Source organism: Anabrus simplex, chromosome 1, assembly GCF_040414725.1.
Source record: "Anabrus simplex isolate iqAnaSimp1 chromosome 1, ASM4041472v1, whole genome shotgun sequence".
NCBI classification, from domain to species: domain Eukaryota; kingdom Metazoa; phylum Arthropoda; class Insecta; order Orthoptera; family Tettigoniidae; genus Anabrus; species Anabrus simplex.
Window position 1 is genome coordinate 514,447,280 of NC_090265.1, and position 72,089 is coordinate 514,519,368.

The window sequence follows — 72,089 nt, forward strand, 5'->3', positions numbered from 1 at the left end:
AAGCTCAGTCGCTTATTATGGTGTTTAGAATATCATAATTTATTGCCCAAATACCAATTTGCTTTTATCAAAGGACGAAGTACTTTTGATGCTATCAACATATTCTTAACTGATCTTACTTTAGCTAGATTTCGCAAACGTGATACTATTGCCCTTTTCATAGATATCCAACAGGCATATGATAATGTTAATATTCATGTATTACTACAAAAACTAACTGCTATGAAATTCCCTCCCAACTTTATAACTATCATAGGGCAACTTTTATGCCATCGATGCCTATACGTTAAATCATCATGGCAGCCTACTAACATTCGTTATAGTTCCAAGGGCCTACCTCAAGGTGATGTCCTAAGTGGTCTTTTATTTGCATTATACCTAAAAGATCTAGAAACACTCATTACTCGTGATGCTCGTATAATTACGTATGCTGATGATGTCCTAATATATGTTACTAAAAGTACCGTTTTGGAAGCTCGACAAACCATCTCGCATGTACTAGACAATGCACATCAATGGTTCAATGAACATGGATTTGAAGTTTCACAGAATAAGTGTGCTGCTATGGTATTCACCAATAAACGACATTATGATCAGTCACCAATACAAAGTAGTACTTTAAGCATTTCAATTCGTACAACCTATAAATATTTAGGTATATATTTAGATAATAATTTAACATGGAAATATCATTTTGAATCCCTACCTTATAAAACAAACCTTTTTCTAGATATACTCAAAGCTATCGTCAGGCGGAACTGGGGGGCGGACCCAGTCATGGCGTTGACAATATATAAGAATACCATACGATCCAGGTTAGATTACGGTTGCTTCTTTTTTAATATGGCAGCTGCCACCCTTGTTCATAAATTAGACGCCATTCAATACAAAGCGATACGGCTATGTATTGGGGCATTGCAATCAACCCCCACTAACGCGTTGCTGGTTGAAACTGGAGAAATGCCGTTGTTCTTACGTAGAAAGTTTCTAGCACACAAGTTCTTACTAAGAAAAATTTCGCTTACCTCCTATTTGTTATTTCCTAAATTACAACTTCTTTCGGAATATTTTCAAAAATACCCTAATACTAAATTAAAACCACCTGCTCTCTTAACAGCCTTTGAAAACATCCGGGATTATAACACTCACGTCATTAAATGCCCCTCTTTACCTCATTATTCTTTCCCATACTCTATATCCTTGTACAAACCACAACTTATTATCTCCCATTTCGGATTCAATACCCACCAACGTATACAATTGTCTCATAATATTTCTTTTCCCTTCCCAGTATGCCTATCTCCTCACCAGAATACCTTAAGCATTTATACGGATGGTTCTCGAAATGACCAAGGTGTTGGAGCAGCCTACTATATATCTTCATCTAATATATCCGGTAAATTCTCACTCCCCAAACATGCTTCTATCTTCACTGCTGAAGCATTCGCTATTCGGCAGGCCCTATTATATGTCAAACTTCATGCTATACCCAAAACCATCATATTTTCTGATTCACTGAGTGTTCTGAAATGCATACATTCAACTCAAAATCACAGTTCGTGGTATGTTCTCAATATTAAAATAACTATTATTTAACCTAGATCAAAACCATCAGGATAAAACGTTGGTCTGGATTCCAGGACATTCTAATATTCATGGTAATCTTAAAGCTGATTTTCTTGCCAAAGACGCTGCTTTAGGAAATGGTTTAAACTGTAACATCGCTCTTCCCGCTACTGATATTTAACCTCTCATCAAACAGGCACTTTGTCAGGAATGGCAGGGCGATTGGAAAGGATCTGCGACTTTTAAGGGTGGTTTTTATTTAGTGTGCAACCTTCCATCTGTTTAAGGCCATGGTTTGCTAAAGGGAACTATACACGTCGGCATGTTACCACTATCATTCGCCTTCGTTTCAACCATGTACTAACACCAGCTTATAAATTTCAATTACAATTAACTGACTCACCGCTATGTAATTGTGGTAACGCTATTGGGGATGCTAATCACATTATTCTTCAATGTAAAACATTTGACTCACAACAAAATATTCTCTTTCGTAGATTATTAGAACAAAAGGTTGCCTTTCCCACGTGTGTCTCTTGCCTGGTATTCAATCCCACACCGGAAATTGTACTAGCCATCACGGACTACTTAAACCAATGTAATATTTGTCTTTGAATCCTCCCACACACTTGAAATTCCTCAATATGATGTATCTAGCTCTACGTAATTTCAACATTCATTTTCTTGTTACTAATAATCAATTGTTCTAATCGTCTAAATGTACTTTTCATATAATAATAAACATAAAAACTAAAGTGTTCAAGCGAGTATACAATTGGTAACTGGGTAAATTGCGTGTGTGCAACGCCCAACAACACAAAGAAGAAGAAGAAGAAGAAGAAGAAGAAGAAGAAGAAGAAGAAGAAGAAGAAGAAGAAGAAGAAGAAGAAGAAGAAGAAGAAGAAGAAGAAGAAGAAGAAGAAGAATGAATTCATTCTCCGAGCTCCATGGCATCCCTCTGTACTACGTATTGTATTTACTCGTTGCCAAGTAAAGCAGTGTAACCAATATCTGAAATCAGACTGTATCTCAGAGTCACCGCCGTCTCGATCCTACAGCGGGAGATATAGATACTATCCGCAAGACAAGACAAGACAAGACAAGACTATTTTAAAGACCGATTGGAATTGAACCTCACTATTGCAGGTTATTCTTGATTGTAGATCATTATATCGTACACATCCACTTACATCTATACGCCCCGTAAACATGATTCTTCCATAATTTTACTCTTTATTCTCCCTTCCGATAGAGACCTTACATCAATTCTTTAAATAATCGGGCAAGGAAGAGTGAAAATTCCCCACCAGTCCAGTAATTCTTATTACGGATTCCACGATGTACTTTATTTCTAATTTTGCATGATGTAATAGTCCCATCATTTTATTTTGGATATGATTGGATAACCAATATCTTACGATGTTGACAGATTTCGTTCAATTCATTCATAAAAATTATTGTAATAAATAACCTATCGAGTTACAAACCAACCAACGTTGACTAGTTCTGAAGGATTAAAAGGTTAGGGCATTATTTAGGTTTTTTATTATTCTCAATATTTTTGTATTCCATGCTTATACAAGTAAGCAAAGGATTATTTGAGCGTAGTTAATATCTTGCGTTAAGGAAGTAGAATGTATTTTGTATAAGTGATTAAATATGACACTAGTTATCTCGTTGAAATGTGTGAATTCTTAATCGGTTTTATTATCCTGGTGGTAGCTTCATGCTGCTTGGAACTTAAATTATTAACTCTCAAGTTCACTGTGTTTGTTTTGATGCCCCTAAGTCACGTATCAAAATATGGCGGATGTAACGGAATTGCGAATGAATGTGGCAGCATTGAAAAGGGTTGATCCTTACGTGAAGGAAATTTTAGAAACTGCGACACACGTTGCACTGTACACTTTCAATGGTGAAATTAACGAATGGGAACGGACTGATGTTGAAGGTGCTTTATTTGTTTATAGCCGTAGTGGCGAACCTTTTCATGGTATACTAATTATGAACAGACTGAATACTAATAATTTGCTTGAACCGGTTATTCCAGGACTTGAATTGCAGTTACAGGAGCCCTTTTTGTTGTATCGTAACACTAGAGCCCGTATTTTTGGTATTTGGTTCTATGATAAAGATGAATGCATAAAGATTGCATCCATGTTAGATAAATTGGTTAGACGCATGAATTTACAGAGAAAAAACATGGATATAACTTCAAAGACGAGATCAAATGGGTGTAGTGGTCCAGATGTTGACATTTTCAGTATGCTTAATAAAGCTCAAGAAGATTATAATTCAAATAAGGTGTTAGGTGAAAATAATAGTGGTTCAGATATTCTGCCTCACTCGCTTAAGAAGGATGATGCTCCTCCTCAAAGTGTGATGGACTTCTTTGCTAAAGCATCCGGTACTGCTTCACATTTTGTTTCTGAAAAGTCTGCTTCACAGCTTCCTGGTATATACATAGATCCTAAACAGCATGCTTCTCTTCTGCCAGAAGCAGGTAATAATGATCAACTGAAACCTTTCCTTCAACGACTGATGTCCAATCCTGCTCATAGTGTTGAACACATCGAAATGAAACAGAGATCTGTGACACCTCATGCAGAAACTTCCAGATCAAAAGTTAGTCAGCAGTCAGAAGGGGTAAAAAGTAATGGATTGAATGTAAGGCACTTCTCCTCTGGGGATGTGGCTGACAGTGTAAATAGGTCAGTACCTTATGATGGATCTCAGTCTGACAAAGTGTTCTCAGAACAACAGAATCATAAAGTGTCTGTTGAAAATAACATGAGTTTCCTTCGCATTTCATCCCCTGTGCCTACTGTTCCACAAGTTTCAACATTATTTGGTTCATCTGCTCAGACTGGAACTAGTAGTGCAGTTGTATTAGAGAATGCAGCCCCTGATCAGAGACCATTATCTGCTCCTTTATGTTGCCGTGTAGAAACACCTGCAAAACCTGCACTTATGCCTCCTACTATGTTTACATCATCAGCATCAAAGAATTGTCTTAGTGGTGAAATGAACTCTAAGTTACATTCATCAACTTTGTTGCCAACATGTGGCTCTATGAATGAAAGTTGTGACACACTTAGAGTAGAACCATTAACCAAAAATCAGCTCATTCAAGCCTTTAATTATCTGTTAAAGAATGATCCTGACTTTGTGAACAAACTTCATGAGGCATATGTTAAGTCTATTGCAGAAATGGTTCGTTAATTATTTTTAATACCTATTGTGTAGATATTGGAATCGTATGTGTACATTATTGTTTCTTAATGTTGTTTCGACATTGCTGTACTGTTCAATGTTTGTATAAAGCACTTGCGAGGTGTGTGACATTTTGTTCATGCCATCATCTAAGGAGGACTGAATATTATCTCCAGTAAGATTAGGTTATATAATATGATTATTTTTGTGAGGAAGGAATTGATAGAAAGTAGCACTAGTTTGAGACTCAGATTAAATATCGTTAGTAGTTACATTGGTACTAACAGTTAAGATATATATGTAAGTTATGTCTTAATTTGCCAAGTGTGTTGGAAGTTTCTTCTTCAAGTTGCTAATTTATCATCCGTCGATACCTTCCACATAATAAATAGTGAATATTGTTGGCTGTTCGCTATGTGAACACATTTTTAGTGTGTGAATTAATGAAATTTTATGTTTTCTTATAACATAGGCCTAGTCTTGTTATTTGAGAAAATTTACTCATCTAATTATTCTTTTTATTTGAACTAAAATTTATATTGATGAGTTTATTTCCATCATGTTTTTAATTAATAGAAAAGCAATTTAAATTGATATTGCTGTGTTAATAGTCAACTTTCTTTTAAAACTTTTAGAGAAATTCTGTTAGAGTATGCCAAAATCTCATAATCTTTTATGTGTTTCCAAAGTTTATTATCTTCTTCTATAAGAATTAAACTTTGCATTGCCCTTTATAATATAGGCCTAGTAGCCTAGAAACTAGGTATAATGAATCATATTCAGATTTTGTTTGAATAATAATCTCTTTTAAACCTTCCCAATAAATTGCATTGTGTGAAATAGATTTCCATTTTAAATTTTCATGCTAAATGTGTATGACTTTTTAGTTAGCAAATTATTGCTGAATTGTCCTTAGTTGTACGCTCTCACTCCCAGATGTGTGTTAGGGTGTCTGTTTAACCTTTGCCTCAGGTTTTCTCAGGTGATCTCTTTTCATCTCCCAGAAATTTAATTTTATCAGTTGCTTATGTCGCTTGCTTGTATCAAAATTTATGTTTGATATTAAAATAGTGACATTTCTCATCTGTTGATAGAATCCACATTATAAATATTTCTGTAACATAATTCTACCTCATGTCTTCTATTATTTTTTTGTTCAAAATCCTTGCAATATTAGGTAGAATTTGTTTACTTTCGATTACTCTTCTTGAAATATTTAATATCATAATGTACTCTGTAAACATTAGTTTATTGATTTAAGCACATGATTTGATGAGTACTGTCGTAGGAATAAGCATTTGATACGATTTTATTTCTGAACAAGACACTGGTTAAGTTCAATGTTGGTTGGCAAGCTGTTGTGATCTCTGCAGTGGAATGTTTGAACATGCGTCCTCTTGTAATGTTTAGAGCTGTAAATTGTGATTAACAAAGTTCGTTGTTGCTTCAATGCCCTAGTTGGTTTTTTTCTTCTGGGTACCGGTACCAGATTGTTAGACATGATGCTGTATTTGTGTGAATAATTAAACTGATTGTGCCATTTATATAAAATTCTATTGATGTTAACATGGCCAGTAATGTTTTATATGTGTTATAACATGAGAACGTCATTGAAAATGTTTACGTTCTGTAGGGAAATTTATTCATTGAGACTAATTTTGTTCGGTTTGTTATGTAACATTTGACTCCTTTTAACTAAAATGGTGGTTACGTCATTGAGGAATCGGTAGTGAGGGTGGAAGTAATAAGTGATTGGAAATGGAATGTTTTACTAAGTGTAAAGAAGAGAGAGTGAATTAGGAATGGTAGGTGAGCAAGTATTACTTTTTTACTTCTGGTGTGCATATCTTAATTGTCATTCTTGTATATGTTGACATGGAAGGTTATCAGTCAATCAATCAATACTGATCTGCATTTAGGACAGTCGCCCAGATGGCGGATTCCCTATCTGTTGTCTTTCTATTTCGAAGAAATTGGATATTTATTGAACATCTCCCTTGGTAAGTTGTTCCAATTCCTTACTCACGTATTACCCTCCAAAGCAAAAGGCTATTAGCTGATTTGAGTTTCCTATTTTACTTTTATTGTCACTTAAGTTTTTCCCTGTGATTTACTGTCATTGGTGCTTTTGTTTTGTATAGTATATTATAGTATAGTATATTACCAAAAGCTATATAGAATGCAAGCTGCAGTAGATATTGGGTGTTGTATATATACTGTCTGAGACTAGTATGGAGGAATGCGACGTGCTTCATTTTATATGCACTGAAGGTGTTTTTTTTTTTTTAGATGATCCCTGTGGAATTGCATTAAACCAAGCCTACCTCTGACAGTGCAGATGTTTGAAAGTGCAATCTTCCTGTTCACATAGCAATCAAATAATGAATAATTCCAGATTAATAAAGTTCAATTTTAGTCAGAAACGGTTCATGGACAGTGCTGTTTGTGCTATTGATCCTGGGTTTAATCTGTCAGGAACAATATTGCATGGGGATTCCTTGTATTATTTACATCCGTGTAAGTGTAATCTGTTGGGAATATATTCATGGCCCTTAGGTTTTGTTTGAGGATTCTTGTTTTCGCATATAGAAGTTGTCGCCATGCTTGGCTCTTAGAAAAATGAGCATTTCATTCAGTGTAATTTTGATAACAAAAACTTATCTGGTTTTGCTGATTTTGCATTCTATCAACAATGTTCAATTCGTAGAAAATTATATTCCACAACAAGGGTATTTCCTCAGAGTGATAATCACCTCTCTCTTCACAGCAACCTTATCATATAATCTTTTCACCAGTAGTGCATAGCATTGCCAAAGTTTTAAGGTTACTTTCCAATATCATGTTCGAGCGTATCCATTACACTGTAGTATTAGTTTGGAGTATTATGATATAGGTAACATAATAGAAGTAGCAAGTCAGCTATAGTCTCTATCCTGCTGCCTCTTGCAGCTTCTAGCCACACCTAGTAAGTACAGTAATAGCAGTACTATTTCCATCTCGCTTTCTTCAGCCTTATGTTCCCTTTCTCCAGCTCGTCACTCACATTCTTAGCTATTCCAAGAATTTTTTCGACGGCAGATTTACATTCCCAAAATTAATACTTTGAAACCTTAATTTGTAAACTGTGTAGTGACAGCTAGCTCTCTGTATTCGTAATTTCTAGGATCTATAGTTAAACAGATGCTGGAACCTGACATTATAAAATTTATGTTGATGAACAAGTGTCATACGTTGTTCATATGCTGTTGGTCTGGAATGATAGTTGAGGAAATGATAGTTGAGGAAATAGTTCTATCAGGCAAACCCTAAGCAGAGTACTAAGCAGTACTTTTTTCTTATTTGTTTTTCTAAATGTTTTAATGGTGTAGACTGGTCTTAAGGTGGATTGAGCTTGATAACTGCAGTCGCTTGAGTGCGGTCATTATCCAGTATTCGGGAGGTAGTGGGTTCAAACCCCACTATCGGCAGCCCTGAAGATGGTTTTTCCGTGGTTTCCCATTTTCACACCGGGCAAATGCTGGGGCTGTACCTTAATTAAGGCCACGGCCGGTTCCTTCCCTATCCTATGCCATCGTCGCCATAAGACCTATCTGTGTCGGTGCAACGTAAAGCCAATTGTCGTTAGTCTTAAGGTAGAGATGGGATAGGACAGGTCTAGGAAAAGCAGTGACTGTGGCTCCAATTAAGGTACAACCCCAGCATTTGTTTGGTGTGAAAATGGGGAAACCATGGAAAACAATCTTTAGGGTTGCCTGCTGTGGAGTTCAAAGCCACCGCCTCCTGAATGCAAGCTAACAGCTATGAAACCCAGTGTTGCCAACTCACTCTGTAAATCCAGTGCCAAAGGGTAAAAAATCTTTGCATTCCACTGTCGAAAACAACTGGAAATTTGTGGCAAACAACTGTGGAAGTAGCGTGTCCAGTTTCTCCTTCTGTATATCAATGTTATTTTGTGTTAGTAAAAAAATAAATGATGGTAGCATGGCTAAGTAGCTGAGGCAGTAGAGCTCTGACCTCTTGAGCTTATGTTGATGGGTTTGATCCCGGCTCAGTCCGATGGTATTTCAAAGTGCTCAGATATGTCATCTTTGTGTTGTTAGGTTTATCAGCACATAGAAGAACTTCTGCAGATAAACATTCTGGCACCTTCCGCATCTCCGAAAACCATAGAAGTTTTTAGTGAAGAGTTAAACCAATAGACATTATTATTTAAATTGATAACTGTTGATTTCGCTGGCACGGGGGCTGGGTGTATGTGTCTTCATCATTTCATCCTCATCACGACGCGCAGGCTGCCTACGGGCGTCAAATCGAAAGACCTGCACCTCGCGAACCGAACATGTCCTCTGTGGGTCTTCCGCTGCAAAATCGCAGTAGTTCATTGGAAATGTACGGGGAGGTACAGCTTTAAATAAGATTTCGCTTTTCAAGAGACTTGTTTCTTGAGACTGACAAAGGGACAGTCCAGTAACTGTCAACTTGACTACAATTCTTGTCAACCGATATATTTTATTATACACGGGATAATTTCCATGGAGTCATAGGTCACTTCGACTATATACATGTCAGAATTACTTGTCTCAATCGTCAGAGGGCTGTCACATACATCAACCGGGAGGGATTCACTTATATTTACTGCCAAATAAGCACACATAATAGTGACAACTAAAAAGTAGGTTGTATGTGGGTTTTTTTTATAATTGTCAAGCTAATTCAGATAGTTTTTCTGCAACTATGAGATAGGAAAACGCAAGTGGTTGTGATTATTGTTTAAAGAAGAGGACTGGGGAAGAAGAGCCATGGCCATAATAACGCCCCTAGTATTTGCCTGATGTAAAAATAGGGAAACTATCGAAAACAATCTTCAGGGCTGTCGATGATGTGTTTCGAACCTATGATTTCCAGAATGCAAACTACATCTATATGGCCCGTACAACTCATTCGGTGTCAGGCTCCATGGCTAAATGGTTAGTGTGCTGGCCTTTGGTCACAGGGGTCCCGGGTTTGATTCTCGGCAGGGTCGGGAATTATAACCATCATTGGTTAATTTCGATGGCACGGGGTCTGTGTGTATGTGTCGTCTTGATCATCATTTCATCCTCATCACAACGCGCAGGCTGCCTACGGGCGTCAAATCAAAAGACCTGCACCTGGCGAGCCAAACATGTCCTCGGACACTCGCGGCAATAAAAGCTATACGCCATTTCATTTCAACTCATTCGGTTACACAGTACAGAGGTGCCAACTGTTACGGATTATCTGTAATTATTACAGATTTCCCCTCACGATTACGGCATTACGGTCAAAGGATAAATTATTATGGAAAAGCGACATTATAATGAAAATATAATTTCTATGGAAAAAATAAGTAAGGAAGGAAAATGAATCTACGAGCATTAGTACTCGACTCTCTTCGTTTCATTAGTACTCGACTCTCTTCGTTTCAATGCTTGTGAGTTGGCAACTATACTTTTTCGACCGTCACTTCCTTTTGCTACCCGCGAGCATCGTAAAATTCATTGTGAATGAAGGGACTCTACTCTGCTATTCTTCACTATAAAATGTAATCTTGTATTATTGCAGTATTAAGTTTACCTGACAGTAACTCTCCCACAGAAAGAGTCAGTATGAAAAGGAAAAAACAGGAAGACTTCAGGCCTACAATAATCACATCTACACTGGAATAGCTTAATGTTCATAAGGTGAAAATGTCCTCACGGTGGGAAGGATGCGACAAGAAAAATCACACACAAAAGCACCTGCTGCGTGGGAAACAAGCTACAAAGAATGTTTTATGACAGAACTAACTGGTAATGTGCAAATTTATTGTGTAATAGGATATGCACTGACTTAGCAAATGTCATGGGATAGTCACCTAATAGCGTGTGGGGCCTCCTCTGGCCCTGCGAACTGCAGTGAGACGCCGTGGAAGTGAGTCGACAAGTCCCTGGTAGTCCTCTGGATGCAGTTGACACCAAATCGTTTGCGGAGTGGCCGCCAATGCTGGTCTGTTCGTGGGTGCAGGATCCATGACACGGAGCCTGCGTTCCAGAACATCCCAGATATGCTCGATAGGGTTCATATCAGGGCTCCTGGGGAGGTGGCCATGGCAGTCGTTGGACCTTCGCTGCATGTTCCTGGAACCATTCCCGGGGGGCGTGGAAGCGATGTGGCGGCGCGTTATCATTTTGAAACACCGCAGAACCGTCTGGGCGCGCTGGAAGGCCAAAAATGGGTGGAGATGGTCTCCGAGCAGCTCAACATACTGCGTACCATTCAAAGTCTCTTCCAGAACAACTAGGGAGCCAATCTATACCAGGAAAATGCACCCCAGACCATAACAGAGACACCAGCGCCTTGGACCACACCTTCGAGGCAGGCGGGATCCAGCACTTCATGTGGTCTGTGCCATACACGGTGCCTCCCATCGGCATGGTGCAGTTGAAATCGTGATTCATCCGACCATATCACGTTACGCCATTGTTCCAGTGTCCATCCCTGGTGACTGGCGACAAATGCGCGTCGTCGTGCCCGATGACATTGGGTTAACAGTGGCATCCGTGTGCGGTGCCGGCTTCCATACCCCATAGAACCCATGTTCCTACAGATTGTCCACTGGAAGACGTGTCTAGCACGGCCTGTGTTGAATTGACCTGTGATTTGTTGCATGGTTGTCCGTCTGTCACTATTGACAGTCGTCTCAGATGTCGCCGGTCACGGTCATCGAGGATGGCTGGACGGCCGGTCGTTCGTCTGTTGTGGACGGTGATATCCGCATTCAACCATTCATGATACACCCTGGACACGGTTGATCGTGTGAAGCCGAATTCCCGCACCTGTCCGAAATCGCACTTCCAATCCGTCGGGCACCGACCACCATACCCTGTTCGAACGGTGTCAGCTCTGGACGACGTTCCATGTTACACCTGTCACATGCACAGCCACTGCTCATAAGGTCTCCTATACAACTGCCGCTGGCACAGGGGGCGTGTGGTGCGCAGACAACACACCTGTGCATCAGTGCCCCGCTATCCCGTGACATTTGGTCAGTCAGTGTATTTTAGAATAGATTGTTGTCGGGAAGGATAAAGAGGGTGTTATTATCCAGAAGGGATGAGTGTGCTTTGGATTTGATTCCAAAATATTTCGGAGGGTAGGGGAGAGGGATTATGGAAAAACCATTTCAAAGGTTGGCACCTCTGCACAGTACTATTGTTTCATCTTCCCTTGGCTGAAGCTATTTACGAGTTCATTACACTCACTGTAACAACACTATAATCGAAGCTACATTTCCTTGTGCAGTGGCGTGTTGCTTTAGCGTCCATAATATTATGAGATTTAATTTCCACAGAAAGTTATATTCTTATCTGCGGACAAGTCATGCTTATGCTTAGCCACATTTGAGTAATGTGTAGGAAGACAACAGTTTACTAGCATTTGGCGCGTGCACTGACGAATTTCATTGGTTGCGATAAGCAAAGAGTTGCATGAAAGATACTTCTGTCTCCATATTTTGAACCAATATTGAAACTTTAAATGATGTCTAGTTGAACACTGGCTGAACATTGTTTATGCAATGGAAGACCTTGCACAACTTAGACGTTGTCTAAGGCTTAAAACTAGTCATCGTTTCTGCAATTAGCCCACACTGTTCAGTCATTTGGAGACTTACTATAAATATACTATTCATCAGTAGAATATGAACTGGGTGAAAAGAAGTAAACCAGTTTATCAATGTAGATTACCAAATATAGAAACATATGACTAAATATAGAAATGTGTTATTCTAGATTCAGTCCGAAGCACTGAGTATATTAGTTGTGTAATGTGAGAAAGGAATGGATCCATTTCGTTTCGTCCCTCATTTGAAAAGTCTTCATGGATTTAGTAAGTTTGAAAAGTATGATTATTGTATTTTTTCAGTTTAATTTGTATTCAATGTACTGTAGAACGCACCAGAATATTTACCTCACTTGTTAAGATTATTATGTAAATTCAGAGGATATAGTTGATGAATCAATCAGTCACTACATGTGCATTTAGGGCAGTCGCCCAGGTGGCAGATTTCCTACTGTTGTTTTCCTAGCCTTTTCTTAAATGATTGCTAAGAAATTGGTGAAGTAATGAACTTACCACAATGAAGGTAATTGTGTGATAAAGGGGGGGGGGGGGTGGACAAGACCCAGGTCATTCCTTTAGTCACAGAGAAAAGATCTTAAAGGGGACTGAAGTGTCTTTGTAACAAAAACTTTTTTGTTTTTGTTTTATAATGCTGTTGGGTTTGTGGATCCATCCTTTTAGGAGTTTTGTTAAATATTTTCAGTGTATTTTGGGCTCTGTGATGAATTTATTTTTGTCTGCCTTTCATCTTTCTCATTCAGTCTTTTTATGGAATTAATAAAATAAGGTAATTTCAACTTGTCTTATTTTGAAGCTAGAAGTTCACAAACATGTTCAGACCAATTGAAGGTCTGCAGTCAGCTTATATTTTGATTGTCAACTATATTTGTTTTGATTATAACTGCAAGTGAGGAAGATGGTAACAAAATTGAGATAATTACAAACTAGCCTGTGAATCTGCTCATTGTCTTCCTTTCTATCCTTAGTGCTACTTCAACAGTATCCAGATCTTTGCTGTTGGGCCCTTTTAGCATGTCATTGTGTATACTCTCTCTTAACTTCTTCATTGCTTTTAGTCATTTATTTATTTATTTATTTATTTATGCATATTTGAGTGTGTGTTTTGTCGCTGTGCATGTGTCATTGCATTTTTGTCCTCTTCCCACAATATACTGTTACTTATTAAGTTGTTCCTAATAGTGAGAATGATCAGAAAATGATATCTCGCCAATGTACATAATATTCATTAGTTTCAAAACATGATTGTTAAGGTAAATGATTTTAATATTTTGCACCTAATTTAGTTTAGTAGGTTATATGTAGAAATATTCATTGTGGAATGACTTAGTTTTCTGCTTTCTTGTTGCAACTTCTTTCCTGTTGGAAAAATGTGCCTGTATATACAGAGTGTATTACCAGTACTTTGTTATTCCTTGAAACAAACAAACTAAAACTGAGAGACTGAAGCTTTATGTATTCAAATTTTTTAGCATGAATATGTATCAAACCAACCCTAAGGGTTGCATTTTATTGATCAGTAGCAACCGTATTATTCCGGTGCAGTTTTTAAATATATTTGTTTTTGGACTTGTCTTCTTCGCTCATGGTTGTGGGATAATTAGAAGATTGTCCTGACTAAGGCCTGTGGCATGTTAAGGTATGTATCAACTCCACATGGTGCTTTCAACATGTTAAAAATCTCCTGTGGGACCATATTCTGATGACATTTTGTCTGTTAAGAAAGTTATCAGTTAGGGGAAGTATTATTCTTAACTGTATTCCTTATGTATGTGCTCCTTCAGTATATTTTGGTACCAGATATATATAAGAAAGGGTAACTCTTTAGTTGTGTGTTCAGTTCAAAGAGCAGTTGTAGCAGTATGTGTGTATAGAAAGAATTAATGAACCAAAGGCAGTAGTAATAATCCAGTTCAGTTTGTAAAATACAATACTTGATTGCTCTCCTGCTATGTTCAAGGTTGTGATATCAAGTCCCATTGCAATCGGTTGACATCTTGTTTATTCATTTTGCGATAGAGAAGATGAACTCAAATAGGACAAAAAATTGTTAATATCACCTTTAATATTAGTCAAATTGAAATAGTGTGTATTATTAAGGTTGGATTCTTGTGGTTGCCCATAATTTCAGGCTAACAAATGAATTTTTAAAATTTTATTTTCCATCATCCATCTCGTGTACATTCTTTAATATACCAGATAATGAAATTTGTTTTACCATTGGGTAAGACGTACTGAAAAGGGAATGGAGAAGCGAGTGTTGGCAGGTGCACCTTTCTGTATGCTGACTTTGAGTTGAGTCATTTCATGGTTCAATTTCATCACATACGATTGTTTCCAGCTGTGCAAGCCTGCTAAAGGTTTTATATTTTGCTGAGTGAAGAAGAATATTGCTGCCATCTGTTTCCAGTTCAGTTCTTCTCGATAAAGGTAGACTATACTGTGAATAAAGTTCAGTCAAGCTACTTCTTGCAAGAGTTTCTTATTGACATTGCTTCTGATATCTGTATACATAAAAATTCTTTCTGACTACATTTCTAATTTTCAACTACAGTACTACTTTGTATTTAGGATGAGGTGTATTAGTTACCATTTCAACCTTCAGTTTCACTTTTGGAAGAATCATGCCAAATATACTGGAATGTATGAGATGATAGTTGGTATTTTAGAAAAAGGCATACTGCAAAGAAAAGCAGGCTGTAAATTATTGCAATATTCCAAAAAAAAAAGTTCTTTTGCACCATTACTAATGTAACCATATCTCATAAAAACGTATCGGTTTTCTTCACACTAACAAGTACAAATTTTAATAATCTCTAACGATGTGGTAATATTGAGTGTCCTGACATGAGGCATCTTTGGAAATCCTAGTCCTAATATTAGGCATGTTTGACCCATTCACAAGGATTTGGCCTTCAGTGTTGCAAGCACCTAAAACTAATCAGCAGTAACATACCTCTGACTGACTATTGTTAATTAAGGTGTACTCTTGTCTTCTGCTAGCACTGTGCGAGTGGCTGCACAGTTGGAGTCATGGAGCTGTCGGCTTGCATTCGAGAGATATTGGGTTTTGAACCACACTGTTGGCAGCCCTGAAGATGGTGGTTTTTCCATTTTCACACCAGGCAAATGCTAGGTCTGTACCTTAATCAAGGCCACTGTTGCTTCCTTTCCATGCCTAGCCCTTTCTTAACCCATCATTGCTGTAAAGATTCAATTCTTACAAAAGGATTTATTACAGTAATATGTCTACCTGTTCAATACTTAACCTGTTGATTATGATAAAAGTTCTCTAAAACATTATGAATTATTTTATAATGGAATCTCTGTACATTATATTGTCAATACAGAACCAACATGAAATTCATAAGTTGTAAAGCAAATAATAAAAACATAATTTTATGATGGCAGTCATATCTTTTTAGATGGTTTGATATTTGTAGTCCACCTATATGGTAGGCTTACTGCTCCTTAGAGTTTTAGGGCCATTCTTCAAAGTTTGAGAAATATCTTGAATTTAATTGAGGGCCCTATAAAGTGATTACGATGAGCTTTCAGTAATAAAAGGCTATTTCACAGCGATGGATACATCAGCCATTTTTTAAAAATTTTATCATATTAATTAATCTACCGGAAATTACAGGTGACCATAAGGATCCAGAATACTACAGCAAGTTTATATGTAAATAGCCCATAGCAGTTATAAATCAAGGTGAAATATAAATATGAAATTAAGATACAATTCTACATAATTCATAATATGTTATCTGAGCTCTCGTGAAAGTTAGATTGCTGTGGTCAGATATGTGATGACTGATGACGTATAATCTGTATATTTAAAATCATATTTCTGTATGTACTTTTGGAATATTAACCTGATACTTAGTTTTTATACTGGACGGGACAAATAATAAATAGCCTGTATCATGCTCAATCGAAGTTACTGGATCATGAGAAAACATTTTGGGGGATTTTCATGAAACTTAGTTAGGATGAGAGCAAGCAGGATCTTAGTTATACACTGTTCAAGATCAGCAGAGTAGGGGGGCTTCAGAGGGTGTTTAAAACTTAAACTCAATGTCTCTCTCTTACAGTTGGTTTAATAGAAAAAATGCTTGTGATTAAATTTATTCAGAATCGTATGTTCAGAATTGCTTATTCTATTTTTCTGATACAATGAAAAATAAGGGAAATATTGGTGCTGACTGTATGAAAATGTACCGGTAAGTCCAAGAACCGATAACTAGTTGTGTGGTGATCACCCCAGGCAGTGTTTTAAAGGCTTTGCATATCCGTCTGTACTTTTTGATTATTAACCTGATACTTAGTTTTATACCTACATTTTGTGATCCATATAAAAGGAAAGGACAGCAGAGATGAAAGCCTGAACATGAAGAGAACCAAATGCAGTAATATTTCATTTTATATCACTACATTATATTTGGTACTAAAACTCCGAAAAGTTGGACAATACACATTTCCAAGAGACATTTATCACTTACAGAGGACTTAATATTGAGAAACATTCTGTGGACATCATATGGAAAAATTACTAGGCACTTGGAACATCTCATGAGCTAACTACTGCAGTCATCATAAATAATAGATAAGTACAAAGTGGTCGTGTACTGTTTCGTTGGAGAGAAGTATGTTTAAAGTGTGATAAATACTATCCAATTATAATGATTGTTTTACTCGCCAATGTATCTAACAAATAATAATAATGATTTTATGTCCCTACTTTTAACGTTTTTTGGAGACGCCAAATAAAACCTACTAAGGTATGCGTTAATAAAAATTGGAGACTACGAACATACTAAATTAAACATTATGATAATAAAACACATTACCGCCACACCTGCAGATATCCATAAATGTGACAATCTTTCCTGTTATTTATTTTTATTCTGTCGTGGAACTTTCAGCACTATCTGGGCGATAGGATACTTAACCTAAACAATGTGGTCTCTCTTATCTCATTTACAGCTGTTTAGGTAAATCCTGATGTGATAAATGTAGAGAAAAAGCATGAAATATACTTAGAAATAAGGGTCTGGCTTTCAACAGCCGCAGTTATCAAAAGAATGCTTGCAGTCACTGTATTACATTCGGAAGTACAACTTGTAACATACGCTAGTTATCAGCTGGTGGTTTGGCACGCTTTGTACAGCGCGGCTTTATTCGGAAGGAGCAACTTCTACTACACATACACCAACTGGGAATATCAGAGACCATCTCCAGAAACCATTTGGGAATAGATTCACACTGTTTGGACTCTATAGTCAGGAACAAAATTTTTTAAAGGTTCAAAATTACGGGGCCCCGAATGCTCTCAATTGCAGCGCATGGCTGACGAAATGGCAGTGAAGATGACGACACGCTGGTAGCAGGGAAGTTGGTGGCGCAAGGCGATAATTCAAATGAAAGCGGTGATCAGGTTTACTGTATGGTAGGCCTACTGCTTAACTGTCAGAGGCAAATGACTGGCCATTAAGCTATTTTGTATCAATATTGCATAATATGATAATACGATAGCCTCATCCCTTTTCTCTACGGGATTGAGTATGAAGTGAGACGAATCTTCGTAGCAAGTTTTTATTACCCTATGCCCTTCCTGACTGTATTTACATTATATGTAGGTCTAAAAGTCGTGTTCGCCATTTATTTTCTTTTTACATTTAGAAATAGTGCCTTCCAACGAAAATAGCCAGTATAACTCAAATACATTCATAAGTTTGTTAAAGAATAGTGTATAGAATGTTTACATGTACAATTAATAGCTCTTTATAGCCTAGAAGTCATGTGTTCACTGCACAAAACTTGAGGTTACCGCATATTGGACCCTCCTTTACTTTTTTGGCTGTAAAAGTGGGGAAATAGTGGGTTCGAACCCCACTGCCGTCAGCCCTGAAGATGGTTTTTTTTCCGTGGTTTTCCATTTTCACACCAGGCAGATGCTGGGGCTCTACCTTAATTAAGGCCACGGCCAGTTCCTTCCCATTTCTAAGCCTTTCCTATCCCATTGTCGCCGTAAGACCTGTCTGTGTCGGTGCAACATAAAGTAAAAAAAAAAAGTGGGGGAAAAAGGGGTCTAATACGCAAGTAAATACAGTAAATATGTGTATGTAGAATCAAGTTATTTGAATTTATTTGCTTAGTACATTTTACAAAGTATTCATTTAATACCTTGGGCAGGGTGAAGACAGTCTAATATATTTCCGTCTTAAAAGAGCTTACCTCTACATTTATTTTTAGATTTTTCCATAAAAGCACCACAATCTTTACACTGGTTAGCATATATCTTATCCTAGTTATTCAATATCTCTCTTAATCTAAAGGATTATCTCTTTGCTCTCATAATACTAGAAATAAATTTCATAATACTTGATAGACAAGGTACCAGGTTTAAAAGATTTCTCTCATACACCACTAAGCTTTTATTAAATATATATATGAGGGAAAATATTCAAGAATATTAGCCAGTATGGTAAAAGATGCATAGAAACTTCCTATGTTATCATTCTCACCCCAGTTAATTTATATATGAAATGTATGAGATTTACAATTTTTGTAAACCTGAAATATTTTAGCTAAATGGTTGCATTATTACATTTTCACTTTCTAAAACCAAATGCACCTGTAGTTGCAAAGTGTTTGATACGTTTCAGTTTCCAGGGTACTATTTTCTATACATGATACTCTTAATTTATTTTTGGTATGTTTATAATTATACTGAGCAGAGTGTCTGCACGTTTTAACGTATTAAGGTTATGGAGCCAAGCTCTGCATTTGGGAGAAGAGTGTGTTTGAACCCCACTGTTGGCTGTCCTGAAGATGGTTTTCTGTGGTTTCCAATTTTTATTTCCAGGCAAATGCCGGGACATTTCCTACTCATAGGCCACTGCCGATTCCTTCCACCTCCTTATCCAATTTCATTCACCATCGTTCATTTCATCTTCATTAGCTCCTCAACTGAGTTTACCAACAGGAAGGGCATCCACCCATAAAAGCATGTGATATAATTTCATCTGGCCGGCCCCATGGTGTGGGGGTAGGGTGCCTGCCTCTTACCCGGAGGCCCCGGATTTGATTTCCGGCCAGGCCAGGGATTTTTACCTGGACCTGAGGGCTGTTTCGAGGTCCACTCAGCCTATGTGATTAGAATCGAGGAACTATCTGATGGTGAGATAGCAGCCCCAGTCTAGAAAGCCAAGAATAACGGCCGAGAGGATTCGTCGTGCTGACCACACAACACCTCGTAATCTGCAGGCCTTCGGGCTGAGCAGTGGTCGCTTGGTAGGCCAAGGCCCTTCAAGGCCTGAAGTGCCATGGGGTTTGGGTTATAATTTCATCTGTTCTCATCCTTGATCCTGTGTCAGGAAATGGGACTAAGGGGCAGATAATAATATTGTCAGTACATGCATTTTAAGCCTTGTAGTTTTATCATTGACTTGACTCAATTCCTGTTGTTCTTCGTGGAGCATAGGGCATCAACAAAGCATCTCCATCTGGTCCTGTTGACAGCCAGCATCTTTACCTCACTCCAGGTCTTGCCTTCTTCCATCGCTTCCATGTGAACAGATCTTCACCACGTTTGCTTGGGTCTCCCTCTCTTCCTTTTACCCTGCGGGTTCCAGTCCAGCATCTCTCTCTCACTTGCTTCGTTCCCCTTCCTCAGTGTATGCCCGATCCATCTCCATTTCCGCTGCTTTTTCTGTATGGCCATCTCATTCTCTCCCGTCCTACTCCAGAGTTCATGGTTGGAGATTACTTCTGGCCAGTAGATGTTATGAATTGTTCGCAAACAGCGGTTAACAAAGGTCTGCAACTTGGATGTAATTACTCCAGTTACTTTCCAAGTCTCGAACCCATATAATAGAAGAGACTTTACATTACTTCGGAAGATGTGGAGTTTGGTCCTGATAGATATTCTCTTGTTCTTCCACACCAGATAGAGCCGAACAAAGGCACCATTTGCTTTCTGAATGCACTCCAAGGTATCTTGTGCAGCTCCCCCGATCTTTGGCAACTACACTGCCCAAGTAAGTGAAGCTATCCACATCCTCGATAGATTCACCATTGAAAACAAATGGGTCTGACTTGTTGGTGTTAAACCTTAGGGCCTTGGTCTTCTTTGAGTTGATCATTAGTCCCACCTTTTTCCCTTCCTCTACCAAATCTTTGAGCTTTGCTTGCATTTTCCCATGTGCTTCAGACAGGAGAGACAAGTCATCAGCAAATTCCAGATCTTCAAGCCTACTGACTAATTCCCATTGGATACCACATTTCACATTTCAAGTCACGTTCCGCATTACTGCATCAATCACAACCAAGAAAGTTGGTGACAGGATACACCCTGGACAAACTCCTGAATGTACAGATATAAGGCTCAGAAATACGGCCCCCATGAATGACTCTACATGTGTAATCACGGTAAGTTTCCTGAATGAGATCGCCAATTTGTGCTGACACTCCGTAATGCTTCACTTCATTCCACATGGCTTCTCTGTTGATCGAGTCAAAAGCTTTCTCAAAGTCAACGAACACTGCGTAGAGGCGAAATGACCATTCGGCACACTGCTCCAGAATTATCCTCAAGGTGTTTTTTTGGTTGATGCTTGAGCGATTTGGATGAAAGCCTGCCTGTTCTCGTCGGAGCCGTAAGTTGACATACTCTTTAATTCTGTTCAGCAGAATCCTGGTGAAGACTTTGCTAGGGACTGAGAGAAGCGTAATGACCCTCTACTTGTTACCATTAGATGTATCCTCCTTTTTTGGCAACTTCACCAATAACACATTTCCAGTCTGCCAGCATTTCTTCAGTAACCCATACCTTCTCGAATAGAGGCTGCAATATATTGGCAGTGGTGTCCATATCAATCTTCATGACTTCTGATGGAATGTTGTCAACTCCTGCTGCCTTACCAATATGCAACTCTCTCAATGCCTTCTTGATTTCTTCTACTGTTGGAATGCAGGTTTTAATCCTTAGGTCAGACTGAATCTCTTCTTCTGCGACTGAATCTCTTCTTCTGCTTCTTCCCCACATCTGACTGATCTTTTATGGAGCGGTTTAGAACTGCAGAAAAATTTTCCTGCCATCTTTTCAGTTGATCCTCAGGGTTGGTTAAGAGGGTTCCATCTTTGTTTCTGATTGGACAGTTTTTCTGCATCTGCTTCCTTTCCAGAATTCTGGTGATGTTAGAAGTCGTTGAGATTTCCCTTGTTGGCTGCCTTTTCTGCCTGTTGAGACAGGTCATCTGTCCAGTTCCTTTGATCCGTCTTCACACTTCTCTTTACTTCCCTATCCTTTGCAGCATATTTTGATTGCAGTTCTGTCTTTCTTGCTCGTATCTTACACAAGTTCATCGCCTCCTTTATCTCTCTCCTCTCTCTAATTGTTCGGTCATCCAGTCTTTTTTCCTCCTATCCTTAAAACCCAGGATACTTTCACTTCTGTAAAGGCAGCTTTAATCTCCACCCACTTTTCCTGAACAGTTTCATCCTCCACCTCAGTGAGTGCTTGAAATTGATTCTTTAGTTCTATCCTGAAGACGACCTTCACCATACTGTCATCCTTCAGCTTTCCAACCTATCACTTCCTTATCTGTTCTGTCCTCCTTCTCTGTGCCTGGATCTTCATCCTAAAGGTGATCACAACAAGATGATCACTACCGATGTCTACACCTCTCTTATTCCTCACATCCAACAGTGAATGCCTCCACCTTCATCCAATCGCCACAGGGTCTATCTGATTGTCTGTCCTATGATCCAGTGATACCCAGGTCACTTTATGACAGTCTTTATGTGGAAATATCGTACCACCAATAACCAGATCATGGCTGGCACAGAAGTCCACAAGGAGCTGTTCATTCTCATTTCGTTCTCCTAGGGCATGCCTTCCCATGATGTGCTCAAGTCCTTCATTATCCTGGCCCACTTTTGCATTCAAATCTCCTCCAACTATAATAATATCCTTCCTCTTCTGTTTGTTAATTGTGCTATTTAGATGCATATAAAATGCCTCTTTGTCTTCTTCCTTTGCTGTCTCAGTGGGTGCATAGCACACTATCATGACATTTCAAAACGTGCCACAATTATCCTTGCCGTCACTGGATACCACTCTATAAGGTTCCTCTTAGCCTCCTTGTCCATCAATATACCCACACCTTCACAACTCACTCCATCGCCCTGAGGTCTTCCAGAATATATAAATGAAGCTCTATTATGGGTGGTCAATTCCCCAAACTCGCTCTATCTCACCTCACTTAATCCTAAGATGTTCAGCCCATAAATCTTCATACATGCCACTGCCTGTTGTAGTCTTCCACTTTCTCACAGAGTTCTCACATTCAAAAATCCAATTTTTGTTACCTTTTTCAAGCCAGAAGTCATCACCTTCGGATGTCCAGTTTCTCTTTGTTGATGTTTCTGTAATGGTTTAATTTAAGGTCGTGCGAGTTATTGGCTCACAGCACCCGAGCCTGGTGGTGGGCCTGCCACCTGAAGCTTCCAGGCATGCTGTTTTCTGTTGGGGTTGTCTCCCTTAGCCTTTGAAGAGCTCTTTTCACCACAAGGCAGTAGTTTCCCTCTTCATTTAACCCCAAGAGGGAGGGTTGCCTCCTCCACCAACTTTGCCATACCACCTCAGCTGCCGTTAAGACTTCATAAGAGCCCCATTAGCCGTTACTTTTCAGGGTTCCTGTAAGATCTTCATAGCTACCGTAGTGGTCCCAAGGCACACAAGGTCCCCACTGTACTTCGCCCTTACAGGCTATCCCCTACTTCATACCGTTGTCTGTCCCCCACAACGTGGATGAGGGGTTGGACTTATGGGGACAGGTTTATCATTAATACAGTATAAATTACATGACCTGAGGCAATCTGGAAAGTGATGTACAGTTTGAGATTTGTTCCTGTTATCAGTATTAATGTCGCCAGCATATATGATCTAACAACAAGAGAGAGGAGGGCAACTAGCTTAAAGTTTTATGCAGTTGTATACTTGGATATAAGCTGGTGTACCAAAAGTTGAAGAAATTGTACAATGGCATAAATTCCGTGGAGACGTTCTCTGTAAGTCAACAACTGAATATGAAAACTTAAGTAATTGTCCATTGTGTTGTACCTGCAGAATAAAATTGGCTTCATACTTTCTCAAATGGAAGCAGCTAACCTCACTTAGCTCAGTATGGGAAGGAGACAAGGACAAACTTGAACACACAAAAGGAGAGGGTGATCTCTACATCATTCACTGCCATCATCACTTATTTGTTCCTTTCCATTACTTATAACCTCACTTTAATGTTTGATTTCAGTTGCCAAGTATTGAAGCACCTTGTTTTTAAATGCATCTCATTGTCTTCCCCCTAGTCCTGGCTTGTTAATGGCAGAGCCTAGTCTCCTGGCATTGGGTCTAGGCTGGTAGAGTTAAGCTGCATCTATTTATGTATTCATTAATTCTTCAAGTACGTTCATTTTATTCCCATTTTTTCTTAGGGTTTATTCCCTTAGTCTCTGAAGATTCCTCATCTCTGCACAACGGTAGTTTCTCAACACTAGAAAGTCTGTGTGACTCCCTTTACCTGGAAGTACGGAGGAGTCAAAAATCACCCTCATTTGGGATATAATTTTAAGTTTGGTTATGAATGAACACAGGGATGGGGATAGGCTTCCAACAACAAATACAAGTTCCAATGATGTTTTTGATCATTAGGCTATATTCCAAACTGCTTAGTCTCTTTATAAATCCAGACATATGAGTGCTCAATAAACTTAACAGACAGGTTTATCAATGCAGGTACAATATTAAAAATCAGTCCATTTTCTTATTCTCTTTTCGTGAGTCTATACACAGACTATTCAGCCATGCTGATTCACAATGGTATGAATAGTACTTGGTTAAGTTCAGATGTGTGTGAATGAAGTATATTACCCCCAAAGTTCACAATTCATGTACATAATACACAGGTGATAATAATTTTCTGTTGCAATTCATTTCTTCCAGACAATTTTTCTGTGTACCGGTATCCTTACATTTATTGCTTACTTGGCATTCCCTACATTTGTGGTAATTGTGAGGTTGTTTGTCTTTGTCATCACAGTCTGCAGTTTGGGTCCATTACATCAACTCCATACATACCGTAGTTCAGTTGTAACATGTTACCGTGTCTGGCTGTTTCTTCCTGTCAGCCCCCACCTGGACATCTTGGTGAAGAGAACTGAGAACCAGTACATTATTATTGACCTTATCTTGATAAATAGTCAGAATTATGTCTTTCATCTTTAGCACCTGGGTGTCATGCGGCAGGGTACCAGAAATTTTGATCACCAGTAGAACCTCCATTCTTACCAAGAAGACAGATACCCTGGGATTTTAGCTATTAGCTAGCTACAGTGACATTAAAAACACTGTTCATTATCCAGTTCAGACAGAGGTGAGTTAGCTAGAAAACTCGTCATCTCTGCTTCAGACAAAGAATCTGAACGAGTGGTTTGAATGGAATTGTTGCCATTTACCCTGCTGTTCCTCCCACTCACCCCTAAATTCTTCTTCTTTTACTTACTGGAGAATAGCTATATATCTTCCTGTTGCACATTACTTCTGTGCTCCATATCTTAGGAAAAATTTGTAAAATAAATGCAACAGATTGCCCAATAGTTACTACTACTACTACTACTACTACTACTACTGCTGCTGCTGAAACATTTTCATTCCATTCCTGAAAGGGACGGTGGGCAGTCCTAGATGGTAACACTGTCTCTCAGGCCAGGGAGATGTGATATGGTGAAGGAAATGTTCAGGGAAGGTGAGAGGATTGACGGCTATGGCCTATAATATGAACTGTCCCCGGCATTTGCCTTAGTGCAGGAGAATGGAAAACCACAGAAAAACCATTCTTAGAACAGCTGACAGCGCAGACCAGCCCCTCTTCGTCTCCTGAATACAGAGGCGCAGAGCCGTGGCCACCCCTCCTCTGTTCAGTTGGCCGGTCGGAGTGCAGACCAGTCATGGCCACTTGTTGGCCGAGACCCACCCTGCATCCGCCGACGAGTAATAGTTATTCCCAATGGCTCATTTATATACTTTACTCATGCTGGTGCAGTGGGAACGCCGGGTACCTCATGACATGGTGTGTGGGAAGATGCGAATGTAATATATATGTGAATAATAATAATTCATAACCATTACAATATGATTAAAATAATCAAATATCAATAAAATACTTAATCGCTTACGCTTGGGCGTAAAATGAAGTCTAATTCAAAATATATGAATAAATTACTAGCATGATAAAAATAAAATAAATTCATTAAAATAATTAACCGAAAGGTCCATAGTATGAGCGCCAGAGTTCACCAGAATGGATCTCTCGAATTTTGATAGAGCATGATAATTCTTTCTCTCCCAGGGCATGTACATAAATCTGCAGACTGGTACATCTGCTTCAGGCCTTACCTAACCGTCTGAAAACTACTAAATAGGTAGATCCACTGATTCTAAAATAACTATATTCTGAGCAATATCCGTGCATGAGCACCTCGTCAACACACCAAAATATACATATAATACACACACAAAATACGGCTGGAAGACTCCATATTTACTACTACATCATCATCATCATCATCATTGATCAACTCCAGTTTCCCATGTGTGGTTTACGAGCCCCTTCCATTTTGTTCGTTCTATGAACCATTCTTTGTTCACAATCCAGTCCCAATCCTGACCTCTTTTCTCCTACATCCTTCTTCACTAAATCTGTCCATTTTTCTCTAGGTCTGCCCACTGGTCTCTTTCCCCTTATTTCTCTTTCATACTCCTTTCTTGCAGACCTGTTGACACTCATTCTTTTCACATGACCAAACCACTTCAGTCTTGCCTTTTGGATCTTCTGGAGTAAGGAGTCTTCTACTCCTATGTCTTCTCTCCTGGTCTTCTGGATCATTGTGCGTAGGAACTTCATTTCTTCTGCTTGGAGTTTTGAGTTGTCCTTTCTTGTTAATGTAGCGGTTTCCAGGCTGTATGTGAGGATAGGGGTGTAGTATGATTTACACAGTGTCATCTTGGTTTTGAGTAGTACTTGTTTATCCCATAGTAGCTGTCTTACTTGGAAGTAAAAATGTATTGCTTTGCTGATTCGACTGTTTACTTCATATTTAGCTAAGTTATCCTTAGACATTATACTACCCAAGAACTTAAATTCTGTGACACTGTCCAGCTTAGTGCCATTTAGCAAGATTTCTGGCTGATTGTCACCCTTTTGTACCTTCAACACCACTGTTTTACCTTGTTGATGTTTTATCCAAATCTCTCAAACTCCTGACTCCATCCCTGCAGTGTCTCTTCCACATCTTTCTCTGAGTTACCCCAAATTACTACATCATCTGCACATGCAAATGCTTCCAAGTCTTGTTGCCCCTTTTCTTTTAGCGCCTTTAATATGGGGGGTGACAAAGCTCTACCGTGTTGTTCTCCCCTTTTTGTCTCAAACCAGCCTGACAGTCCAGAACCGACTTATACACAGCTTCTGGTCTTCTAGTAAAGCACCTTAACTTTTTAAATTAGACTGTCTCGAATTTTGAGCTTTCTCACGCACTCCCAAATAAGCTCCCTTGGCATGCTGTTGTAGGCCTTTTCGATGTCAAGAAACAGTAGATATAAAGGCTTCTCTTTTTCCCAATGTGTTTCCATTAGCATCCTGACAGCAAATATAAGATCTGTTGTTGATCTTCCAGGTCTAAAGCCATATTGTTCATCTTCTAAAAGTGGTTCTACGATTTCTCGTAATCTGTTCTCTATAATTTTTTCCAGAATTTTTAGCCCATGAGAGAGTAGTGATGCCATGGTAGTTGGTACATTTCTGTCTGCTGCCTTTCTTGAATATAGGTACAATTGTACCTTTCTTGTAGTCTTCTGGGATGGTATTTTGCTGCCATACTACATTTAGGAGTCTATGTAGCCATTGGATTGCTGGGGTTCCTCGTGCTCTCAACATGTCCACACTTAACTCATCTATTCCTGCAGCTTTCTCTTTCTTCATACTTTTAAGGCTCTTCTTTATCTCCAGCCATGTGATTGGTGGCTCCATATTTTTACTGGTCTCTTCACTTTTTCCAGTTTCTTTTCTTGTTTTGAATTACATTTGATGCCTCTCCATTCAGGAACTTGTCAAAGGAGGTCTTGAATTCTCTCCTGATTCCATCTTCCTTTCATACTACTGATCCATTGTCCTGCTCTATTACTTTGATGTTTTCTAGGTGATTGCACTTGTTTTTAATTACTTTGTCTCTCTCCTGTCCTCTTCCAACTTATCCACAAACTCAAGCTTTAAGTTTTTTTGCCTTGTATAGTTCCTGTAGTTGAGTCATTTCTTGGCCACCTGGATCTTGTGCATCTCTTTGCTTTTCTTTGTCTAGCATATTTTTTGCCCAATTTCTCTCTTTTATAGCCAATTAGACTGTCATTCCACCAAGGTGACTCTCTTTCTTTCATGATCGATACTGTTACTCCACATAGGTCTTTTAACTTCACCCACCAAAGTATCTTTAACAATTTTCCATTCTTCTTCTACTGTATTCATTTCACCTTTTGGTAAGTGTCTCTGTATTCTTATTTTATATTCTTCCTTTAGCTTGGCTTCTTCTAATTTCCATGTCTTCACTTTGCGTTTTCTTTTTCTTTTCTTCGGGGGTTGTGTTAGCCTCATGATTTAGGTCTGCAATCAATAATCTATGATCACTTTCCATACTCTCACTGGGGATAACTTTGACATCAGTTACATATTTCCCCTCTTCCATTGTTAGTGATGATATAGTCGATGAGAGACTTATGTTTTCCATCCCAGCTATATCTTGTTATCTTGTGGCTGTTTTGCTTTTGGAAGAAGGTATTTTTGATGATCAATCAATTTCTTCTGCAAAAATCAAGCAGTTGTTTGCCTTTTGCATTTCTGTTCCCAAACCTATGTGGTCCAATGATTTCCTCATAACCAAGTCTGTCTGTCCCAACTTGTGCATTTAAGTCCCCAATGATGATGACATTTTCATCATCAATTATATCTTCTAGATCTTGACAGAATTGTTCCTTCTCTTGAGCACTACATCCAACCTGTGGTGCATTACCTGCACTACCATGTAATTTGTGGACTCCAGCTGCATAGATAATTTAATGATCCTATCATTCTTATAGGATACTTCAGTAATGGTGTCCATGCCTTTTGTTGTCAGGAAAGCTACACCATTTCTGGCCTCTTCCTCACGTCCACTCCATCCTGAGAATCTTGCTATCTGCCTTTCTCCATTTTGTTTCACTCATTCCCAATATGGATAGATTTTTCCTCTTCATCATATTGGTTCTTCAGTTTTTCCAGTCAGGGTTAAAATATTCATAGTCCCAATTCTTACATTGTTCTTTGGACATATCTGTCTTTCATCAGAGCCATGTTGGCCGTCATACCTACCAGATCTGCTTGAAGACTTCATTAATTTTTTATCTCCATCCGAAGCTCGTTTGATTGTTGAAAGCAATTCGAAGATGCTACCACTGGCTTGCTAGGCCTGCCCTGGATCTTCGCGTCGATACTTTGTTATGCACTAGTTGTTCGGTGCCTGACACGCATTTCCTCATGTCAGTTAAATCTGTGGTTTACCCGCCAATACTCGGGAGGCTGATTGCAGTGTTTGCCCACTGGGCAATGGGGTCATCATATCCCTACGCCAATATGCAACAACAATATACAACAACAACAACAAAAACAGTGAAAAACCAGAAGCGAGGACCAAATTACCATTTGCAGTTCGTCTCTTGAATGTTCATTACAAAGCATATATATATGTGGATGAATACCCTTCACTGTGTCTGTATATCAACACAACTTGCATATTCTCATTATTGGCACTTGTTATTTTATACAGATACTGTACATTGTAATACTGTGTTCACTGACTCTAACACTTGTTTTAAAGATACATTCACTTGAGCAACACACGTTTGCCATTCAAAAACATGAATTCTGGAAAGACTGAGATACAATACCCCACAGCTTTTACCAACATAGAATACCAAGCTGCCACAAGTGATATAATACCAAGTGCCTGAAGCACATCACAGTTGTGGGTTACTACCACACTTCACAAACATAATAAGACCACTTTCCACAAATGTTACATCTCCTCTCCTCTGCTGTTTGAAGTCCAGTCTCTTCCAGCAAAGTTTGAAGTCCAGTCCAGTGTACTTCTCGCCATTTGATCACATGCCTATATAGACCTCAGCTTCCCCTTCTCTCACATGATACATCGAGATTGATCCTGGCCATCGAATCATGAGTAGAAGTTTGTGGTCGTATCAAGACCACGCCCTGAACCTCTTCCAGGTCTCAACACAATAACATCATCAAGGGACTGTGGGTAGTTCCGAATGACTCATACAAAGTTTCCGAGTTAAAATAGCACTGTTTTCTCATCCTTTTGTACAAAACAAATTACTCATCACATATGGAGACCTTCCAGTATAAAATATTAAGAACAAAACATACAACTGAAACAATAATAATAAATCAAATACTGACAATAATAATATCTCTTACTTCTGAATACAGTGCGAGGGTGTGTTATATGGACTATCACACACACTTTATTCATGCTGGTGCAGTGGGAACACCAGGTACCTCATGACGTGGATTGGAGGAACACTCACATCGTTAATACCGTGCAAAGCGAACAAAAGTGAAGCAAAATTACATAAATAGGAAGAACATTTTTGTAAAATCCAATAGGGGTAAAAATGACCCCATCCTTCTAGTTTAATTAAATTATGGGGACCAAACTGTTAGTCTGGAGCATCCAAATTTTAGCAACAGTAAATAAGATCTAAGTGATGAAAAGTCATATAGTCTGAACTAAATCTGAAATAAATTATGGCAACAGCAGACCATTGATTTCAAAAAAGGGTCAGTAATGACCCCTCCGTCTTTCTAGTGTTAACTGCCATAAAGATAATGTTATTGGTTTTATGTCCCACTAATGATACTGTCATGGTTTTTGGAGATGCTGAGGTACTGGAATTTTGTTCCACGTGTAAATCTATTGACACTAGGCTCATGTATTTGAGGACCTTGAAATACAGCCGGACTGAATCAGGGTCGAACACACTAACTTGGCATCAGAAGGCCAGTACTCTACCATATGACTTATTCAGAGTGGTTCCCATAAAGATAGGATGCCTCATCAATCGATTGCACTTCAGTGAAGATCTCCCACTTTGCCAAAGCTGCCATTAAGGATTTTGTTATTCTGTTCTGGCTTGTTACAGGCAGAGTCCTGCCTCCCATCACTGAGCCCAGTTTGGTGCTGTTTAGCCTCCTTTGTGGCTATTGTTAAAGCATAATGCAGTTAAATTTTTAAACATGGAATACTGTGGATGGAAGGCCAGCAAATGAATGTAGAATAGGTTTCTAATATGTAGTTCTGCTGCCAGTTATCCTCCATTAGTGAAGACAGTTTTACTTCTATCCATTGCTACTCATTTAATTGAGGATTATATTTTCCTGGAACTATTATGCTGTTGTCAAATTATTATTTGCATCTTACAAGCAATAATTTTAGTTATTTTATTAGATATACAGTACTTCAGTTTTTTCAGCTACTTTCATTCAAGATAACATCTTGAGCACCAAAATATCTTATTGGGATGTATTATATCATTGAAACTCTGAGGATTGTTTTCCTTAAAATTCTGCTTGATACTTGTTGTTTAAAGGGGCCTAACATCTAGGTCATCAGCCCCCTTGAAATTCTATGATTGTCAGGTGTCTTTTTGAGTTTTATGTCTGTTTCTAAGCTTTTATCACTTCTCATGTTAATTTTGTACAATATCTCTGTTTATAATGTTTTAATAATAACAGCAGTCTACTGTATATTTTTTTTATAGAATGCATCTGAAAGGGGAAAAAAAAAACTAACAGTTCTTACATAGGAATGCTTATCTGGAAGATAATTTCTCGTAAGACACCTAATATTGAAAGAAGATCAAATGCCTGATCCAGCAATCAATGTTTTTAAGAATTTAAGCAATGTGCAGGACCACAGGAAAGAATCCTTGATCAGAATTAATTCTTAATTTGAAAGCTGATATTATTTAGAGATTGAACTGCACCAACTTACTAGTGAAGTATCCCATGCCTTTCCTGGTAAGACAAGAAGCCACTTTTGCTTCTCACTAAACAAAATCTGCGAGCTCTATAATACTCTGTATATTGAGTCATTCATTTCATGATTGAGTCAAATCTAAATCTCTTACATTCATCAAAGCTAACAGGTGGTTTGAGTAAATTCATAAAATATTCTTCTGCTGTTGATTATCCTCAGTAATTGCAGTTATTTTTATTTGTGACTATTATTTTAACTAAAGATTATGTATTTATATATAAATGTGTATATTTTTTTAAAAAATTGTGACATTTATGTAATATTGTAGTTACTTGTCGCAGACGACTGATTCTCAGAATTTTCCATGTTTGGCAGTGTGAATTGCAGCTAGCAGAAGGATACGTGATGTAATCATGTACCGTATTTGTATGTAATAAGACTGCAACAGTTGTGCAGATGATACTGTGAACTAGAGATATCTTACCAGTTATATCTCATGCTTATTGAATGTACAATGCATTATAATAATAATAGCCTATTCTGTGATCTAAAATGTTTTCATTCATGAATTGCATAGTTCTTTTAACCTTTTTAATGGAAACATGTGTTTTGTCTTAAATTAGTTGTAGATAAAAAACAAAAATATTTTTGAAGAAATAATATTTATTTCAAATTACATTATGTGTGAAAGTCCTTTATTTTCTTTAGAATTTGTTTCCTTTTATGGTAATACTTGAATTTATGCTGTTTTAATAATTACCTTGTATTCCAGTTTCCAGCCACCATGCTCCTATTATATGTTTTACAGAAGAAAGATAATGTAAGATTTTTATGAATGTAACTGATTATTTTTTTGTATTGGCAGTCAGGTAAGTATATGGGTAACTTTGCCCTGTAACTTAGTTCTACTATGTGAGAAATCATCAATCAAAACAAGACAGTGGATGTACTCAAATGATAGGACTTGGAAAATACTGCCTGCAACTTATCTTACAAGGTAAATTGAGAATAACAAGCAGGAGATAATCATTTGTCAAAATCAAGCTTAGTATGCCAAGAGTTGAGCAATTATTCTATCAACCAATCTGAGAAGACAAATATTTTCCATCATAACATCAATGTTTGAGATAACAGGTACAAGACCAGAAGATGAAGGTAACAGGTTTGTTGCTTTTAATACAGTTTTTCTCACTTTATTTACAGTTTTTACCAAGGTTAAAAATATCAATTCTCCCTAGGTGTATTCAAAACATTTTTTAAAACACATCATCAATATTAATACACTTGTATAGGTCCGAGTAAGTTGGCTATGCTTTTAGAGAGGCGCAGCTGTGAGCTTGCATTCAGGAGATGGTAGATTAGAACCCCACTGTTGACAGCCTTGAAAATGTTTTTCTGTGGTTTCCCATATGCACACCAGGCAAATGCTGGGGCTGTACCTTAATTAAGGCCACAGCCGCTCGCCGTAAAACCTATTTGTGTTGGAGCGACGTAAAGCCAATTGTACCAACATAAAGGAAACTGATTAAGAGCAGCAACATTCCATGTAAGCATATCGGAATAGAATACACATTAGGAGTCGCAAATTGTCTGGCTGGTACCTCAATCATTACAAGATAAGAATGGCAGTGACTAATTGTTGAAAAATAGATACTGCTGTGAAGATGTGACAAAAGAAAGGGAATGGTTATCTTACATAAAAGCCTAGTTCTCTACACCTGAGCCTCAGCACGTGTACAACTTCAGTCTTATCATTTTTAGTAACAATGCTGAACATATTAGGGTTGAAAAGATTTCAGAATTTATAAAAAAAAAAATTATAAGAGAATGTGAATATTAAAATAATAGAGAAAAGTAGTGCAGCGGAAGCTAAAGCTTGCACTAAAGAAGTATTTTAGGGAGGCTTCTGTTGATATAAGATTTTTTGTATCAGTTATTAAGGGGATAAAGAGGGTGGGAAGACGGGGATAAATGTTAAAAAGGATTTCTAACCGAAACATTCATCAAATGCAGTTACATGAAGCCCAGTGTGAATGGGGATAGGAAGATCTATGTCAACTTGTGGGTGTTGCAGATGCTATGGTGGTTACATTTTTTGTTTGGCTATAGTATTGGTGATGTGCCTTTTGCTCAAGTACCGGTATAATTCCATTTAGGCCTCATTGATTTTTCTGTTGCCTAAGTTCCACAGGGTAGATGGTAAACAGGTTAAGGATGTTGAATGAGAAAGAGTGGCTTACCTGGGTGCTGTGCTAGATACAGCAAAGTACCGTAATACTTTGGAATAGTGGTGTGTAAATAGGGTTGCCAAAAGGTTCAGAGCACCAACATCGACAAGTTCCGGTGCCGACTCCACGGGAACACTTGCCCCCATGCATATAGTGGTTTGGGGAGGCAATCGTGCTTTTGGTCCTGTAGAAATATTTGATATATTAATCCTTGCCCCATGCTCAAGACCAAAAGTTGGCGCCTATAATTCCAACGAATGTATTTCGGTAATTCCACGTGAACTGCCCCATCCATTACCAAAAGACACACTTGTATGATGTTAATGTTAAAAATCAAGTAGAGAAATAATAAACTCTCTATGGTCACACTTCCTTAAGTGGAACTCAAAGGTCACACGGGGTTTGACGAACCCCAATATTTTAATGAATTCTAACAGTAGCGGCTTTTCAAGGGCATCAGGTACAGCCCGGCTGCACTAACATTTCTCAAAACAACTGTCTATCATTTTCTGCAGTCCTATATTTTCTCTTTAAACATATTCGTCTGAAAAACCGAAGACTGCGCCTTATACGTTGTGATTACTCAACCGGTGTAGCGCCCATAATTAAGCAAGCACTGCAGTTCGTTTCTTTTACGAGTGCGTCTAGCGGTCCGAGTGCAGCCCTCTCAATGCTCAAAGCAGTCCGGGCTGACTTGTGACGTGTAACACAACGGTTGCATTGACAACGCTCAAGACTGCCTCCAGTACGCATACGGCTATATTTTGCTTGGTGCAGCCCAAGGATCATATACGAGAAATAGATCCGTCACTCCTGTATAATAAAGTTGGCTGAGAAAAAAGGTCATGGAAGCTACAGTGGCCACTTTCTCTCTGCCATCATAAGGAAATAAATCCCGCGATAGTACCTCGTAGTAAACACGATGACGATAGTTGTTACTTTGTTAAAATTTTAATTGTGATACAGATAATGATTGTATTTCGGTAGGAAAGTTGTATCTAAAGCTTCTCTCGTGTCTTTTACTTGAAAAGTAAATTGCAATTACCGTATTTCTATGTTGGCAGTACTGTTATAACGCTAGTTTGTATCGTTGTTTCACCGTTCGCATTCAATGTAAATTTACATCTATTAAGTGATAAATACAACATTCATTACTGAAAATGTTAATGCAATTCATATAAAACCCCAAAACGCCCATACTTGCCTAAATCACGATCTAACATAACCTCATTCTTTCGTTGAACCCTTCCCACGACTTTTATGTATGGGAATGGAAAATACGAGAAGGAAAGGATGAAAGTAAAACACAGCATAATGCACACAGTTTATATTTTGAATTTATTTATTCCAAACAGCAGGTAAGAAGAACAATCACACAGACGTTTACTCGCAACAGCTAGGTAGTTCAATGTGAAGTACGTTCATGATCATAATACTATTTCTTCACACTAAGAACGCGCATAATTATAATTTCACACCATACTCTCAAAAAACGGGATCAAAAATCTCGTTCAATGCGAAAGATTCTCAACAAATTTTCGTCTAACAAGCACTATTACATACCGTACGACCACGGTCCCTTCGCGCGCAACGATAACGGTGTTGTGTTTTGAATTTGCTGTACCACGCAACTGAATGTGCAATGCCAACCTCTGCCTCTAAATTAACCCTCTAAAAGAGAATTTTAGTTTTCATTAGTTGGCGGAGATCGATTGGCCCATCTCGGAACTGCTTCGGACGCTCCCTATGAAGTGTTATCCCCCTGGTGCAGCCCATTGAGACACTGGAATATTCGGCTGCTTGGCACGAGCTGGGACGATATTATCCGAACACACCCGAGTATGTAACGCGGCCTCTCTGCTTAGTTTGCTGCCATGTACGTATCTGAATCTCACGCTGAAACACAATAATTGAACAAACAAGACACATTTACTATTATATTTTGTCGCGAGAGTTGTGGCTACTGTTACAACACCTGTAACAAGAAGCTTGTTATAAATTCGAACGTGTGGTGCTCGGAGTATTCTTTGATAGTGAAAGTAAATGTCCGTTGTTATGTGAATCGTGACCGTGTGGCGGATTAGTTGTGAGTGAACTGTACATAAAATACGCGCTTTTGAAGAGCATTTAGTAGCACAGCTCAAAGAGTGAGCTCTTGGCGTTTTTATAGATACTGCGTGAAGCGTAGCACAATTATTGTTGTATGGATGTTTGGAGAGGAAGTGCGGTTTAAATTCATTAGGGATATAAATATGTAGCATGCGAGGCCGTACTTATAGTGTTGAAATCTTTTCTTATAGTGTGAAAGAATAGTGTTCCTTCCAAGGCGTGTTTTTCTAACATGAAACCCTCCGTGCATTTAGTTTGTATTTTAAGAGAAACTCCATTTTCGAAATGGAAGGAGGAGGATAAAAAGGAAATTTTATCAAGCAATCGTCCCCAACCAGCTTTGACTTATCAGAAAATAACTGGTTCTGCCTCCGAACAGATGTACACACGAAATTTCCAGGTACCTTGATATAGTAGTTATCCGTGGTTATGCGGTATTCATTATTTGCAGAGACTATTTTGTTGGCCGTGTCTTATTGTTGGAGTTAAACAGGCAATCTGGAATCACGCAGGATTTGAAAATATGTCCTGTGCTACAAGGTCTTTCCAAAAACACGAAGGTTCCTCGGAGCATATAAAAAATGCCGTGGGATTTAAAGAAAAAAAGAATCAGAATCAAATTGCTGACGCTTTAAAAGGAAATGCTCGTCTATACATGATAACATTTAATGAGAGTGTGCGGCTCAACAGACTTTTCATGCGATTACCAACCGGTGCAGTTTTATTTTTTTCTAAGCAGGAAATGGCATTTAGAGGGTATGATGAGAGCGACTCCTCCTTATATAAAGGGAATTTTAAAAAACTGTTGATTGAAACTTCTATTTTCCAGCAGCTGATTAGAAATGCAACAGCATTATGCTTCTGTAAAGATTTATAGCGGAGAATAGAAAACTATGCAATGTGAGTTAATAGACTGCATCTATACCTTTTTTTAGAGTTTCTGCGAAAGAAGAAATTTTAGAAACCTCACAAATCACAAATAAATCGCAGTGTTCGGCGATACTTCGGTATACGTATTACCCACAAATGTGCGCTAGTTGAACGCTTTCGGTTTTTTGACGTTAGTTCGGACTGTACTGCGATTACTTTATTCATCTTGCTGTATGCTGTTTTGGGTGAATTTTCCTACAAAACTAAATTGATTGTCCAGTGTTATGACGGAGCTAGTGTCATGGCGGTCATGTAAATGGTCTTCAAACTAAGGTCAAAGAAGATGCCCCTCAAGCATTATTTGTACATTATTCCGCACACCGATTAAGTCTAGTGGTAAAGCAAATTATTACCAACATATTATCAGGGTGCCGTTCTTTTTTTTTTTTTTTTTTTGCGAGCTTTGGTGGCATTCCTTCGTTTTTTCATTTATCACCCAAAAGAACTTTCGTCGCTGGTTCAGTAATTGCGAAGCGAATACCATCTGGTGTGGATACACGTTGGTCGTCACATAGGAAACTTTTGAACGTGGTTGTCGAGGAGTGGGAGGGACTGAAAGAAAAATATTTGAAAGACTTGTGTACGATCCTCAGTCAGACGAAGAAAACTTTAGTCAATCATAGGTGTTGTTCAATAATTTCAATAGCTTCCAGTTCACATTTTTATCAATAGTATTCAATGACATTTTAGAGCGTGCTAATATATTATTTAACGTGCTCCAAAAGAAGTCTCTGAGCGTTTACTTCTGCCTCTCAAAAATAAGCACCACACGGCAACTGATACTAGGTAAAAGGAATTAAGAAACATTTAAAACCTACTTTCATACGGCCGAGAAGAAAACCAACATTGAACTAAAAATAAAATTCTACTTCAAAAACAGAAAGTGAGTTTTCTAAAGCATGGAGTGCTTTATTTTCAGATACTGGATTTAGTCGCCGTGGAAACTTTTTTTTTGCTAGGGGCTTTACGTCGCACCGACACAGATAGGTCTTATGGCGACGATGGGATAGGAAAGGCCTAGGAGTTGGAAGGAAGCGGCCGTGGCCTTAATTAAGGTACAGCCCCAGCATTTGCCTGGCGTGAAATTGGAAAACCATCTTCAGGGCTGCCGATAGTGGGATTCGAACCTACTATCTCCCGGATGCAAGCTCACAGCCGCGCGCCTCTACGCGCACGGCCAACTCGCCCGGTCCGTGGAAACTGATACAAGATTTCAAGATATGCAGAAGCTCCAATTTCTTTTCTTAGGATATAGCTCTACATTACATACATACATACATACATACATACATACATACATACATACATACATACATACATTACCATTATAGACTGTTATGCCTTTCAGCGTTCAGTCTGCAAGCCTCTGAGAATTTACTAAACGTTGCCACAATCCTCGATTTGCAACTAGTGTTGTGGCTTCATTTAGTTCTATACCTCTTATCTTTAAATCGTTAGAAACCGAGTCTAACCATCGTCGTCTTGGTCTCCCTCTACTTCTCTTACCCTCCATAGTAGAGTCCATTATTCTCCTAGGTAACCTATCCTCCTTAATTCGCCTCACATGACCCCACCACCGAAGCCGGTTTATGCGTACAGCTTCATCCATCGAGTTCGTTCCTAAATTAGCCTTTATCTCCTCATTCCGAGTACCCTCCTGCCATTGATCCCACCTGTTTGTACCAACAATCATTCTTGCTACTTTCATGTCTGTTACTTCTAACTTATGAATAAGATATCCTGAGTCCACCCAGCTTTCGCTCCCGTAAAGCAAAGTTGGTCTGAAAACAGACCGATGTAAAGATAATTTCGTCTGGGAGCTGACTTCCTTCTTACAGAATACCGTTGATCGCAACTGCGAGCTCACTGCATTAGCTTTACTACACCTTGATTCAATCCCACTTACTATATTACCATCCTGGGAGAACACACAACCTAAATAATTGAAATTATCGATCTGTTCTAGCTTTGTATCACCAATCTGACATTCAATTCTATTGAATTTCTTACCTACTGACATCAATTTAGTCTTCGAGAGGCTAATTTTCATACCATACTCATTGCACCTATTTTCAAGTTCCAAGATATTAGATTGCAGGCTTTCGGCACAGTCTGCCATTAAGACCAAGTCGTCAGCATAGGCCAAACTGCTTACTACATTTCCACCTAACTGAATCCCTCCCTGCCATTTTATACCTTTCAGCAGATGATCCATGTAAATTACGAACAGCAAAGGTGAAAGATTACAGCCTTGTCTAACTCCTGTAAGTACCCTGAACCAAGAACTCATTCTACCATCAATTCTCACTGAAGCCCAATTGTCAACATAAATGCCTTTGATTGATTTTAATAATCTACCTTTAATTCCATAGTCCCCTCTAAGTTTGAAGAATTTTCTAAAATTATCCCTTTTGATGCTCTAGAGAACTTAAAAATCTCTTATCCCACGATATTTGACACACCAAACCAAACCAAACCCCATGGCGCAACAGCCCCGAAGGGCCAAGGCCTACCAAGCGACCGCTGTTCAGCCCGAAGACCTTCAGATTACGAGGTGTCGTGTGGTCAGCACGACGGATCCTCTCGGCCATTATTCTTGGTTTTCTAGACCGAGATATTTGACGTACACCGGTTAAAAAATGAACTTCAGTACACTATTCCGATTCTACCTACAAAGATGCCAGTTTGGAGGAAATAATTCTGTCTCACAATAAAAAATGAACTCAAGGACTTGTTCAAAGAAGCGTATCAATTATTTTGTTAAATAGGTACCATACCATCTGCCAGCTCATCAGTAGAAAGAAGTTTTTCGTGTCTTAAGCGGATAAAAACCTACTGAAAGAATTCAACATCCCAGGAGAGGCTAACTGCGCTGGCAAGCATATCCCTGGAGAAGTCACTGCTGAACGACTTGATGCATACAATGCCCTTTTACGATGACATTATTGCCAAGTTCGCTGCTTCAAAGGACCGGAGAATAGATTTAACATACAAGCAATACATGTTACCGAATGTGAGCAATATTTGTTTTTTAGTTAATTTAATTTAATTACATTGTGCTTTTTAAAGTAAGTGCATGAAAATTATACAGCGCATATTTGTAGCCCAATATCTTCCCAAAACATCAACCCGATACCTTATTTCCTCCTAGCTAGATTATCCAACACACCTATTCAAAATGTACAGGTTGACTGCACAGGCGCGAGTTGGGCTGCACCAAACTTACACCCCACGAGCCGCCACTGAATTCTAAATAAAAAAATTACAACATACTGCAAAATAGAATGTATGGATGGATTCAGAGTGTCATTGTTTTATAATATGAAATCGATACTACAATAAAAAATAACATTGAAATAATCTTATATCTACAGAAGAATACTGAAAACATTCTAACATTTTGCGGTTTTTCAGTAATAAACAATTCATTTGTATGCACTTTGCTAACAATCACCACTGGTCTAGTAAAAGTAACAATGTGCGTAATTAAGTTATTGGTAATGTTACAGCGGTGTTCAAACTTGAGCGTTTATTCACTACAGTCAATGCACAACACTGCCCGATGTTCGTCGCATATCGCTCGTCGGCAAGACGAGCACATGAGTTTTGTCTTTCGAACTTTTATCCGTGGACAGAAGGAGCACTTCCGCTTACGAGCTAGTTCGTGGAGATTTGGGATTAATTTTCAAAATATCACTGATTGACAACCGAAGAGACCTCCTGAGTATGGGTACATCCAGACGTTCATTTAGGAAAGGTTCAATCAGTCCCGAAGCCAGATTCTTTAAAAACTGTCTTCTTACCATTGGGCTGTTCATATAAAACAGCGGCATTGACGCAACTTTGGTCCTGCATCCCAAATCAGAATCACATGGGCCAGCGGTTCGTCTTCCGGGCTGTCGTATATGAATGGCACAGCTGATCGTATCTGTTCCACCCTTCGTGCAATTGTAAAATTAAATCCTAGCTGGTTTTCCGGTGAGTGGATCTATTTCAGCGTTATGATGCATTGTTGAGAGCAGTAACACAATTTTATTCTTCCTCGGGGAATATGACACTAGAATTTTGTTTGAGTCAAATGCAAAGAGTGACTTGTCTTTCTTCTTGTTACATAGAAAAGAAGGAGGTATCTCACGTTTGTCATGCCTAAGGGTCCCAACCATCGTTATTCCATAATCAGTTAACATGTTCTGGAAGAGCTCATTGCAGGAACACCAGCTGTCAACGGTGATATTCCTACGAGTTTCATGAATCGGTTCACTCAGCTTTCTAACATAGTGAGATGGAATGGGCTCCTTGTTCTCAGTTTATACCCTGCCTATATAAGGAATGGCATTCACCATGCAAAACATTTTAGAATCGTTCATTATTATTATTTTCAGGCCATACTTGTCGGGTTTCGATGCAATATATACTCTAAAAGGGCACTTGCCTCGAAATCCTAGCAATTGTTCATCAATTGTGCAATGCTCGAATGGTGTATAGTACGTGAACCTTTTCTTAAGCCCTGAGCTTCATAGTGCTGAATGGCAAATAGGGCTGAAGAAAAGGTTCGCGTACTATACACTGTACACATTGAGTTGCAGTTGATTATAAATCTGTCCCAAATGTCCCTGACAGCAGCTAATTTGTCAGTAGCTTTTCTGTGTTCCCTTGAATCATGGCCGGACTACACTATAAGGCCGTGACACTGGAGATCCGACAACGTCGCTTGGAGTCAAGCATGTGACTTTCTGTGTTCTTAATTTGTAAACAAGTCTAACGTGGTGTACCATTACATTTTGTGTTGGGCGTGAATGAACTTGATGACATTGTTTTAAATTCAGAGTATACTGAAGATATTTTAGTTTTAAAAATTAACATACGCGCTATTTGGTATCCTGGAACGACATTAATTCGCGGCAAAGGTGAGCTTTCTCATGATACAGAATGTATAATGGTGACAATCCACATCGATTTTAAAGCCATTCTGTGTTTGCACTATTCTAATTGCATTAGTTTAAAAGTGCAGCATGATTGTGTTATTTTATCTTACGTTGCACAAGTATGACAACCACCAACTAAAACTAACTAGTTTCAGATGCCAAGGCATTGATATTTTGCAAGTTTTTGAAGCTGAGAAGAAGAAAGCAATGCAGTGTTTGCTAGGATTAAAGTCTTCAAAATATAACGAAATATCTTTAAATATGGACATGTTTGTATTAGATTCCGTTTTATTTAACATAACTGATGAAACAAACATATGCAGTGAATTTTCCTGTGTGATAATTAAAGTAAATGAAATAGGAGCAGACTTCGATAACATGTTTCCTGTCATTTACATTTCAGGTTATGTAGCTCTTAAGCTAGCCGGTAAACTTAATTGCAGATACTATATCTCAAACATATCAAATGAAACAGTGGAAAATGACATGTTTAATAGTTTAAACAGAGGTGGGTATTCGGACCCATCAGAAATGCTCTTAATTAATATATGTACAGGTGTATATAAGATTACGCAGATTTTAATCTCTGAGGAATATGAAGTAGCATTCTTTCGGAGTAAGAATCAGAAGTGTGTATTGATTCAACTTGCAAGGCAAAGTGTAACTGATACAAGGGAGTGCTGTTCATATTGTGAAAAACCTCTATACGAATATCCTTGCCTATCCTTGGCCTAGTTTGCAAATATTTTAATCAACAACTACAAAAAAACGTGTTTATGATCCTGATGCTATTGTTAAAAGTTCGGAGTGAATATGTTGTAAGCTGATTCCCTGGTTTTAGCCATATGCTTGTTTATTCTCATATTTACATTGACGTATTTATTTTAATTTTCACCTTATTTTATATGTATCCAATGAAAACTGCTCTTCCATCAACGTTTTATTTGAGAAAACATAATTGAAGGTTAACGTCCCGTATGTTACAAGGAAGACTCCAATGAGTAGCAGTACAGTGTTGCCAAGTTTCAATGTCACGGCCTTAGTGTAGTCTGGCCATGCTTGAATCCTTATCATCAAAGCGCAGGCAAGCCGCGAGGAGCTTGAACCTGTGTAAGCTCATGGCATTGCTATATGTTGAAGACCAGAGCTCTTCAGTGTGAACACGAGAAGATTTCTGAGCATCTAACAGATGCAGCGGACCAATAAAAGCTTGTATTTCGCTTTGTGTTGTAGTATGATGATATGACAGAGCTGATACTAACAACATCCGTCGGTTAATTTCTTAATTTGTACCATATGCTGTACTACACAATTTATTACGTAATCGTCTATCAAAATTCCTATGCTTGTAAGGGTGTTTTTGCATGTCTTGCAGGTCCCCTGCTCCCAGGAAAATGAGTGGCAATGTTCCTAGCAAGAACGAAAAAGGGTTAACTGACTTGATCGGATAACGAATCGTCCAGTTAAACTGGCAATATTAAAAAGTATGGCTCCATTCAGCATTTTCTAGTACTATAATTTAAGATCATGTCAGTGTTTCCTGGGCATGTAGGCTGTGGTCCGGGAGAATGTGATAGTTCCGACGTTTCACTGAAGACTGCGTTCGGCATTGTCAAGGGTAAGGACAAAGAATGTTACAAGTGTTTATTCATTTTCACCTATTCAATACAAAGCGAGTTCTTGTGGGTAAGAATTATATTTTGTCATATTAAATACATGGAGATGTTTTGCCCATTATAATATGGGCATCATCAGCCTTAAATTCATGCCTATAGCATAAGAATCAGGATCCTCATTGTTCTTAATTGAAGCTTTGAAGAGAAAAGTACATATCATGTAGGTTCCGGTACTAAAATACGTCTAAAAGAGGAAAGAGTAGGATGATTGTTGTTACAACACTCTTACAATAAAATCCTTTTAAAATCTAACAATCAGTCCTTATTTATAACTTTTAAATGGTTGAGGGGGTAAAATATTTTAAAAACATGAAAAGCATAATCTTTAGATAATGATGAAGAAATGTGTTTTAGATCATTCCTAGTGGAAGTAAAGTAATGGTGGGGACGGAGCGTGTAGAACTGAAGAGTAACTCGGTTCTTCATGTTTACGTGACGTCAAAGTGGAGCACCGATTCAACTTGAATACTCCGTATAGCGCTGCGGGCGGTTCGGTACACCTTCCAGCCAGGCTACACTCGCAACACCACTGTGCTGTTGCTCAGACTCCAGGCTAAGACGTCTGTTCTATTTGTATGTTTCCTGATACATGTATTTTCGTTTAAAGTTGTTGCGCTATATTTTCTATCGATATTTGTAATAAGAAGAAGCCTTCGTGGCTCAAGCGGCAGCACGCCGCCAATCTAAGGACTCGATCTTGTAGTCCAAAATTTGGACATAAGCAAGATGCGGCGACAATAGGATTTTTGGGTTATTTGATAACATTTATTAGCCCAGATCTCTGTGGCAGAGTGCAATTTAGTTAAAGTTAGGAAGGGCCATGTTGAATACTTGAAACAAAATCTTGGAGATTAGGAAAATTTCATTTTTTTATGCGACTGCATTTGCGCAACATTTCGGATTTTAATAGTTAAATATTTTTGAAATGATATACAAATCTTCCCCTAAGGAGGTGAGCTTAATTCATTAGTGGACGTGGAACTGGACTCTGGTTTATACTCTGATAATATTCTCCCCGAGGTCTGAACTGCCGTTTCATTGAAAAGTTTGTTATTATGAATGAATGGCGTGCATTTTTGGAGAATGCATTAGGAAATCTGAAAGATAGCTTGAAGCAGGACCTGAAGGATAGCAATGATAGGCTGAAACAGGATCTTAGTGAAAATAGTGCTAAATTAAAACAGGAGTTGAAACAGGATCTTAGTGAAAATCAGGAGCGATTGAAACAGGATCTTAGTGAAAATCAGGAGCGATTGAGGCAGGAATGAAGTGAAAATAATGAACAACTGAAATTGGAACTGAACGAGGGACAGGATAAATTTAAATCCGATCTTAAAAGTGCATTGGAAGAAATACAGAATAGGACGGACGAAAACATTAATAAACTGCACATGGATGTGAAATTATTTAATGGGAAAATAGCATCCATTCAAAGTGAACTTGTAGCAGTCAAACAGAACTTCAAAGGTGAAATACAGGCGGGTATTACAAGTTCGTTAGATGATATGTCGAACGAAGTTAGTGAGAGACTCGCTGAAGTCTAGACAGACGTACAACAGGGGCTTGATAAATACAAAAATGAGGTGGAGAAAAACTTTCAGAATATTGAGGAGAAAATTGTTGACAATGCAGAGGACCTTACAGCGACTAAGGCAGCTTGGAGTAAAAAGTTTACCGGCCTTTACGAAACTTTGAATCAGGTGGAAAAGGGAGTCGTAGCAGAAATAAAAGTTTCCCAAGTAACCACGTCAGAAAGGTCAGAATATTTCTACGAGACTATCGAAGAGACACAGACAGGTCATAAGAAATAAAAACGAAAATGGACAAGATTAGTGAAGTAAAAGCTGAGTCCGAAGCATCGAAGCGAGAACTTCAGGATGGAATTAAGGAACTTGTTGAAGAGCTTAAGATAATCAAACTTCAGGGCGAGAGTCATAATATTGTCACTTCAACATTATTGACAAGGCAAGGTCAATTGGAGAAGCGGATGTCTGGTGAAGTCCCGTCTTCAACTCCAAAAGTAGATAATAGGGTGGACATGGCTAATCCCATAAATAACACAAATCCTTACATAAATCAGGACAGTAGTGGGATAAATTCAGCAAATATTTCAGGTCAGACCCAAATCGTTAATATTATTAAATTACATGAGGAACAGCCAAAGAAGTTCAATAATGTTAAAGGCGTTACTCCTAAAAGCTTCATCCGTGAACTTCAAGAATATTTGAGAGATAATAAGATACCTCCTGAACGCCAATTAAGGGTGACTGAACGCTATTTGGAGAATTCAGTATTAACATGGTATGAAGCGTTCAAGTATTCGTTTGAAGATTTTGAGGGGTTTAAGAAAGCATTTCTGGAGAGATATTGGAACAGTGACTTACAGCATAATTTAAAAACAGAACTCTACGCTAATAGGTACGCTTCTTCTACGCCCACACGCTACGCTGATTATTTTTCGGCTCAATTACGTAAATTAAAGGAGCTTGATATGCCGCCCTCAGAATTGAAGTAGTCCGTGTAATAATAAGGAAACTTCCAGCGGACATTCAACGTATAATGATTGCTTCGAGCGCGCAGACAGCAATTCAGGCTGAGGCTATACTTCGCCAACTTGATTTAACTTCGAGGGAGCAGCCACGACGTAACCTTGGTCAAGAGCAACAGGTGTTGCAAGCTACAGTCGTCCGAGCCGACAGTGGAGCATCATTCAACCAAGGGAGACCTAGCGGTCAAACTACAAAGGAAGTGTCAACGAGAGACCGTTCTCCTAGGTCAGGACACAGAAGTGACGAGGAGAGAAACTATTACCGAAGGAATGTACGACGCAGACCCTATGAAAACATTCGAGGAAGGTGGAGAAGAAATAGTGAAACTAACCATACGGGAGAAAGAAAAAGAAACTGGAGGCAAGAAGAGAGAGAGAAATACATCCAGGAATTACGCGAGGAAAATCAGGAGAAATCCAAGTGGCGTCACGCGATTCAGGACCAGGACGTAAACCCAGATATAGTAGGAGCAGGAAGCTTAGAATACCAAAGGGCTAAGCAAGAAGATAATCGACAACGCTATGAAAAGGAAGATTATAGTCAAGGGGCTATTAAAAAACATCCATCCAACTAGAAAATGATATTACGAATCCTAGCTCTTGTAATTCAGAGGTTCCGAAGGAATGGATTGTAGTTCAGATTGATTCATGGATTACTAAATCTGATGATCTGTTAGAAGAAAATCTTGAGACCAGTAGAAATAATGCAAGGACATTACCAATAATATTAGCTAGAGTTTGTTGCGTGAGAGTTAAATGCTTAGTTGCCACCGGCTCCACTATTAGTGTAATATCAACATCATTTATGAATTACTTAAGAGAAAGGCATGAAATACCCATCATTCCAGTCTCACATGTTAAAATTAAAGGAATCATCCCTGACAAGATTGTAATTTGCAAGCAGCAGACATTTCTCGATGTGGAAATCGGAAACACCAAGTTCCCTAATATATTTTTGGCTATGACAAATATCAAATTTAATATCATTCTTGGAATGGATTTTCTTACATCATACCACGCAAACATTAATTTGGACTCCAACCAAATAGCATTTCGTCTGGAGGAATTTTCAGAAATTGCAGTCATGAATCCTGTTGATGTAACCGACCAAGAGGTGTTCCACATAAATTGCGCCATAACATCGAGGGAGAAAGAAGACCATGAGGCCTTAGAAGAAATTCATCAGGTTCTGGATGACATCATTGAAGAGGGCGAAAATAGAACACATCCCTTGGATCTTATAAATCAGAAGGTGAATTCAGCTCAGGGAACTGATAAAGAAAAGGAACAACTTCGAAATTTATTATTAAAATATAAGAACTTGTTTGATGACAAACCGGGACAAATTCCATATTTTAAATATTCATTGGTGGCAACTGACTGGACTCCTTTCAAAAAGAAGCCATATCCAATCCCGGAGAAATTCCCTTCTAGAGTAGAAAAATTAATCGAAGGCATGGAGAAAGATGGGATTATAATGAAAGCTAGTACAGCTTTCCTTAGTTCTTTAGTCATCGTAAGCAAGCCAGATGGGTCCCTTCGTTTGTGTTTGGACGCTCGTGAGATAAACCGCAAGCTAATCCCTGAAAGAGACCAGGCACCTGCTATTAAAGAAGTTTTGAGGAAATTTCGAGGGATGAATCTCTTTACGTCAGTCGACTTCACTTCTTCATATTATCACATTCTCCTGGAGGAAAAATCTAGACTCCTAACTGGATTCATGTTCAACCAACAGACTTACGTCTTCCGAAAACTGCCCTTTGGCATATGTAATGCAGGAAGCGCTCTTATTCGAGCATTGGATCGATGTCTTACGGAGGAAGTAAAGAGCTTCACGACGAAGTACATTGACTACATTGACGACTTACTTTTGGCCAGTGAAACCTTCGAAGATCACTTATCTAAACTGGAGAAATTGCTGGAGAATCTTTCTAGAACGGGATTCCATATAAATCTAGGCAAGTCAAAATTCTGTCAGACTGAAATTCTATTTTTAGGACATATAATAGATGGTGAGGGAATCAGACCTAACCCGGTCAAGATTGAAGCCATAAGTAAATTTCCAAGGCCCATAAGAGTAAAACATGTAAGGCAATTTTTAGGGATGGCCAACTTTTTCGCCAACCATTGCCCTAATTTTACGCAGACTGTCGCACCTTTACAGGATATGCTAAAAAAGGGGAACAGATGGAAATGGAATGATGAGTGTGAGACAGCATTTAATAAGACCAGGGAAATGCTGATACAAAACGTCAAGTTGGGATATCCAGACTTTGGAAAACCGTTCATATTACAAAAAGACGCATCAGGTATTAGAATTGGAGCTGTGTTATTCCAAGAAAATAAGGATGACCCTGAAAGGAGAATTTATCTTGCCTTCGTCAGCAGAAAATTGCGAAATCACGAAAAGCACTACACGGTTACTGAATTGAAGATGTTGTCGATAGTTTACGCCCTCAAATACTGGCAGAAGATAATATTTGGTTATCAAAATTATTATCAGGACTGATCACAAAGCTTTGACTTTCATGTTGAAAACGACAATGGCATCCGAACGAATATTCAGGTGGACGATGTTTGTCCAGCAATTTGACATCAAACTGGAGCACTGTACTGGAAAAAGCAATTTGTTAGCTGACTGTTTAAGTCGTAACCCGAATGCCGATACTGAGGAAATCCATCAGATTGAATTAGTTCCAGAGGACCACGAATTTTTAAGAAAATTACGTAATATCCGGCAAGCCCAGAAAAGAGACAAAGATTTAAGAAACATCATAGACTTTTTGGAGAAGAGAATCAAACCCGGAGAACCTAATTATAGAAGATGTAAGAGGAAAGCTTCACGTTACCAATATTTGGATGGAATATTGTTTAAATTCATTGATTCTGCAAAATCTGAACTTAGAGTTGTGGTGCCTCCAAAATTACAGGAATCCCTTATCTGGCATACGCACAGCATAACTGGTCATGGTGGTATTGACAAGACGGTTGCCACTATTCAAGAGAAATTCACTTGGGAGAAACTCCGAACCATTGCTCGTAATGTAGTCCGCACCTGATACTTGTCAGCGAGTAAAACCTAGCTCCCATCTGCTTCAGCACAGTCCTATTCCCATAATACCTACAGGGCCTAAACAGTTATTTGCAATGGACCTATTTGGACCCGTCCCGATCTCTAGGAGGGGAAACCGACATGTAATAGTCACTATCGACGTATTTTCTAAGTATATTGCCTTGTATCCTATCCAAAAGGCGAATTCCAAATCTGTAATCCGTCGGATAATCCGCAAACTGATACCTCATATGGGCAAGCCAAAAGCCATATTGACTGATCACGGATCACAATTTACCTCCACTGAATTTCGTCAAGCTATGGAACAATAGGGCATTAAGCATATATTGAATTCTGTCCGCCATCCATCGAGCAATCCAGCTGAAAGAGTAATGCGGGAACTGTCAAAATTCTGCCGTATTTTCTGCGGAAATACACATTGATTATGGGTAGATGTGTTACCAATTATGATGGAATGCTTAAATAACACTATGCACGAGGCAACATCTCAGATTCCAGTTGTTGTTCATTTTGACAGACGACCTTGCCGACCTTGGGATAGTATCATTCAATGCCCAGGAAATGTAAAACCTACCCTGGAGGAGAATATTGAGAAGGCAGCAAAATCTCTAAAGGAACAAGCTGAGAGAAGGCAAAGACGTGTCAGAAACAAGAAATTTCGTCGTCCACTAAAATTACATGAGCTTGTGTTACTCAAGAAACCAGCTTCCTCAGAAACCACAAGTAAATTTTATGCCAAGTTTGCACCGTTATTTATTGGGCCGTACAAAATTATTAAAGTCTATGGGAACAATGCCTATCGCATACAAAGTCTTGACCAATCATATGTAGGAGTTCATAATGGTTCAAATTTGAAGAGTTATAACTGTCCTAAACAATCTGCTATAGATCAAATAAACGTCATCTTTGAAGAAGAAACGTCATGGAACGAAGATGAGGATCCAATCTACCTTCATGCTTCAACGCAGGTCGATATGACGGAAGAAGTGTGTAAAGAATGTCAGGAGTTACAAGATTCCGCCATGAGTCAATTACGATTGCTTTGTGCTGCGCTGGAACTGGACAATAGTAGGCTACGTGCTGGAACGTCATCTGGAATAATTACAGAATAGTGTGACACATAACTGTACTTCAAAATTTTCAAGGGACATGTTAATTATATTTCCAGATAATAATTATTTAATCTACCCATCAAATCATTTTTCAGCCAATGGAGATGATGCACCCTTGAAAATTGGTTATTGATTTGTATGGAAAGAATATTTTATTACTGGGGTGGAACAATGCATAAAATGATCATCCAGGAAGGAGATTTCAACTCTGCACTGTCTGCTAGCCCGCAGTGAAACAGGTTTTCCCCCTGCCGTGTAAGCGAGTCTGGGTTTTTTTTGTGCCTTGTTGAAGACACCAGATGAATAGCACGTGGACATGAACTCTACCAGACTAAAAGCGATCAATACTTTGAGATTTTGACGTCATGATATTTAACCAATTGGATCGCAAGGTTAGCCCGATCGCTAAATCTCAGCCAATAAAATTCAATTAACAAACACACCTACGTCTTGAAGAAATAAATACCCGCGTATCTGGGGGAATCTTCCTCTTTTGCTCTTTTGCTTTTGTTCTTTTGAGTGTCTTCAGTCGTCTACGGGAGTAATTGCTTCGAGCACATGTGTTATTGGAGACGGCGTATCCGACGTTGAACATTACAAGCATTCATTTGATGAAAGACGATATTTTTTTCTGCTTCTGAGGAAATTTTGAGATACGGAAATATTGGAAACGCAGCAGTTCAGATTTCCTTAATTTTATAAATCTGAGGAAATTCTAAAGTACGTAAAAAACTGTGCCAGCTTGGAGAATCGAGTGTGTGTTGGGAACTATTTCTAAAACAGACCTTTTAGATTCAGCTTTCACCAGAATACGGAAGATCCCTAGCAGTCCTGAACTATTTCGGAAGAATGGAACTTCAGCATTACGACGAAGTTTGTAATTGTCCTAAGTCCTTGCCTGCTGCAGCCATGTGTAACTAAAATGTGAGGCATAATTCAGCCCAGGGGAGAATAATATCGGAGATGGAGTTTGGTTAAATATTCACTGATCATCAACCGAGTCCAGAAGCCAAGTCTACTACAGCTAAGATTTTAAATTATACTTTTCTCTATTCTCTGTTGTAATAATTATGTAGACGTAGTCCTTGCTTGAATATTTGAGATCATTTCTAATAGTCTTTGTAGTTAGGAATTTCACTCTTCTTTCACTGGTGTTGGTAGATTTGATGTGTGTGAGAGTGTATTTCGGAAATATAATTTGTTCTATTTGAGTGAGTGCTTCGTGACATGTTCTCACTGTCCCATGATAAGTCGAGGAAAGTGTTAAAATATTTGACCCACGCGATAACATTTATTAATTTATAAAATAATGATGGAATAATTTTTGAATTATTTGGGACAGAATATCGACGTGTTCTGTGAATTTAGGATTTTTCCTTGATGTTTTGTGGTTTATCATAGATTCGAGATAGGATAGAGTCATCTATGATTTCATTAAACCATAGCCTACGATGACGCGACCGCGCGCGATTAATAATAATAATAATAATAATAATAATAATAATAATAATAATAATAATAATAATAATAATAATAATAATAATAATAATAATAATAATAATAATTGAGATTATTACGGTCTAATAGAATGTTTAAAGGCCATGAGTATAATTATTACTGTGCTTGTAAATGATTAATGTGTGCTATATTGAAGTAGATGTTGGCCTGGAATATTGGTCGTGGCTTGAATGTCCACAAATTTTGCATTTACTGTTATTGGTATTTTTTGAGACTTGTAAATGGATCTTAAGATAGGATTTTATTTGTGTGTCCATTACGTGAGTCAGTTAAGGAAGAGAGTGTGTCTTTGAACATAATTTCTTCTTATGCAGCACATATTGATCGATAATTTGAGATAATAGGAGATTAAAAATAACGTAGTCGTGACTCATAGACCGTATGCGCGAATGCTTGTTTATGACTGTAGGCAATTCTATGGAATTTTTAGTGATGATTTCTACTGTAAAATTATCCTGGAACACCGTTGTGGAATCTATTTCATTGAAAAAGTGATAATACTGTTACAATCACACGTCAGACGATCGTAATGGTAGCCCTTGTCTGAATTGTCATCGGAAGAAACTCTCATATTTCAAATAAAATTTAAAATTAAAAATCAAGAGATAGGGTTCGATAAATCTATTTGATAACATTACCGTGGACCAAAGCTTGAATGTGAGATGGATGAATGACTGATTTTGTTTGTAAATGTGATTTTCATGGTTATATTTCGCCATGATATGTGTACGCCGAGCGCGTAAAGTTTTCGATTTTTTTTGTTGTTTTGTGGCAAGCATATTTGGCTCAATTATAAATCTTTAAGTAATTTTATGATGGAATAAGATAGATTAGGATCTTTGCTTCGAGGGGAAAATACTTAAACAAGGATCGCGTCAATGAACTAAGCTCACAAAATGTAAAATGTTTAACTTTACAATGCGAGAATTTTAAGTCTTTATTGTGAGTTGTGCACAACACTAGGTCAATTGACATAAGAGTAAAAATCTAATGAGTTGAATATTGGACTTCAAAATAATTTAATTAAATAATTTCAAGCATAAGTAATTAATTAGAATAATATTTAATTAATAGAAATTATTATTTGATTTTCCATGTGAGGTAAAAATTTGACTCACGGCAAAATAAATCGCAGAGTATTGTTAATTTAAATAATAATTTGAAAAATCAGATTTTTGATATTTTGAGATAGGATTTTCTCAGATAATAAGTTAGTTAATTTCCTAATACGATTTATTAAGTCTCAGCTTCGTATCTTTGCAGAACGCAATTTAATGAAGAACTGTGGGTGAATTCCAGCAGGGAAGAGCTAAATATTTTTTATTCAAGATTTTGAAAATATTAATGGAATTTGGGAAATGCTAATATTTTATTTAATAAATGTTAAAACCCATTTCTTTTTAGTGTTTTCATTTGTCGTCAGTCCTTAGGTTGTCCCTGTCCTCTATAATTTAGCGTTGCCTGTAAGCGAACGTTCCGCCTCTGGGACTTTTGCTTGCCGGCTGGGCTGCCCGGCAAAACGGGGGCACTATAAACAAGCACCTCCACACTTAAACATTTGAACCCTCGTTGGCTGAATGGTCAGCGTACTGGCTTTCGGTTCAGAGGGTCCCGGGTTCGATTCCCGACCGGGTCGGGGATTTTAACCTTCATTGATTAATTCGGGAGCTAGCTGTTTGTACTGTCCCCAAACATCCCTGCAACTCACACACCGCACGTAACACTGTCCTCCACCACAATAACATGCAGTTACCTATACATGGCAGATACCGCCCACCCTCATCGTAGGGTCTGCCTTACAAGGGCTGCTCCCGGCTAGAAATAGCCACACGAAATTGTTTTATTACCTCTTCGGAACACACTTCCACAAACAATTTCATCATATCCACTAAAACCACACCAAAACATATTTCCTCCATCAAGCCCTTCTCCACGTTAATTTGTCATAAACACACCTCCAGAACACATTTCACCAACAATTTCAACATACTTCCAAAACACATTTCACCCATACCGGTACTTTCACCATAAACAACCGACCACTTACCAAAAACAGCTTACTCAAAATACCTACACCTACCTCCATAAACCATCAGCTCCCCCTCATTCTCATACTCTCTCTAACCATAAACTCATCTCCAGAACACATTTCACCAACAGTTTCATCATAACCACTATACTTTTATTTTTGCTAGGGGCTTTACGTCGCACCGACACAGATAGGTCTTATGGCGACGATGGGATAGGAAAGGTCTAGGAGTTGGATGGAAGCGGCCGTGGCCTTAATTAAGGTACAGCCCCAACATTTGCCTGGTGTGAAAATGGGAAACCACGGAAAACCATCTTCAGCATAACCACTATAATAACTCCTCCAAAACATATTCCCTCCATACCGATAACACTGTATCACTAACATAACCTCTACATTTTTTTTGCTAGCGGTTTTACGTCGCACCGACACAGATAGGTCTTATGGCGACGATGGGATAGGAAAGGCCTAGGAGTTGGAAGGAAGCGGCCGTGGCCTTAATTAAGGTACAGCCCCAGCATTTGCCTGGTGTGAAAATGGGAAACGAAGGAAAACCATCTTCAGGGCTGCCGATAGTGGGATTCGAACCTACTATCTCCCGGATGCAAGCTCACAGCCGCGCGCCTCTACGCGCACGGCCAACTCGCCCTAACCTCTACACATATTGACCAACTAAATAATATATACCTCCAGCTCCACCTCATCTTCTCTCTCATCATGAACACACTTCCAAAACACATTTCACCCATATTTTCACTATATAGAAAATACAGCTTACTCAAAATACAAACATCTATATCCATAAACCATCAGCTCCACCTCATTCTCATCCTCTATCTAACCATAAATACACCTCCAGAACACATTTCACCAACAATGTCATCATATCCACTATAATTACACCATCATATCCACTATAATCTCTCCTCCAAAACATATTAACTACAACAAACCACCACCTCCACCTCATTCATCCTCTCTATAACCATAAACACACCTCCAGAACACATTTCACCAACAATTTCATCATACTTCCAAAACACATTAACCATAAACATATTCTCAAAATACAAACACCTAACTCCATAAATCATTCGCTACATCTCGTTCTAACCTTCTCTCTAACCATAAACACACCTCCAGATCCCATTTCGCCAACAATTTCATCATATGCACTATAATTTCTCCTCCAAAACATATTAACTACAACTACTTACAAACATTATTAAAGTTTTTGCTTCTTGTTACAATACCTTCATCATTTCTTTTTATTCCCCATAGTTCCCTTAAGCTCTTGTTCCTTCCAAAGCCCGACTTGCTTCATCTGCTCAAACACAGTTCACTTATGTGCCTGGGTACCTCTGCGTTGTCCTTTTCAATCTGCACATTCCACTGCATTCACTTCCCTGACATTCCTCTTCACCTGCTGTGTCCGCAGCTGTATTCCTAAACCTTCCTATTCTCACCACATTGTCCACCGCCCTTCCATTTCACTATTCACGATCACACTTTCACTAAGCTCCACTCTCTGTCTTTCTTCATTCAGCTTCCTCTTTCCTTGGTAATTCCTTATCCCCTTGTCCGTCTTCTCCAACAATGCTTTGTATAACTTGTCTTTCTTCCACTGTCTTCCCCATACTCATCTCCTTATCTTCCTCCAGCGCTTCCTCTTCTAATCTTATTTGCTCATTTAATGATGCCACTTCTTCGGCGTTGTTTCTCACTTTGGCTGGTGTGTCATCCGCATTTTCTCGAAACCATTTCTTCATTTTATCGAACTCCTTCGTTTGCTCTTATGTTAAATTTTTAATTTGCTCAAATGAGCACACCTCTTCAACCACCTCTTTTACAACTCCTTTGATTAGCTCCACATCTTCCCAACTCATGCTTCCGCTGGAGTCGACCCGGAGTTCAATTCATCTCCTCCAATCCATAGCATTACTATAATCACCGCCGCTGTCAGGATTATCTCTCCCTTCATTCTCAATACCATTCTACCCCCTCCTAATTTTTCTTTCTTCTTTCTCCCCAGCCATCATCCTATCACTGCCCTGTATTGTTCAACACCAGTCATCATCTTTAGACTCTTCACTTCTTTCTTACACTCCCCTCCGGCACTCTCCTCACTCACTACCGGGACCGGCTACTCAACACGTCCTCGCTTGTCGAACGCTTAGGCTATCCACCAGTTAGGTGTTGATGATAATATTTACGGATATGTTTCTATAATAGAAGAAAATACCCCTAAATTTGGCTAAAATTAACATTGCTTTGTATTCATTTTGCAGATATGGTGAGAAACTACAAGCCATCTCCTAGTTCTCGGACCTATGGGAACTAGTCAAAAAGTCGTATGGATAAAGCCTTACTGTTAATTCGAGAGAAGAAGTCGTCACTACGCAAAGTCTCCCAAATATAAGTACCTAAAGGGACCCTGTCCCATAAAAAGAAAAATACACATTAGAAGAAACCTGGAGCTCAAGCTATTATTACTTCAGATGAAGAACAGAAATTATGTGATGGTTTGATTCAATTGGGTGCCTGGGGATACCCATTTAATTAAAAAATCGTGTCCTCATACCGCCGTGGTGCAGCTCTTTTCAGGCATACCCCCAATGAAGGTGAGCTGCATATGTCATTTCAACTATATAACAGCCCTCCCGCCATTCCTAAATTTCTGGCAGTGCCGGGATTTTAACCCGGGCCCGAGGACGGCAGCTACTAACACTAACCGTTACGCTACATAGGCGGGCAACCCATTTAATTTGTTTGAACTAAGGGTGATCACTAAAATGTTGTTGGACAGAATGGGACCGAAGGTAGCTAAGTTTGTGTCTACCAACCTTCCTGGCTTAGATTGGGCTAAGTCATTTTAAGCAAGCACAAAACACTATTGTCAGTGAGGCAGTGTAGTAATATTGCTCCAAACAGTGCAGCTCTGAGTAAAGAGGTTGTTGAGAAATATTTTGAAAACCTCAACGAGTCTCTAGATGGTGTACCACAAGAAAATATTTCAAACTTTGACGAGACAAATTTCTCCGATGATCCAAGGAGCAAGAATGTTCTTGTCAAACGTGGCAGCAAATATCCTGAGAGGGTAATGGCACATTCCAAAACTGGATTTTCAGTCATGTGTTGTGCTACGGCTTCAGGTATTTTGCTACCAGTGTATGTCGTATACAGAGCTGAGAATATGTGGAGTACGTGGTGTCGTGGTGGACTTTCAAGAGCCCGTTACAATAACACAAAAAGTGGGTTGTTTGATGGATGCAACGTTCAAATTGTTTTTTTAATTTACCTCATGCTAATCAGCTGACTGGTCTACAGGTGATTATTGGAGACAACCTATCCAGTCATTTTTCAGTTGAGGTTGCCCAAGCTGCTAAAGACAATAATATTACGCTTATCTGCCTCCCACCTAATTGCACTAATTTGATGCAACCGCTTGATGTGGCATTCTTTAGGCCTTTGAAGGGTCAGTGGTGAAAGACATTAGAAAAATAGAGAGAGGAGTGTGGGATAAAGAGCAATTTACCAAAAGACATTTTTCCTTCCTTATTAAAATCCACACTAACTAACATTAAAGCCACTTCTGCTGCCAACTTGATATCTGGATTCAGGGCTACTGGCATCCATCCCCTGAATAAGGATAAAGTAATTAGGAAACTTCCTGAATGGCAAGTCACTAATGATCAGCATCAGGAAGAATTTTCAATGAAGTTGAATGAATCTGTGTTGGTGATGTTGCAACATCAGAGGAAGAAATCGACGTCTGACCGAAAGAGAAAAGTAGCAGTCCAGGCTGGTCAAAGCATTCGTGTAGAGGATTTCCATGAACAGGCACAACCTTCCACATGTCAAGATAAGTAAGTTGCGAGTCGGAAAAAGAGGGGTTATCCATCTAAACAGCTTGCCGAAGAATGAAAAGCTAGAAAGAATAGGCAAATTTCAGAGTCAAGTGGTGAAGAGCTGAATGATGATGAATTGCTCGAAAACCTAAGTAGAAGTGATGACAGTGAAGAAGGGGATAGTTACAGACAGTGCATACTTGAAGAGTATGAGGCTGAACAACAAGCTGGCGAGGTTTTAGATGCTGCATGTTACACTGGTGTGCTTCAAGGAAAATATGTCCTAGTAATGTTTCCTGGAAAGAAAAGTGTAAAATCTTATGTTGGACAACTTATCAGTGATGATGAAGTTACATTCAAGAAGAAATGGCATTCCAAGCTGGAATCGAATGAAGTTTTTTGTATGACCTGATGTTCCTGATGTGTCAAGTTTCGAAAAGGACGGTATTTGTAGGATTCTGTATGAACCTAAGGTAGATAGAAGGGGAAGACTTCATTTCGGGATTGCATTTGATGGCTATGACATCTCCTAGAATAAACATTATTTCACAGCGACTTCCTCTACTGTAGAGTGTTTACGTCTGTATTTCTTCAAAATGTAATATCACCTATTCTATTAGCTTGATTAAAGTCATTTAAATTGTTTTCGAAAGGCCTGTTTTTATACAATTTTCTTATTTCATAAGTAGGTTAACACTCATTTCCATTATTAGCAAAATTTAGCCATAATTGTAAAAAAAGTTTTGAGTTTGTTAAAGAAAACTCGTAAATAATACTCAAATATTTAAAATAAGTTACTTTCAAAACTACTTTTATATACAAAACACTATGCTCTTTCATATGATATGGGTGTCATTGACCAGTACATGGTATGACTTCCACAGAGTAGACGAATGTCTATAATTTCAAAGTGACCCCGACCCATGGGATGAAATTGAAGAGTCAAAAATGTTTAAAATAAAAGTGAGGGGGGATAAAAACATATAATTTGCTTTGTCACATTCAGTAACACCTCTTGCAATTTCCCAAAAAGTTTCTTGTCAATATCTTGAGAAGTTTTGGTTTTATTTACAAAAATAATTTTTAAAATGTTCAAAGTTACCCCACTTTACGGCACATGTGCGCTGTCTTCAAATTTGTAAGGGGCTGCAGATGATCTCCCAGGGTTCATGAAAGTGAAGGTGGCACAAGTGAAGCAAATATCGACGGTGCAGTCAGATGCTGCGATCATAATACGACGATTTCTAGAAATACATCCGCTGCCAGGTACTGTGGATCCGGTTGGCTATTGGTCCAGCAAGAACTTAAATCTCTTAAGTCAACTTGCTCTTGCTTACCTTAGCGTACCTGCTACAGCTGTGCCCGCAGATGAGGTATTTTCATGTGCTGGACAAATTCTTTCAGAACAATGGCGTAGCCAGGGGGGCAGTGAGGCCGGGCCACACGAAAAATATTTTCTGAAACTAGAGCGACGACCAGCCGTTGTTTTCCGTACGGTAAGAACAACTTAAAAACATACGCCGAAATGTTAAATTAACGTAGCGATAAAGAATCTACTAGCAAGGCTCAATAGGTCTAATCATAATTCTCCATATTTGTATTGTCTGAATGAAAGGAAAACACTTAGAATTGTGATGCGCGGGAATATTTCCCTGTAGAGGCCTCAGTATTGGAAATGTAACCGTGTGTTGACAAATGTCAAGACATGAGGAAAAGGGGGAAAAATGAAATAAAATGGCGTATGGCTTTTAGAGCCGCGAAAGTCCGAGGGCAAGTTCGCCTCGCTAGATGCAGGTCTTTTGATTTGACACCCGTAGGCAACCTGCGCTTCGTAATGAGTATGAAATGATGGTAAAGACACATTCACCCAGCCCCCGTGCCAGCGAAATTAACCAATTAAGATTAAAATTCCCGATACTGCCGGGAATCGAATCCGGGGCCCCTGTGGCCAAAGGCCAGCACGCTTACCATTTAGCCATGGAATCGGACAGGAAAACGACAATTACCAAGGGATTACTCATTTGGGGGCCGGAACGTGACCATCGAGATAACTGGGGCCACGGCCAGAAACAGCTGCAAGCTTACAACATAGTGTCAGATTTTGCACATCGGTTCTAGGAAACAACAATGTCCTAGGATCCTCGGGTTGTACCGTGGTTGAGAGATGTGCTATGTTTAAGTTGCAGCGTTGGGAAGACTGTGACAGTATTTTGAGCAGTACGTCAGTTCCCCATTTTGTGCCATATAAGTAAATATTTTTGAAGAGGGCCATTTCGTCACTGAGAAGCCAAAACTATGTACATCCTCGGTAAGTTATGAAAAAGATTCTTTTTTTAATTCTAAGACAATCGCGGATGCGTACCTAAGTTCGATACGTAGGTCTATATATTTTGTCAAATGCCCGGCGACTGATTGGAACCTCAAATTGCACCATCAAATGTGCGGGTAAATATTTTGTAATTGGTGGGCGTGATAACTCAGTTCCAATTGTTCTTTCTTCTCATCAGGACGGCCCAGGCTTGAATCGCAGTCGATGCATGAAACATTTATGAAATGGGAAGTTACGTTGTATTGATATGGATTCTACTTAAAACACTAGATCCCGTCCCTTACATTTCTTTATACTTTTGTGCCCTAACCGCGTCACTTATGGTGGTGTATTTTGAGTATCCAACCATTCTTCGGGCTTATCTTGTACTTTAAATGGTGAGTGGATGCAGTGGCGCACCCACAAAACCAGAGGGTGGTGTGTAAGTGGAGGCCAGTAGGGTAGATACAACTTTGCCCTGGAAGGGGTTGTGAAAATATTTTTTTTGTTTGTTTAGAATTTGCTTTGCGTCGCACCGTAGGTCTTAAGACGACGATGGGAAAGGAAAGGGCTAAGAGTGGGAAGGAAGAGTTCTTGGCCTTAATTAAAGTACAGCCCCAGTATTTGCCTGGTGTGAAAATGGGGAAAAAAGGAAAAACACCATTAGGGCTGCCGACAGTGTGATTTGAACCCACTATCTCCCGGATGCAAGCACACAGCTGTACGCCCCTATCAGCACGGCCAACTTGCCCGGTGGATATGAAAAAAAGCCGGTCCTACCGAGTGCGGTGACGGATCTTCAGTAGATATTGATGGTTTTGATTGTTACCACGTACAATCATAGCTTCTGTACTCTTAACATAAACCGGCTGCAATATTGAACTGTTCGTAAAATTGATAATATCGTTCTTCGTTTGTGAGGAAGTAGAATTATTTAATTTGTCTTCTTAAAGAAAGGAACCACTTTGGTACTACACACCATGAGGGTGACTACCTTCCAGGTCGTAGATATTTCGATTACTGGAGACTCAATGCTAACTCTACTGCACCCACAAACAAGGTTGTGTCTTCCCCATCCCATGCCTTTCTTAAATCTGTCAGTGCCGGGAATCGAATGCAGGATGCCTTAAGTCAAATTATAAAATAAGGAGACCTAAAAGTAACCAGCCAGTCCCGCGGTGTAGGGGTAGCCAGCCTGCCCCGGGATCGATTCCCGGACAGGCCAGGGATTTTTACCTGGATCTAAGGGTTGGTTCGAGGTACACTCAGCCCAAGATTTTATAACTGAGGAGCTATCTGACGGTGAGATGGCGACCCCGGTCTAGAAAGCCAAGTATAACGGAGGAGAGGAGTCGTCCTGCTGACCACATGACAACTCGTAATCTACAGGCCTCCGGGCTGAACAGCGGTCGCTTGATAGGCGATGGCCCTTCGGAGCAGTTACTCCATGGAGTCTGGTTTGGAGAAGTGAACAGGGAAGGAAGCGACACCCCTGTAAGGCTTTTTAGCTTCCAGCTAGTTCTTCTGTCCTGCCTCGTGCATTTAGGACAGTTGGAAAACGTACGTCGTAATAAATGCTTCTCATAAAACCTTTGTAAAAATACTAACGGCATCTATTTATAACAACAATCACAAACGCCTCCTTTTCATGTGGCTCAGTTGGTTGAGTCGCTGTCCTTCTGAGTCCGAGTTCACAGGTTCAAATCCCTCCTTGGGTCGGTGGCCCTTCAAACGGTGTCGAAATGCAACAGCTCCGTGTCGTTGGTTATGGCGCGTTAATAAAAATTATACATATGAATATTAGCGTCACAAAACTCTAACTTTATACTACTATATTCGGTATCCCAGGCTTGCGAGGGAAACTGATTAACAATTTGCTTTACGTCGCACCGACACAGATAGGTCTTATGCCGACGGTGGTATAGGAAAGGCCTAGGAGTGGGAAGGAGACGGCCGTGGCCTTAATTAAGGTACAACCCCAGTGTTTGCTTGGTGTGAAAATGGGAAACGAGGGAAGTCATTTTCAGGGATGCTGACAGTGGAGTTCGAATCCACTATCTCCCGTATGCAAGCTCACAGCTGCGCGGCCCTAACCACGAGGGAAACTAATAGGACAAGATAAACTCTACTTTGCATATGTTGTGACGTGAAATTTTTCTTTACCAACTAACAAAATATATATACCCATACGCTTTACATTCTATATTAATTTATTTATTCATTCGTTTATTTATTTATTTATTTATTTATTTATTAGTGCCTGAATGCTGAAAGGCATAGCAGCCTATAATGATAATGTATGTATGTATGTATGTATGTATGTATGTATGTATTACGCCTTCTGTACAGTGGCAAAGTTAGGGCTCCAGGCCCTCTCGTATACTTAACCACATACTAATCAGAATATTAAATAAAATACTGACGAGGGAACACAAACATGTGTTTCACTCGGATTCGGTTGAAATTTGGTAGGAATATTCGTGGGAGACAGTAGAATGCTAAGGTGAAAACTGACAATATATCCCACCTCCGAAAGCCATTGTAGATAAACAGCTGTTATCAATATTCAGAATAATGATGACTATTGTTTTCTATGGTGTATTGCAATGACATTAAATCCATCAACATATCATCCTTCAAGAACAACACAGTATCAAGATATGTTTATTGAGTTGCAACAGACGTTAAATTTTGACGGTGTTACTTTTCCAATGGAGTTAATATACATTTCTTAATTTGAGAAAAACAATCCCAATTTTTAATTTTATGTGCACAGTGTCAACGGAGAGAGTATTTTATTACCACTTTATACAGCTTCTTCTCCAAAACAACACCTTATTCATCATTTGAATGTGTGCAACGAAAACACAAGCCACTATTGCCTTAAACAAACCTTTCTCGTTTGTTAAGCTCTCAACTTTCATCTCACGATGGAAAAAAAAGTATATATGTGAACAGATGCTTGCAATACTTAACAACAGAAAGCATGTTAGCTACACACTTAATTGATTGTACAACACAGCCAGCCGTAAAAGTTTTCTTCCAAATAGTGAAAATGGCGAAGAGAAAATTGAGAATTGTTATCGCCAGGGACCTTTTCCGTTTACTGTTTATGCAGATTTCGAATGTTTTAAAGTACCTTTTGTTCATTGTCAACCAGACCTGTCTGAACCATATACTGATTATATACAGAAACGTACACCGTTTTCTGCAGCATACAAAATTGTTTGTTCATACGATGCGTTATTATTATTATTTTTAAGATGAATCGCGAAGAAAACTGTACTAAATGGTTTTTAAACGAATTACACGATTTAGCACATCATGTTCATTTTCTTATATCACGTCCAGTTCCAATTCAAATGACATCAGATGATATGATTTTGAATGATGAAACCGATGAATGTCACATCTTTAAACAGCCAATTACATTCCAAGAGATTAAGGTTAGAGGTCACTGCCACTTTACTGGAAAATATCGTGGACGTGCACATCATTCATGCAACCTTTTATATCTTGTTCCTAAATTTATTCCCTACTTTTTTCATAACTTGTCAGGCTACGATAGCCACTACATTGTTCGTGAGTTTGCACAATTAAATTGCATAATGTTTGCTGTAAATGCACAAAATCATGAGCGGTTTATTTAATTCAGTCATCGTGCGCTTTCTTGATTCCTATACATTTATGAACTTTTCTCTTAGTCCATTTACAAGTCTATCAAGAGAAAAGTTCATAAATTTATAGGAATCTAGAAACCGACGACTTGAAATACATTCATGAGTATTTTCCTATTCCTGTGAAATTTAACATTTGTACAAGGAAAGGTATTCTACCATATGACTATATTCAAAGCTTTCAAACGTTAGAAGAAACAAAATTACCTCCTCTGAATTTATTAGTGTATTAAGTGAATGTAATACACAGTCACTAAGCTCAACCTCATATGATAAGCATACAATATCGATTTCAGATGAAGACTATTTGCATGAATGTAATGTGTGGTCAATATTTAATATACAGATATTAGGTGAATATGCAGACTTGTATATAAAGGTAGACACACTTATACTCTGTGGGGTGTTTGAAAAGTTCCGTAAAATGTGTTTACCTATTTATGGATTAGACCCTTGCTATTACTACACCACAACTGGTCATTCGCGGGATGCAATGTTAAAGTATACAGGGGTTAAACTTGATCTTCTTACTAATGTCAATATGCTTTTGTTTTGTGAACGCAGAATTCGCGGTGGACTTGTTTCGCTTGTTAATAGGCATGCCATTGCAAATAATCCATACCTCAAGAATTATGATTCAGAGAAAGTTCTTATCTTATGTATTTCGATGTTAATAATCTGTATGGGCGGGCAATGTCACAGCCATTACCATGTAAAGATTTTGTGGGGCTAATAGAAACCGAAATTGAACATTTTGGTGTTTTTCACTGATAAATATCCTAATCGCGGTTTTTTGTTTTTGTGTTGAAAAGTTGATTCCGCCTGATAATACATCAAAGCATGTTAGACTGCTAGCTACACTTTTTCCAAAGAAGCTGTATGTTATCCACATACAATATCTTGTTCAATGTCTAGAATACGGCTTACAATTAGAGTGTATTCACCGTATTATCGCACTTCAGCAGGAAGTCTGGCTTAAAACGTATATGGATTTAAATACAGAGCATTGTCAACGTGCTACATCAAATTCTGAGAGTACGTTTTTCAAACTCATGAATAACTCCATCAATGGAAAATGTACGCAAACATCGGGACTTTAATTTAATTAATCAATGGGATGGACGGTATGGAGCACGCAAGTACATCTCAAAACCAAATTTTAAATCCTATCATGTCACTGATCGTGACCTTATTTCTGTTGAAATGAACAGTACTGAGATAGTTAATGCGAAGAAAATTTATTTAGGAATGGCCATACTTGATTTTTTAAAACTAAAAATGTATGATTTTCTTTATAGATTTGCGAAACAGAAGTTTTCTGATCTTTCACGTTTGTATATGGATACAGATCATATTCGGAATACAGACGTCTACGATGTCATATGAAACCATTCTGAATAGTTTGACATTTCTTCTTTTTTATCATGTAATCAAAATAACATTAAGCCACTTAACAAGAAAGTCATAGGGCTTTCGAACGGTGAATGTGGTATGAATATTATGACAAAGTTTCTTGGTTTAGCACCAAAAATGTATGCATACGGGACTGAAAATTCACAATCTGTCAAAAAGCGTACGTTCAAGCGTAGTTAGCAATTTACATTTTCAACACTATCGCAATGTACTGTTATCAAAAAATGTCGCTTTTTGTACGCAGTAAGGAATACAATCACGCATACATAATGTTTTTACAAATAAGCAGAATAAATGCTCATTAATTCCATTTGATGATAAACGTGTGTGGAATAGTGATTCTCTTGCAAGTGTACCATGGGGTACAACAATATATAGCTGTTTGTTATGCCATGTGTAATTAATATTCATTAATGATGTCCTCGGACACTCCCGACACTAAAAGCTATACGCCATTTCATTTTTCATTCATTAATGTATATATAATAATTATGTGCAAGAAGGGGAAAATATTATTACATCATTATTTATTAAAAATTCTATTTTTCTATTTTCAAAATATAAAATAAGTCATATAATCAAAAATAATAAATATGTAATCCATTTTCAGTAATGCACAAAGTCACTAATAATACAAGAATGCTATAATAGATTAACTTGAAAATATTAAAAAATCAGTAATACTAATGCCAATAATGATGGTAATGACAATAAATATTACAAAAATTATATATTGCTTTATTTTGCTAAAATAGACTATTATCACACATCTATTGCTCTTGCTTTGTCCAATGCAGCATTTGGTTATCTTACATTCAATTCCATATTTTTGCGTGTGTGCTGATTCCAAACGAAAGGAAAAAATATGAATATATAAAAATTGAGGAGGGTAAAAAAATATTCCCTTCTCCCAGGGGCGTATATAAGGAAGGCCCAGGGGGCGCTGGGCCCTCCCCCGAAATAATGAATATAAAGAAAAATAAGTACTGTAATCTGAATTATTTTAATGAATCATGCGCGAAGGCATCGCCTAATTTCCCATGTAGGTGAGGGGAGTGGGGTGGAAGTGGTGTGAATTTCGTGTCAGTGATCACTAACAATTTGATTTTTCTGCACACCGCAAGCTCCCGCTCCCGCCCGGCTATCGGCTGGTGCGCTGACTACTGAACTTCACCAGTCGCCGCCAGAGGCCAGCACAAAAAACGGGCGCCAGGGGTGTGATGTACAGTTCAGTGGCAATCATTGGATGTTGTTTACGTATGTTCGACGTCTGATGTACTGAAGTATGGTGCTGTTTTAAGTGTTAGTAATTACGTACCTTATCAGTGTACTGATGTTGGCCGTAAGTGAACTACAATTGTATTGAAGGGGCAAGCTTCCATTCAAAACTTTTTCGCCAAAAAACAATATCAATAAGCCTGTTGGCGATAGTCCTAAAGTCGATAGTAGTACGAATGGACAAAGTGCAAATGGGCGTGATGGTTACAATGCTGAAGTTGGCTGCGTTGGTAGAACTGCTTCTTGTGGTGTCACTACTTCGAGCTCAATTAATGTAGTTCCGGTTAAGGAGGATAGTAGGCCTAACCAAGTAAGGAAAAATATCTATGATATTGGAAACTATTGTCAAAACAGTTCCGTTCAGTCTTTCACAAACGAAAAAGAATTATGTTAGAAAATGTTTGGAAACCTCAGCCTGGAATCAAATTTCCCTATTTCAAATCATAGTAGATCTTTTCAAATCAAGTGGCTAGAAGAATTTACATGGTTAGCTTATTCAGAGGAAAAATCGAGATATTTTTTCGAGTACTGCGTGTTATTTTCCAATACCGAAAATGTAGATAAATGCGATCACCAAGTAGCAGGGGCATTGGTCACTCAGGCTTTTACCAATCTTAAAAAAGCCAGGGAAATCTTTAGCAAAAATGAAAATTTATCCTATCATAAGAAATATGTCTTGATCGCTGAAAATACAAAAGGTATAGTTAAGACAAAGGCTGAAAGTGTTATCAATCAAGTAAACGCCCAAAGAAGACTGGATATTGAGAATAGAAAAGGGCTAATCCCTATAATACAAACAGTACGACTTTGCGGGAGACAGCAAATAGCTCTAAGGGGTCATTGTGACTCTGGACGAATAAGCCTTGAAGAACCGGAACAAAATGATGGGAATTTTCGATCGTTGTTGAGATACCGAGCCAACAGTGGAGATAATATTCTTAAAGACTAATTAACGACCAGTGGCGAGAAGACGATGTACACAAGTTTTTTTATTCAAAACGAATTTATTAACACATTCGGTCACTTAATGCAATGAAAAATTTTAGAAAAATCAGAAAGTCTGTTTTATATTCAGTTTTAGCAGATGAAACCACCGACATCAGCCAAAACGACCCGTTTTCTCTGTGTGTACGCTACGTAGAAGACCAAACTTTCAAAATCAGAGAAGATTTTCTGACATTCGTCCAATTTTATGATGTCACTGGAGCAGGTTTGGCCAACACAATATTGGAGACCTTGTCAACAGGTGGTGGTGGTGATTATTGTTTTACGAAGAAGTACAACTAGGCAATCATCCTCTATATAACACTAATCAGAGGAAAAAATGGAAGGGATCCGACACTTCAAAAAATGAAGATATCGGCCATAGGAAGACAAGGGCCACGAACGGCGTGAAAATGAAAGACTTCCTAGCCCTCGCAAACCTAATAGCGTCAGGGTCGGAGAAGAACAAGAGTTGACCAAGAGAGGTCGGACAAGATAGATGAAAGTGAGGAGCCCGGCACAAGTAAGTGGAAGTAATACCAGGACTCCGCTGAGGGGCCCGTGGTCGCCAACCCACGCTCCAAATTTCAGAGCCCCTGGGGCCCCTTTTAGTCGCATCTTACGACAACCAGGGGATACCGTGGGTGTTATTCTTCCGCCCCCACCCACAGGAGGACCTTGTCAACATTAGGGCTTGACCTAAACAAAATGAGAGGCCAAGGGTACGATGGTGATGCCACGATGAGAGGGCAATTCAGATGAGTACAAGCTTCCATCAGAGAAAAGCTACCGTCGGCCCTGAATACACATTGTTCTTCACACTCACTAAATTTATGTTTGTCAGATGCGAGCAAAATACCTTCTATAAGAAAATGTTTGGGTGTCATAAAAGAAGTCTGTGGATTCTTTCATATGTCAGCCGAAAGAACCGAAATATTGAAATCAATGATTTCTGAATGTTGTCCAGAAAAAAGAAAAAGAAACTCATTTCACTGTGCGAAACCCGACGGGTAGAAAGGCACGACTCAGTAATTTTAAGACATTTTGGAGCCTATCTTTCTCTCCCTTTGCAATATAGAAGAGGAATTACGTGATTCAGCATCCAAGGCTCACACTCTAAGTAGTTCTATTAGTCAACTTGCATTTCTTTTTAATATTTTTTTGCTGCTTGCTATCAACCACGCATAACTTATCTGAGAATTTTCAAAACAAAAATATAGAACTTCCACAGGCCTTGAATAACGTCACGAGTGTTTTACACCTTCTGTCGAAGGAGAGGGCAATTGCTGGTAACTCATTAAGCCTTGTATAATCAACTCAAGTCATTCGCTGGCAAACTTGACATTAAAGAATAGATTCCAGGAATTTGCCGCCTTCAAACAGTACGCAGAAATGTCCCTTACACCACAGAAGAAGAATACTATCGAGCAGCTGTTTATGTGCCATACCTGGACGATTTTTGTAACTCACTAAAAGAACGCTTTGAATCTCACAAGGAAACAGCTGCATCCTTACGAAACATCCCTCCACAATTGTGTATCATAACAGATTTCGGTTCACTGGAGGATGCCTTTTGTTTCTACGAAGAAGGTCTGTCATATAAAGAGATGTTGCAAAGAGATTTTATATTGTGGAAAGGAAAGTGGAGTCAGGAAAATCCTTCAAATCTTCCAAAAACAGCTGTAAGTTCTCTAAAAATGTGACAAGACTTTCTTCCTCAACATTTATACCCTTCTCAAATTACTCGCAGTTCTTCCTGTTTTTGTCGCAACCTTAGAAAGAACTTCCTATAACGTAAGGAGACTGAAGAATTACTTAAGGTATAGCACATCTGAAAGTAGGCTTAATGGGCTTGCTTTACTCTCTATCCACAGAGACATTATAGTTAGTGATGAAGAAGTTCTTGATAAGTTTGCACGCGTACCAAGAGACCTGGACTTCATTTTGTAACCATTGGTGTACTGTAAGTATGTATGTATCAGCCCAAATAAATGTTTCCTTTTTCCTTTCTAAAGTGTTTGAAATAGTCTGACTTCTTAAAATTACTTAACCTAACCTTACATTAACCTTGCCCCAAAAATATTTTCTATATTCGCCACTGCGGCTTCTCCTGACCGCACCCTCCTCCTCCTCCACCCACCGCTCGCTCCTCTTTTTTAACAATCGAAAAGGTTAAAATAGTGTTATAACGTACGCATCAAATCATATTAGGAGGTAAAATGAACAAGAGGACAATGCTACACCATGCTTTCTAGTTTAATACCATAACGTAAGTATATCTGGTAAAAGGTAATATTAACGATAAATATTTGAGTAATCCTCTTATCCGTTATTCATTGCAAACTAGACTAGGAGATCACCATCAGTTAGCTCTAATTGTATTATTAACAAAATTATAAATTATAATGTCGACAAGGGCAGCTTGCTTACAGCCTATAATCCTCTCTCTAAAAATAGTGTCGGGAATGGACCATGTCGAGAAGGGAAGCTTGCCTTAAAACTCTAAATGTAAGTCCCCCTGGCTATGTACCGTTCAATTTCCGCAGTGTGGCTGTCTCGTCAAGATAAATTTAAATTCCGCGCTCCTACGTGGTTAAGGTGGCAACAATGAGGAAAACGTCTGTTAAGATGGTAGCACTGAGGTTAGCCACATCCACTTGTTCAAAATCCACGCCCACGTGGTTTGGACCTGTCAAGACAGCAGCTGTCAAATGCACGTTGATTTTAAATTCCGCGCCTCCTACGTGGCTAAAATGGCAACACTGAGGTTAGTTCCTGTTAAGACGGTAGCACTGATGTTAGCCACGTTTACTTTCTCAAAATCCGCGCCCATGTGGTTAAGACCTCTTATCTTGACAGCTGAGAAAAGCAGGTGAATTTTGAAATTCGCGTTCTACATAGTTAAGTTGATTTCAGTGAGGTTAGGCGATGTCAAGATGCCAGCAGTGAGGTTAGCGACATTCACTTGATTAAATTCCGCGTCCACGTGGATAGCTGACAAAATCACGTGGATTTTCAATTCCGCGCCTTGTACGTCGTTAGGATGGCAGCAATGATGTTAGCGATGCTCACTTGTTCGGAAAAGTGAGGTAAGCGTATGTCAGGATGACAGCTGTCAAGTTGAGAGATGTCAAAAAGCACGGCGCATTCATTACAAACAATATGACGTCACGGTCACGTGATCATGACGTCATGATGTCAATGACCTTGGCTAGGGTCAATGACCTCGGGTGGTGACTCAGCAGAAAAATGCTGACGAGGTGGCTCTGAAATGTCACTGCTTTACTACTCAGGTGTAAAGCTTTCTTATTTATTTTAAATTCTATGAATTAAATAGACTGACACACTGTTACTCTTGTTAAAGTAAAGCTTCAGTTTTCAACTTAACCTTCATTTTGGTAGGAGTTTTTCATTAAACACAATATTTTATTTTCTTAATTGCTAATTTTCAAGAAATGGTTTTGGTATGTTAATAGACACTGGGAGTACGTGAAAGCGTAAAAATGTTATAAAAATTCAAAATTATTGTGATCTTGGCTAAAAGGAGGAGATGGATAGTTTGTAATTATTTGACAGTCTGGAATTACTATTAAGATTATAAAAGGCTTTGAGAATTTCATTATAATAATTGTAGATTTATAGTTATGATTGAAATGGATTAAGGTTTGAATTGCTGCCTATACATCATTTGAGGTAGTTGTTGTAGTTAAACAGGCAATAGACGATTTCCAAGCTTCTCTTCAGTTGTTATTGAATATTTTTTCAAGTTTTCAAGTTTCCATTATGTTTTTAAGACTGATCTAATTTTGAAAGGTTAGGTCATGTCTATATATTCTAGACAGATTCTCCTTGTAATGAATATTTGGGGATATTAATTATCCCACCAATGTATTTTTGGAAGTTTTTTTAAAGAACTGAGGAGTTTGTACTGATAGTGGATGCTATTCATCAAGATATTTTGAAATAAGGTTCATCAGTTGAGGATATGGTGGGGATGTAGAGTCACAATGATTAATGTTTGAAAATGTAAAAGAGTAGAATGAGTTTTTTATCAAAATATTTAAGCGAACGAGTGTAATACATATACTTATTGATGGGAGTATTAAGGCAAGGTTTACTTACGCCAACTAATAAAAATAGGATAATGTACACCCATATGAGTATCTTTAATAGTTTGCCATGTGCTTTTATGAGCTAACGATTACTACACGTGGTTAAATCCACAGCACTAGATGGAGTACCTGGCGGGTTAATCGTGGTTGGAGAGCGGTGCGACTCCATGGCTGATTGGTTAGCGTGCTAACCTTTGGTCATAGGGGTCCCGAGTTCTATTCCCGGCAGGGTCGGGAATGTTAACCATAATTGGTTAATTTCGCTGGCACGCGGACTGGGTGTATGTGTCGTCTCCATCATAATCGTCATCTCATCCTCATCACGACACGCAGGTCGCCTACGGGTGTCAAATCAAAAGACCTGCATCTGGCGAGCCGAACTTGTCCTCGGACACTCCCGGCACTAAAAGACATACGCCATTTCGTTTCATTCACGATCATTAACTGATTATAATTAGATGCATTGAGGATATTTTTGCCTTTTTATGAATTTGTAGAACATCCACAATCAGTATGGTGAGAGTTACAGTCTCCATCAATTACTAATGAACAAAGTCCTGAAAATGTTGAAAAAATGAGTTCCAATGTTTTCTTTGTCATAAATTGAAGGACAATAGATATTAACTATAGATATATGAGACAATGTTATTCCTCGCACATAAGTTATTTATTAGTAATGTAATAATGTATATGTAGTATTTGATATGGTAAATTATTAGCAACTAGGAAAGCAATACCATCATATCAATCACCAA

The 72,089-nt window shown here is 38.6% G+C and overlaps 1 protein-coding gene and 1 long non-coding RNA gene across 2 annotated transcripts; both read left to right on the top strand.

Annotated features, from left to right (window-relative positions):
* The first annotated feature begins 3,045 nt into the window (after positions 1-3,045).
* On the top strand, positions 3,046-32,242 carry LOC136857051 (uncharacterized). The gene is made up of 2 exons (XR_010858502.2): positions 3,046-3,087; positions 31,349-32,242. It is a non-coding gene; the product is annotated as an uncharacterized lncRNA (long non-coding RNA).
* On the top strand, positions 3,169-6,741 carry DCP1 (decapping protein 1). Its single transcript, XM_067135409.2, has one exon. It carries the CDS (start codon positions 3,370-3,372, stop codon positions 4,786-4,788), a length of 1,419 nt encoding a protein of 472 aa, XP_066991510.1. The 5' UTR covers positions 3,169-3,369; the 3' UTR covers positions 4,789-6,741.
* Positions 32,243-72,089: the final 39,847 nt, after the last annotated feature.

What these genes read in the sequence shown, in the direction of transcription:
- DCP1 (XM_067135409.2), top strand. Translation starts at nt 3,370, where the DNA reads ATGGCGGATGTAACGGAATTGCGAATGAATGTGGCAGCATTGAAAAGG.